The sequence below is a fragment of the Schistocerca piceifrons genome, chromosome 6 (genome assembly GCF_021461385.2).
Source record: "Schistocerca piceifrons isolate TAMUIC-IGC-003096 chromosome 6, iqSchPice1.1, whole genome shotgun sequence".
Classification (NCBI taxonomy): domain Eukaryota; kingdom Metazoa; phylum Arthropoda; class Insecta; order Orthoptera; family Acrididae; genus Schistocerca; species Schistocerca piceifrons.
Window position 1 is genome coordinate 228,565,844 of NC_060143.1, and position 72,089 is coordinate 228,637,932.

A 72,089-nucleotide genomic window follows, 5' to 3' on the forward strand; every position below is an offset into this window, starting at 1 on the left:
GACTTTGACAAAGGCCATTGCGTAGCAACAAAACGTAAAACAGTAGCAAGGACAGGGTCAGCAGCTGTGGCTGTAGCGACCCGACGAAAATCAATCGGAAACGATTCGACCACTTCATCGGTTTCCGAATCAATGAACATGCAAGCAAGTTCGGAAGAATCGAATGCTTTATCCTCAGCAACAGGCAAACGGGACAACGCATCGGCGTTGCCGTGCTTAGCAGTGGACCGATACAAGATATCGTAGCGGTACTGCGAGAGGAAAATAGACCAGCAAATGAATTTCTGCGCTGTACGTGGAGGTACAGGCTTGGTCGGATGAAAAAGCGATGTCAAAGGTTTGTGGTCTGTGATGATGGTAAAGTGACGACCATACAAGAAATCATGGAACTTAGTAACACCAAACACGAGAGCCAAAGCTTCTTTCTCTATCTGTGAATAATTTCTTTGCGCAGACGAGAGCAATTTGGACGCAAAGGCAATAGGGCGATCATGTGAGCCAACTTTGTGCGCAAGCACAGCACCGATCCCGAAATCCGATGCATCTACCATCAACAAAAGGGGTTTCTGGGGATCGAATGGCGTAAGGCAAGTATTAGAAAGCAACGCCGATTTCAACTGGCGAAAGGCGCGTTCACATTCCGTCGTCCAGACGAACGGAACACCTTTACGGCGTAAGCGATGAAGCGGAGCTGAAATGGAAGAGGCATTGCGCACATATTTATGATAATAGTTAATTTTACCCAACACACTCTGTAGCTGTTTCAGATTGTGAGGGGAAGGCAAATCGTGTATGGCACGGAGGTGCTCTGGACTGGGATGTATGCCTTGGGCATTAATGACATGTCCCAGGTATGGTAAGTCACGAGCAAAAAACACACATTTGTCCTTCCTCAAGCGAAGACCATTTTGCCGCAAGACCTGAAATAATGTTCGTAAGTTCGCAAGATGATCTTCTTCTGTCTGTCCGGAGATCACTATATCGTCCAGATAGTTTGCTGCAGTAGGGACCGACGCACAAATAGTTTGTAAATATTGCTGAAACAAGGCAGGGGCGGATGCACACCCGAATGGCAGTCTTTTGAAGCGGTACAATCCAAGATGCGTGTTAACCACCAATACGCGCTGGGATTCGTCGTCCACCGGTATTTGCAAGTACGCATCGGCTAGGTCCAACTTTGAAAAATATTTTCCCGGGCACAGTTTAGCAAAAAGATCTTCCGGGCGGGGCAAAGGAAAAGTAGCAGTCACTAGCTGTGGATTCACTGTGGCCTTGAAGTCCACGCAAAGTCTCAATTTACCGGAAGGTTTTGGCAAAATTACTAAGGGTGAGGCCCAGAGAGAAGCTTGCACACGTTCAATTACACCCTGTGATTCGAGATCGTGTAACGTTCGTGCGACCTCATCACGCAATGCGTGGGGAACATTGCGCGCCCTGAAAAATTTCGGTTGCGCGTTTACCTTCAGTTCTAAATGTGCTTCATAGTTGTTAGCGCAACCTAAGCCCGGTGCAAAATGTCTGCAAATTCGTCACACAGCCGAGAAACACTGTCTGTAGGCACAGTCCGATTCACCGATAGGACCTGATTTACAATAGACATGTTAAACAACTTAAATAAATCTAGACCAAACAAGTTCACTGCAGAAGAAGAACGAAGAACGTAAAACGACACAAGTTTTGTTTGTCCCTTGTATGTTGCAAGAAGGCTGCACTGTCCTAACACAGGAATTTTCTGTCCGGAATATGTAGTGAGCTTAACATGTGCGGCACGCAACGGAGGTGCGCCCAGTTGTTTGTACGTGTCGTGATTGAGCAATGAAACTGCAGCTCCGGTATCGAGCTGGAATGGTATCACTTTGCCTTCAAAGTCTAAGTCCACAAAAAGTTTATTGTCCTGCTGACGACAAGAGCGACTGTTTTGTGCAATTGGAACAGACACTGGTACAGAATCACTTGCTAATTGACGTGATTTCCGGCGACGTCGACGCACAGTTTTTGTGGGACGAACACAGTCACTGTTAGAGAAAGTGTCACTGGACGAAGTGGAATTAACGACATGAATGTCCATAGGCGAAGGTCCACGAGCCTGAGTGTCCTTGGTTCGATTCCGGCGCGAAGCAAAGGGCCTGGAATGATTGTGATTGTCTGATCTGAGCTTTTTCTGGCAAACACTTTGAACATGTCCTTTCTTATTGCAGAAAAAGCAAATAGCTTGGCGTGACGGGCAATGTTCACGCGAATGTCTAGTAGCACACCGCGGGCACGATTTCACTACATTTGTGGGCTGGCGCGGCACACCTGGCTTAGCACGCGGCGGTCGCTGTGCGTCCGTGCGCGAGGCCCGGTTACCGGGCCGCGCAGCGCGTCCAGCGGGCCGGTTAATGTAACACACGGCTGGCGAAGTTTCAAAAGATTCCTGAGCACAGTCAAGTGTGTCCTGTCTATCCAATATGTCTATCACTTGTTGAAGGGAGGGATTAACTAGTTTCAAAATTTGCTCCCGTATGCGAACATCAGAAACGTTCTGTGCAATTGCATCACGCACCATTGTATCTGAATAAGAAAGACCACAGTCACATTCAAAGGCACAGTCCCTAGTAAGGCCTTGCAATGTTGCTACCCACTCCCTATTAGTTTGACCGGCCGTACGTTTTGTACGAAAAAACGTATACCGTTTTGCAACCACATTAACTGTTTCTTTGAAATAGGCATCTAATGCAGACAAAATTTCCTCGTAGGACAAAGTTGCTACGTCTCGTCGGGGAAACAATTTCACTATCACACGGTATGTGGACACACCGACACAAGAAAGCAAAAACGGCTGCCGCTCATTACCTTGAATTCTGTAGGCAGCAAGGTGAAAGGCGAACTGGCGAGACCACTCTTGCCAGGTCTCGTGGTTCGGGTCGTAGTGCCTAAAAGGCGGTGCAACGGCAGGTTGTGGCTGCGGTAGCGGTGAAGCGGCTGCGGCCGCATCGGTGTGCAGCGCACGTTGACCCTGGACGAGCTGTCCAAGGGCATCCAGTAACGCCTGCGTCTGCTGATTCTGCAAGCGATAAAATTCGGACAGTACATCTGGAGAATGTGGCGAAGCCATGACACAATTAAATGTAAGCAATCAGAACACTTTAAATCGTCGCCAATATTGCAAATGAATTAATACAAACTCTTTTACTCGTCGCCAATAATTGTAGTGTCGGTAGCTGGACCGACACCGTGGAGTTGATTGCTGAAAAAGAAAGCTAGACTAACGCTGTGGCCGATAGTGCACGCACGGCATAAAGCAGACGGGCGTGAAGTCTGGAACATGAGAACTTATAAATGAATAAGAAGAAAAGTATGTAGATGCTTAGTACTTATCTTTTAATGGTTCTTTGGAATACATCTCTCTTGAATACTCGTAAGCTATAGGCACTGATACAACTGGCGCCTTGCTAGTTCGTTGCCATTAACTTAGCTGATGGCTATTCTGTCTCTCGGCTAATGAGAGAGAAAGGCTTCGTACAACTGGGCGATAGCTAGGTTCTCGTACAACTGGGCGGTAGCTTGGTTCTCGTACAACTGGGGTCGAGTCCACTCTCGTATCACGAGACCTGCCTTGGTGGTGGCGCTAGGTCTGCGATCACAGTGGCGACACGCGGGTCCGACATGTACTACATGGACCGCGGCCGATTTAAACTACCACCTAGCAAGTGTGGTGTCTGGCGGTGACACCACACAGTCACTAACAACAATGATACATCAAGCAAGTATAAGTGCAATTACACATTAGGACAGGTAAGAAACGTACACTGCAGATGCTACTAATGGTTAATAATACGGTCGACAGCCTAATTAGGCATTGAGTGAGTTTTTCCCTTGTACAAGTAGATGTACGTACAAGCATAACCACACGTAGTAATACTGTATTATATGGTGGATTTTAGTGCCAGAAAAATCTACTGAATTAAGATTTTCCCTTTTTGTACTAGTTTGAACAAACTATAAATACACAACATTACACTACAATGATTACTACGAACTGCGTTTTGTCTATTGATCCGACTGAAATCGGACATAGGTCACCCTAGAAATAGCACTTTTGACACACACACATACAATGTCAATTTTAATAATGGTAAAACACTGATAAATTTAGGTTTTATCTTGACTTTAACTTTGCTGGTCAAATCAGTGCAATCACTTCAGAATTTAAATGAATAGAAAAGAAAAGAGTGAAAGAGGTGGGGGGGGGACCCTGAAACTGTTATGTTCACAATGTTGACCCCATTAACTATTGGAAACATTAATTACTCAAGATTTAAAAAAATATGAATAATTACTCTTATTGTCCAATTACTTCCTCATTTAATTACCATTATTTTTGTCTCAAATTAATTAAACTTCCTTACTAAGTCAATTCCAAATTTATCTTAGTACTCTGTCAGACCTTTGCTCTTTACTCATATTTTCATTAAGAATAAAGCTCATTAAGATTCATTCTAGCATAAACAGATCTGCAGTTAATTCTTATTAACATAAACTTTAAATCTTCATTTCGGGACACTCGGATTGCACAACATGTGGAAAGGACCCTGTCTAGGTGAGTGATTAGGATAATTCATTGATAGAACAATTCTGGTAAAAGTTAAGTTATTATTGAACTGTCAGGAACAAAATTAACACTGGTCCACACGAATACAATTCTAAAGATTCAACCTGTGCGAGTCGATGCGGCGGTTGGCGGGCGGCGAGATGGCGAGACGCACAGCACACATACAATCACAGCTATGGCTTTTGCTGTAGCGGCACTTTGCTTCTTCTTGGCGTCGTACCCTTTTCAATCCAGTGCCATTAGAATATAGCCATGCTGTATAGTCGTCGGACACGGCACATCCGAGGCTCAATGGAACCACTTTTTCCAGGATATCTTCCTCGATCCGGTACGTGTTCCTCAGACCGATGCCCAACTCCGACTGGTACCGCTGCTGAGCACGTTATACCGTGCCTGTGTGCATTTTCCCGCGCTCGCCTGCCATCCACCTTTTTCCGCTCCCCTACAGATAGGGTATTCACCAAAGGTTTTACATTCCACATATCTTAATACATTGCCTACGCATGAACCAGCCGCACAATTACAATTTCAGACATGTTACAACAGATTCAACAGGGATTACACCTCAATTTTGTTATAGCATTGCTTGAAATCTGACATAAATATTAATATTCACATCTAAAGTTGCTTACATTTTCTTTAACATAATGACACGAAAAGAAAAAGAAATGAAATTAAAACATTACGTACATTAATTCATCGAAATTCCAAAGAAGAAATTTATTATATGTTCAGTAGTTGTGAAACGTCCCCTTTGAACAATTCTTACACGACTGTCCTTAAACTGACACAAAATATTTTTAGCGCAACGCAATCTGACTATCAAAGATCCCTGCAAAAGAATGGCCCTGACTAACATTAAACTATACCTTTCACAAATCACTTACCTCACAAAAATCTTCGCTGCTCAAGCTACTGCAATACAGCGAGCGCCACTACTGCCAGCTAAATAAAAGATTCAAACTATGGAAGGCACTAACTACTGATAGGGATAGTTAGCAAATGAAAGATATTAATAGAGAACAAACAATGTATTTACCTTAATATCATCACAAGTCATAATATATATATCAGTTCATGACAAATTATAAATCTCCGCCATCTCTCTCCCCACATCCACCACTGCTGGCGGCTCACCTCCAACTGCGCAACGCTACGCGCTGTTCACAGCCAGCTGCCGCTGCCCAACACTACAATGGCAGACAACAATGCAAACTAGCCACAGACTGCACACAGCACAGCCAGTGATTTTCATATTGAGCGCTACGTAACGTTGCCAATAAGAAAACATAAACAGCCTACTTACATAGAGAAAACATAAACAGCCTACTTACAGTTGTTGTTACAACTTCTTGTTCGTATTGACTTCACTTTGAACTGTATGGGCCGTTCCAACACGAACATCGATTTCCTGGGCGAGTTTTCTTACTGACTTGTTCGGACTGATGGACATTTTATCGGAAATATCGGGTAGTTTATCCTCAGACAAAACGCTAGGACGGCCACTTCTCAGTGCATCTGTCACTGAACCCGTACTTCAAAATTTGTCAATCAAATCTCGCACAGCATCGTGATGTGGGAGTGTTGTCTCCAGGAAAACTGAATTAAATGTTTGACGAACTGAAACTGTATATTTACTGCCAGCTTTGAACACTTGTTCGACTAGAAACAAGCGTTCTTCAACGGTTAGGATTTTAACAGTGACAAAAACGAAACAAACGAACTAAACTTACATGTTCACGTCAACACGTAACGACACACACCAACGATACTACTGACGCTGGCTGAGATAAACTAAACAGCGGAATGTTGGTAGAGTCCACTTGAAGGGAAGTACCCCAGGCAGGCGAACAATCATACGGCACGCGCGGCTGACAATCATCCCGTAGTCGAGCGGCGCACATACCTGGGAACATAATCCATGCGCTCGGATCTTCATCAACAATCTGCAGTGGGGCACCTTATCAAATGCATATTGGAAATCTAGGAACATGGAATCTGCCTGTTGCCCTCCATCCATAGTTCGCAAGATAACACGTGAGAAGAGGGCAAGCTGACTTTCGCACGAGCGTTCTCTCAAGGATATTTTTTATATTCGAACTGAGAATTTGTTCAATAATTCTGCAGTAAATCCACGTTAAGGATTTTGCGGGTTCGTTCTTTTACCCTTACTATATATAGGAGCTTCCTTCGCTTTTTTTCTGTTGCTTAAGGAATATGCGCTCTGCGAGAAATTCGAGATAAATGCAAGCCAAGTAAGGGACCAATGCAGTAAAGTACTCTATGAAAAAAAGAACTGGAATTTCATTTAGAGCTGGCGACTTATCTCTCTTCATCTCTGTTAGTTGCTTCGTACTACGTCCTTCACACGAGAGTCTATGCGATGGTTGAACGACGGTAGGTCTGTACTACCCTCCTGCGTGAACTATGTCTTAAACGCGAAACTAAAAACTTCAGCTTTCGCTTTGCTATCTTCTATTGCCACACCGGACTGGCCAACGAGTGAGTGGACAGAAGCCTTTGACTCGCTCAGCTATTTTACCTACGACCATATTTTTCTCGGCTTCTCGGCCAGAGCTTTTGCTAAGGTACGACGGTGGTAGTTGTTGTATGCTTCGCACATTTATCTTTTTACACACGTACGAATCTCTGCTACGATGCAGGGGTTATTTTCTCACAGTATCGTATCTTATGTTTTAATGTGTTTGTAAGTACTTTTCCTTTTATAGTTGCTTATAGAGTTTCTAAATCATTCATATTAGAAATTTGGCTTCTGTGTAATGCAAAGTCCATTGATAACTTTGTCTCTGAACCCGTTGCTTGTTCCTCAGTATGGAAATCGACTGTCTTATTTTTTTCCCGCAGCACCTTTTCAACAGCCCTTTACATTGGTGTTGGTTTTTCGAGTTCACAGAACAAATTTCGTATTTTTTCTGCCTGTCCCACGCTACCACGTTAGTATTTCCAGTTTAATAAGTGTATTTGCTCGCGCAAAATATGTTCACCAGTATAACACACGTATTTGCTCATGTAAGATACATTCATCTACGAAAATAATGTATATTTGTTCACTAAAACGAAAATATAAGTTAAATAAAGTCGATACCCATGTTGCACACGTTCCAAAGGCCTGACACAGCAAACTTCCGGCCACAGCCGATAACAGTTAACTCAAAACATGCGTAGATAAACAAAGAGTTATGAAGTTTGCACAGGACATCTTTCACGCAATCATTACAGCCGCCAATGTTTATGTAAATGAGGTCGTAGCATTTAATTAATTCCAGAAACCGCCAGTAATCAAATATTTGAACAGTAAACGAGGCCTGCACATTTGCTCGTGCATAAAGAGAACTAATGAATAGTTACATATTCCTGCGCAAATCGTAACAACGATGCCACCCGTAATTAAAGTGTTCAGATGACAAAACAAATTGCTGTCAGTGCATACGATACCGAAAAAATAAGACGTCAGATTAATTAAAAACTAAATATTTGATCGAAAACAGAGTTACAGTAACAGAGAAACATTGTTCTGGAACTTGCTGAAAAAACGGACAGCACATCAAAAAGTGTGACAGAATGTTTTACAGAGGAATTTTCTCTCCTAGTTTTCCGGCCCTACATCAACCTCTTTAAAACTTCATAGCTTACCATCACATTCATCAGTCTCTTATTTTTGTAATTCGCTGAAACCAGTCGTTTAGTGTTGCCTTCGAATGGCTTTTTTTAGCAGAATCACTTGTACATTTTTAAAGAGGTGGCTCATTTACACCTTCGGAGCCTGTCTTAGTCCGCTTACTATGAAAGCAGTTTTGTCGCTACAGTTAAGCAGCATTTATATAACTTCTTTTGTATTCACTTCCTCCTCACCTTCATAATTCAGTCGTTTCTCACATGGAGTTCTTCTTTCTGCACTACAATCTGTAGTTTGTCAATAAGTGACAATATCTCATTCGTTTCAGCGTTAACGATTACACTTAGTATATGTGAGACTGAATCAATACATGGTGGTGATCAACACATGACAGACGGTACTAACAGTAACCTCAGACTTTTCGTAGATGATTCAGTTATCTATAATAAAGCACCACCTAAGAAAATCTGCACAAATACCCAGTCAGCTCTTGAAAAGACCTGAAAGTAATGGAAAGGTTGTCAGCCTGCTTCAACTGTTCAGAACTGTAAAATAGTGGCCAGAGTGTACCAAAAGTGATTTTCCAAGTTTGAAAATTCGTACAATCTTATTCATACAGCTTACTGGCTCTGTTTTGGTGTAAACTTTAAGGGAAATAGATCATGTTTTGACTCACGAACTTTGGTACAAATCGCACCATGGCAAGCGCTAGCGGCAGTTACAACAAAGATGGTTGCCTTTACCGGTCCTTACTTATTTAATAAGTCTATGTCCTGAGCGGTGTTTTCATGTTTGAAGAGTCGAAGTCTGTGACAACTCTGCAACGCAGTTTTTGTACATAGTGAAGATCCTCCCAGTAGAACTACATTTATGAATGGCGTAAGTGTTTTATTGAAACTGGATTTTCGGTTAAGACAACAAATTCTCAGATCGCCCCCCTCGCGTCTGACGACGTCGTAGAGCAAGTGAGACAAAGCTTTGTTGACACCCGGCGTGCTTATCGAGAGCTGCGCGTCCCGCACATGACTGTTCGGCGTTATGTTAAGAAAACGGTTGCATCGCAAATCACACAAGTTTCCTAAATGTCCGCTTTCCAGGTAAATGGATGGGCCAAGGTGCACCAATTTCATGACCCTGTAACCTCCCCATTCCTAATCGGCCTACTGGATTGCGGTATAACTGATGGTGACCGCATATGCCAAAGAAATTTTACAGTGAGTAAGGCCATCGCTACCGAAGGAAAATAACACCTGTTAGTTGGAGGAAAGTGTACAAAAGACTCTTCTGAAGAAAGAATCTACCGGTATTCGAAATTTAAGCTAAATACTGATGACAATTTTGAAATGGTTGCAATATAGTGCAATCGCTCACGAACCGCACAGGGGCAAAAAGGGTACCACGTAATATTTATTCAGGGTGTATACGACCCGGGAGATCCGGCAAAAACCCGGGAATTTTATCGTCCGGGAGAAAACCGGGAAAAACCCGGTAATTTTTTAGAATTCCGAGATTTCTTCATTGTTTTTGTTACCAGTTAAATTTTTGTGATTTTGACTGGTGAGAACCAATACTTTAACGAAGGAAATTACTGTATCCCGCTTCTGGAGAATAATATTGCAGCAACAAAACATGAACGGGAAAAAAACGAAAATAAAACTTAAGTCGCAAAGGAAATGCGACATATACAACAACAAAACACAGTGCTCATACAAGCGTCTGCCAACCAAAGTGTGTCAAAGGCTTTAGGAAGAATGTGCAGTGCTTCCTAACAACAAATTGCCTCCGATGAGCGTGACGTGACAGCTGTTTACATTAGATTCATTTGAGCAGTTGCGGGCGGGCTCTTGCGAATGCGCAGTTGAGTCGCGTATGAGTAGTACGTTCTGCCGCTTCTGGCTACAGATGTGTGGCTGGGCGCCACTATCTAAATTGTCCTAGTTCGGAAATATTGTACATCCGGGGCTGATGCACAGAGCAGTCTGAGTTGTAATGGGGAGGTGGGTACCTCCACGTGACCTGTGTTTACGTTTAGTGATTTTGCTGTTTCCTCTTCGTTTATTGCTCTCACATTAAATGAAAACAAAACGGATTTCTGTGGTCAGGAGCTACCAAATGAATTAAAAGACGCTCACATGTTTACGGAAGGCGAAAATATGTTGTCAGTTTCAGGTTTTATTTCCACCTTTCTGACAGTCAAGCATTAATCGCCTTGCAGAACAATGAAGTTATTTTTGTCGGTTTGCAAAACAGATTTGGCTTTTATTAATCTTTTGCGCTGAGGCAGTCAATTTATTTGAAACGAAGTGTTTAATTTCACACTGTTGGCCAGTTTCAACTGTTCGTTGCATGTCAAGTGTTGCGGGTTGCCAGGAGAGCCAACACCAGGTTACAAGAGGAGGCCGATAGGCACGCGTTTTAGCTCACGCAGGCTGGCGTGAGGTCTGGAACAGGACAAGGAAATTAGAATTTAGAAAAACGGACGTAGCTGGTGGAATACTTACCTTTAATCCATTAATAGTGAACGTCGGTCTTGCTGTTACATGATTCACAATATTAATAGCAACTGATAATGGTGCCTTGCTAGGTCGTAGCAAATGACGTAGCTGAAGGCTAGGCTAACTGTCGTCTCGGCAAATGAGAGCGTATTTTGTCATTGAACCATCGCTAGCAAAGTCGGTTGTACAACTGGGGCGAGTGGTAGGAAGTCTCTCTAGACCTGCCGTGTGGCGGCGCTCGGTCTGCAATCACTGATAGTGGCGACACGCGGGTCCGACGTATACTACCAGACAGCGGCCGATTTAAAGGCTACCACCTAGCAAGTGTGGTGTCTGGCGGTGACACCACATTCCTACGGTTGTGTTATAAGGCTTCCGCCCGCCGTGGGGATGACCCCATGTTGACGTATGCGACGAGGTGGGGAGCCTAACAACAGGCGAGGCTGTGCCACCCGCACCCTGCCATTCGGTCCGCGGGAAGCTAGGAAACGCCTGAAAACCTGCTCCAGGGTGCACACCAACATGCGGTGTATGCGCCCGCAGAGAGACAGGAGGGGCCGAAGGGTCGACCTCCATCGGGCCGGGGCACCCGACGGGCGAAGACGACATATGGTCCGGAGCGGGCAAGAGTTCCATGTCGGAGGACATCCGGTCACGGAAAGCGAACGGCAACGCGTGACCCAGGGAGGCGCCCGGCGGTTGCAGCGAAGCGTCCACTGCGGGCGTCGCCGGCGGGAGAACAGGCGGCGGCGGCGGCGGCGGCGGCGGCGCGTCGCCATGGGGCAAAATGGAAGGCAGCGTCGGTAACATCTGGGGCTGAGGCGAGCCAGTAGATGGGTCCCCGGGGCGCTGACCGGACGGCACCGTCGCTGAAAGCAGACGGCGAGCGGCAGATCCCATGCGACGACAGAGGCGCAGCTGGTTGAGATGCCGGCGCACCTCACCAGAGGCCCCCAAAACCAGATACATAGCGCGGCCGAGGCAGTGAAGAAAGCGCCCTGCGAGCCAACGCCGTGAACCTCCATAGTGGCGATAGTAGACAACGTCGCCTGGAGCAAAAGCAGGTGTCTGCCGCTGCACAGGAACCTGATGCGGCGGATGTAGCAAATACATCAAGGTTCGATGATGACGACCGTGGAGCAACTCAGCCGGCGAACGACCATCCTGGGGCTGAGAGCGATACGAGGACAAAAAGAGCAATAACGCGTCCTCCCGAGAATGCGACTCTTTTAACTTCAACATCTGTGACTTGAAAGTCCTGACCAATCGTTCAGCGGCACCGTTTGACTGTGGGGAAAACGGCGCGGACGTCAGATGTTGAATACCATTGGCCTTGCAGAATGACAAATTCTGCAGACATGACTTGTGGACCATTGTCGGAAACAATAGTCTGTGGAAGACCTTCAATGCAAAAGATTGCAGATAACACTTGGATGGTAGCAGATGACGTCGTGGAAGACATCCGGACAACAAAAGGAAAATTACTGAATGAATCTACCACAACCAACTAGCGAGCATTCCAGAATGGACCAGCAAAATCGATGTGTAAGCGTTGCCAAGGGTAAGTGGCTTTTGGCCATGCAAAGAATTTCTGCGGCGGTGCTGATTTACTATAGACGAGTTAAACAACTGAAATAAATCGAAACCAAACAAGTTCACTGCAGAAGAAGAACGAAGGACGTAAAATGACACAAGTTTTGTTTGTCCTTTGTATGTTGCAAGAAGGCTGCACTGTCCGAACACAGGGATCGCTTGTCTTGAATATCTACTTAACTTAACATTTTCAGCACGCAACGGAGGTGTGCCCAGCTGTTTGTACGTGTCTTGATTGATCAGTGAAACTGCAGCTCCGGTATCGAGCTGGAATGGTATCACTTTGCCATTAATGTGCAAATCTACAAAAAGTTTATTGTCCTGCTGACGACAAGAGCGACTGTCTCGTGCAACGTGAACTGACACTGGTACAAAATCACTTGCGACTTGGTGGGATTTCCGCGATGTCGACGCACACTATTTGAGGGACGAAAACAGTCACTGTTTGAGAGAGTGGCACTGGGCGGAGTGGAATGAACTACATGAATTTCCATGGGCGAAGTTTCACGAGCCCGAGTATCCTTGGTTTGATTCCGATTCCGGCGTGAAGCAAAGGGCCTGGAATGGTTGTGAGTGTCTGATTTGAGCTTTTTCTGGCAAACACTCTGAACATGTCCGTTTTTATTACAGAAAAAGCAAATAGCTTGGCGTGACGGGCAATTCTCACGCGAATGTCTAGTAGCACACCGTGGGCATGATTTGAGGACTGCATTTGCTTGCCTGCGCAGCATACATGGCTGAGAGTCAGGCGGCAGCTGCGCGGCAGGGCGCGAGGACTGTTTACTGTTCCGTGCAGCTCGCCCGGCGGGCCAGTTAACCTGACACACGGGTGGCGAAGTTTCAAATGATTTCTGAGCAAAGTCAAGTGTGTCCTGCCGATCCAATATGTCTATCACTTGTTGAAGGGAGGGATTGACTAGTTTCAAAATCTGTTCCCTTATACGAACATCAGAAACGTTCTGTTCAATTGCTTCACGTATCATAGTATCTGAATAAGGGAGTCCACATTGACACTCAAAAGCACAATCCCTAGTAAGGCCTTGCAAAGTTGCAACCCACTCCTGATTAGTCTGACCTGCCGTACATTTTGTACGAAAGAAAGTATACTTTTCTGCAACTACATTGACTGATTCTTTGAAATATGCATCTAATGCAGACAAAATTTCGTCGTAGGACAGAGTTGCTACGTCGCGTCGGGGAAATAATGTGACTATCACACGGTACGTGGTCACTCCAACGGAGGACAATAAGAAAGGCTGCCGCTCGTTACCTTGAATTCTGTAGGCGGCGAGATGGAATCCAAATTGGCTTGACCACTCCGTCCAGCTTTCCAGTGCAGCATCAAAAGGTCGAAAAGCTGGTGCAACAGCGTGTTGTGGCTGCGTTAGCGGTGGAGCAGCGGCTGCCGCATCGTTTTGCATTGCATGTTGACCCTGGACGAGCTGTCCAAGGGCATCCAGTAATGCCTGCGCCTGCTGATTCTGTAAGCGATAAAATTCGGACAGTACACCTGGAGATGGTGGCGAAGCCATTACACAAGTAAATCAGGGCAGTATAGTTAAGAACGCGGTATTGCCTCGTCGCCAAATGTTATGGGTTGGCAGGAGAGCCAACACCAGGTTACAAGAGGAAGCCGATAGGCACGCGTTTTAGCTCACGCAGGCTGGCGTGAGGTCTGGAACAGGACAAGGAAATTAGAATTTAGAAAAACGGACGTAGCTGGTGGAATACTTACCTTTAATCCATTAATAGTGAACGTCGGTCTTGCTGTTACATGATTCACAATATTAATAGCAACTGATAATGGCGCCTTGCTAGGTCGTAGCAAATGACGTAGCTGAAGGCTAGGCTAACTGTCGTCTCGGCAAATGAGAGCGTATTTTGTCAGTGAACCATCGCTAGCAAAGTCGGTTGTACAACTGGGGCGAGTGGTAGGAAGTCTCTCTAGACCTGCCGTGTGGCGGCGCTCGGTCTGCAATCACTGATAGTGGCGACATGCGGATCCGACGTATACTACCGGACCGCGGCCGATTTAAAGGCTACCACCTAGGAAGTGTGGTGTCTGGCGGTGACACCACATCAAGTGCACGTTTTCCATCTTCTAGCTCGTATGGCATTTTGCCATAATAAAGAACCAAACATGAGATAATACAGTACTGGTACTCAAGAAAATTTACATCCGAATCTCGACATACGATTGTGCACTTTAAGCCGAATTATGGATTTTAGTATGGTTCGCGAAATTCTGATGCTCTTGAAGCATCCTTTCATGTCTTGTTTCTTTTATGACGTAATGCAAGACCTTTTAATGTTTTACACGTACGAACATGCGGGCTTCCTGCGTCATCGTAGCTGCGCAGGCGCAGTGACGCCTGTTATCTGACGCTCTCTGGCAGCTGCTGAAACGAACCAATTTCTAACAGGTCACGGGAAAATATTGCGAATGGTGGTTTGAAAAGTGTTCCTTTAAAGTAAATTTCCTTTTCGCAAGATGAACTATGTGCGAGAATGTACGATTAATTTCTTAAATCACAGAGCGTTTGACTCTCATTTAAAATTTAACTCTTTGAGGACGACCATCTAGAAGAATTTCGAGCCCAGAAGATCAGAAATTTATGTCGTTATTAAAAATTTTACTGGCAGATTTGTGTGATGTGTCTTAAAGTGTAACACGCGCAAAAAAAAATCAGCATTATATGTGGAAGCTTAGCTTCTCTTGCAGCTTTTTAATCTTCGAGACCAATGTCTACATCTACATCTACATCCATACTCCGCAAGCCACCTGATGGTGTGTGGCGGAGGGTACCTTTAGTACCTCTATCAGTTCTCCCTTCTATTCCAGTCTCGTGTTGTTCGTGGAAAGAAGGATTGTCGGTATGCCTCTGTGTGCGCTCTAATCTCTCTGATTTTATCCTCATGGTCTCTTCGTGAGAAACGTAGGAGGGAGCAATATACTGCTTGACTCCTCGGTGAAGGTTTGTTCTCGAAACTTCAACAAAAGCCCGTACCGAGCTACTGTGCGTCTGTCTTGCAGAGTCTTCCACTGGAGTTTATCTATCATCTCCGTAACGCTTTCGCGATTACTCAATGATCCTGTAACGACGCGCGCTGCTCTCCGTTGGATCTTCTCTATCTCTTCTATCAATTATTTGTGAAAGCTTTGTTTTTCTTGAAGCGACACTATTTATATTAATTTAAACCATTGACTTTTCTTTTTTGTGTGTTTGCGCTACTTAAAGAGTGATCTTGCTATTGGTTAACTACATCACGTGTCCTATGCTGTCATCAGCTGGCGAGATCACGTGACATGAGCTATGACTGGCTTACAAAAGCGCGTTGCAATCTCGATTTCATTGCTTCGGAAAGTAACATGCAGTGTTTGGTGGAATTCGTATTTATAACTCCATAACACGAAAAAATGCAGTGTGCACGTTGCTGCACATCAAAGATCTTTCCAAAACGTGTTTTTTTGACCCCTGGGTTTCGTTTTCTAAAGAGCCGGCAAACTCTACGTCTGTGTAGAAATCCATGAACATTCTAAGGATTGATAAGTTTTACAGTGCCGAGGAAAAATATACTGTGACTTAACACAGAAAAAGTGTATTTTCACCCGGGAGGAAGTGTGTTTTCAACCGGGAAAAATCCGGGATTTTTTTTCCTTTGCTACGGTCGCAGGTTCGAATCCCGCCTCGGGCATGGATGTGTGTGATGTCCTTAGGTTAGTTAGGTTTAAGTAGTTCTAAGTTCTAGGGGACTTATGACCTAAGATGTTGAGTCCCATAGTGCTCAGAGCCATTTTTTGTCCTTGTATACACCCTGTTAGTACAAAAATCACTGATAACACAAAGAAAACACTGATTAGCTAAAAAGAAGTGATGATTAAACGGTCGCCAGCTCACTAGGGCAATGAATCTTCAGAATCTTGTGAAAGGTAACGGCAATGAAATTTAAGCAAATAATCACTGGCTTCGCAATAGAAGATTGTCACGCTTTTCCACAGCATAACAGTTCACGAGAAAATAAATGAATCAGAAAGCACTGAGTTTGCAGCTATTTATTCTGAAATACTAAATTTTGAAAGTAACGTTAAATAAAAATTACTGGTTAAATAAATGACTGGCTTAACTAAAATTCGTTAAGTAAAAAATTCCCTTTCAGTAACCTCAGTGTGTAAAGCAAAATTTAGAGAAAGGTAAACAATTTACTTTTGATTAGTGAAAGAATGAATTGAGTTTACTTTAACCAAATGAGCAATTGATTTTACTTTTAAAATAATAATAATAATAAAACACGTACCAAGGCAGCACAAGTCACTCGCTAAGCTAAATACAGAATAAATGAAATCGCGCACTCCTAATTTGTGCTGTATCTTTAGCTATTGGTTTTGCCAGTGAAATTTTACTTTACTTTAAGTAGCCTCTGTCATGCAATACAAGAATGACCAGTTACTGTGGCAGGAAACCTAGACTGAAACTGGTCATTGGCAATCACACAAACTGGCAATAAATAGTTAATCAGTTTTCATATTCTTACGCCACTCGGCGATTGGATGGGAAGGAATAGGGACCCTGCTTGGTAATAATGACTGAGGACAATGACAACACAGGTGCCCTACAAGTTTTAACTATTGTAGGTTATCATTCAGCTTAGTCATACCTTGTGAAAGAAATGTTGCTGGGTAATGACTACATAAGTTTATAATTTTTAACAGTCATACGATCTTGTAGATAGGTGGACGGCGAAGAATGTAGCCGACGACGCTGAGCTGCCGTTGTTGCTGCTGCTGCTGTTCGAGAAACCCGAGTAGTCTCCAGAGCCTCGGATGATTATGGGTAGGCAATATTTATAATTGCAGCTTCCACCGCCTGTCCGCTCCTACCTTTCTCTCAATACTCGCAGGTTAACGAATCAGGTGCGTTTACGTTGGCACGAGCAGAGCTGCCCCGCAACGCAATAGAGACTCGCCATTCGCAAAGATAAACAATGGCACAGCCACCCCCATTTCTTCGTTGCTATTGATACATTTAAATAAAGTTCCCTCGGCCATTACCCATCAATTTACAATATTTGCGTTATAATTATACACAATTATACAGAGTCAGAAATAAATACACTATTACATCGATTACGCATTAAATATAGTTTCAGTAGTAAACTTTACAGCTTCAGAATCGTAAGTACAGCACAAGTCATCAACGGATATTAAACGGCGGAAATTTTCGATGGTGCAGAAGGTATTTTATCTGTATTTTAGGTGCTACAATCCCCACGTTCACCGGGCCTGACATCTCCTGACGGATTCATCGAGGATATTCCGTGGTTTTTTTTTCCCTCCAGAGCTAGAATTAACTTCGCAACATGCTGCAGCGAGTATGCCAAGAAATCGACCAGAAGGGACATGCCTCACATAACCAATGGAAGTCACATTGACCCTGTTTAGATATAAGGTAAAAAAAACAAAAAAAACTTGATGAATTTTGCTATAAGATGACATCAAACTCAAGTGTGTAAGCTAAATTAATAAATCAATACTAGTTTTCAAAGTTATTAAGTTCTTTTTGGACACTTTAATTCACAATCTGCAGGAAATTAGTATCCTATGACTGCAAAATCAGTGATTCAGAACTAGAGTCTGTCAACTCATGGAAATGTTGAAAAGCCTGAATTGGCAAAGGTTTGAAAATAGACGCCTGTTATCCAACGAAAAACTGCCTAAGACGTTTCCCGAACTAGTATAAAGCTAGGGACACACGTGAGAGTTCGTCACTCTCAGAGAGGTTAGTCATAATACATGCTGTGCCAACAGCGCCGAGGTTCAGCTTATCAGCAGTGTCCGTGAGTGGCTCAAGGTCTCACATACGCGACGCTCTGCGAATTGAGAACTCTCGTGTAGTCGGCAACCTCCATCTCTCGAGAGCTGTAGCGGTACCTCTCGGACACGGAAAACTACAACGACATTGTTGGAACAGCTGAGAGTACTCAAAGAGTGCCGAGCGGCCATGTTGTTTCCAGTATTTGTATCTTATTTCACACTTTGTACACTTTGTACCCTACCCCCATGAACCATGGACCTTGCTGTTGGTGGGGAGGCTTGCGTGAATCAGCGATACAGGCGGCCGTACCGTAGGTGCAACCACAATGGAGGGCTATCTGTTGAGAGGCCATAGAAACGTGTGGATCCTGAAGAGGGGCAGCAGCCTTTTCAGTAGTTGCAGGGGCAACAGTCTGGATGATTGACTGATCTGGCCTTGCAACACTAACCAAAACGGCCTTGCTGTGCTGGTACTGCGAACGGCTGAAAGCAAGGGGAAACTACAGCCGTAATTTTTCCCGAGGGCATGCAGCTTTACTGTATGGTTAAATGATGATGGCATCCTCTTGGGTAAAATATTCCGGAGGTAAAATAGTCCCCCATTCGGATCTCCGGGCGGGGACTACTCAAGAGGAATGTCAGATCCCTTAATCGGGATTAAAAAATTTAAAATGGGAAATGGAAAGGTTGAAGTTAGATATAGTCGGAATTAGTGAAGTTCGGTGGCAGGAGGAACAAGACTTTTGGTCAGGTGAATGCAGGGTTATAAATACAAAATCAAATAGGGGCAACGCAGGAGTAGGTTTAATAATGAATAAAAAAAATAGCAGTGCGGGTAAGCTACTACAAACAGCATAGTGAACGCATTATTGTGGCCAAGATAGACACGAAGCCCATGCCTACTACAGTAGTACAAGTTTATATGCCAACTAGCTCTGCAGATGATGAAGAAATTGATGGAATGTTTGATGAGATAAAAGAAATTATTCAGGTAGTCAAGGGAGACGAAAATTTAATAGTCATGGGTGGCTGGATTTCGACAGTAGGAAAAGAAAGAGAAGGAAACGTAGTAGGTGAATACAGTTTGGGGCTAAGAAATGAAAGAGGAAGCCGCCTGGTAGAATTTTGCACAGAGCATAACTTAATCATAGCTAACACTTGGTTCAAGAATCATAAAAGAAGGTTGTAAACATGGAAGAATCCTGGAGATACTAGAAGGTATCAGATAGATTATATAATGGTAAGACAAAGATTTAGGAACCAGGTTTTAAATTGTAAGACATTTCCAGGGGCAGATGTGGACTCTGACCACAATCTATTGGTTATGCACTGTAGATTAAAGTTGAAGAAACTGCAAAAAGGTGGTAATTTAAGGAGATGGGACTTGGATAAACTGACTAAACCAGAGGTTGTACAGAGTTTCAGGGAGAGCATAAGGGAACAATTGACAGGAATTAGGGGAAAGAAATACAGTAGAAGAAGAATGGGTAGCTCTGAGAGATGAAGTAGTGAAGGCAGCAGAGGATCAAGTAAGTAAAAAGACGAGGGCTAGTAGAAATCCTTGGGTAACAGAAGAAATATTGAATTTAATTGATGAAAGGAGAAAATATAAAAACGCAGTAAATGAAGCAGGCAAAAGGGAATATAAACGTCTGAAAAATGAGATCGACAGGAAGTGCAAAATGGCTAAGCAGGGATGGCTAGAGGACAAATGTAAGGATGTAGAGGCTTATCTCACTAGGGGTAAGATAGATACTGCCTACAGGAAAATTAAAGAGACCTTTGGAGAAAAGAGAGCCACTTGTATGAATATCAAGAGCTCAGATGGAAACACAGTTCTAAGCAAAGAAGGGAATGCAGAAAGGTGGAAGGAGTATATAGAGGGTCTATACAAGGGCGATGTACTTGAGGACAATATTACGGAAATGGAAGAGCATGTAGATGTAGATGAAATCGGAGATACGATACTGCGTGAAGAGTTTGACAGCGCACTGAAAGACCAGAGTCGAAACAAGGCCCCGGGAGTAGACAACATTCCATTAGAACTACTGACGGCCTTGGGAGAGCCAGTCCTGACAAAACACTACCATCTGGTGAGCAAGATGTATGAGACAGGCGAAATACCCTCAGACTTCAAGAAGAATATAATAATTCCAATCCCAAAGAAAGCAGGTGTTGACAGATGTGAAAATTACCGAACTATTAGTTTAATAAGTCACAGCTGCACAATACTAACGCGAATTCTTTACAGACTAATGGAAAAACTAGTAGAAGCCGACCTAGGGGAAGATCAGTTGGGATTCCGTACACATGTTGGAACACATGAGGCAATACTGACCCTACGACTTCTTAGAAGCTAGATTAAGGAAAGGCAAACCTACGTTTCTAGCATTTGTAGACTTAGACTTGACAATGTTGACTGGAATACTCTCTTTCAAATTCTAAAGGTGGCAGGGGTAAAATACAGGGAGCGAAAGACTACTTACAATTTTTACAGAAAGCAGATGGCAGTTATAAGAGTCGAGGGGCATGAAAGGGAAGCAGCGGTTGGGAAGGAAGTGAGGCAGGGTTGTAGCCTCTCCCCGATGTTATTCAATCTGTATACCGAAATATCCATGGAGAAGAAATAAAAATGTTGAGGTTCGCCGATGACATTGTAATTCTGTCCGAGACAGCAAAGGACATGGAAGAGCAGTTGAACGGAATGGATAGTGTCTTGAAAGGAGGATATAAGATGAACATCAACAAAAGCAAAACGAGGATAATGGAATGTAGTCGAATTAAGTCCGGTGATGTTGAGGGAATTAGATTAGGAAATGAGACACTTAAAGTAGTAAGGGAGTTTTGCTATTTGGGGAGCAAAATAACTGATGATGGTCGAAGTAGAGAGGATATAAAATGTAGACTGGCAATGGCAAGGAAAGCGTTTCTGAAGAAGAGAAATTTGTTAACATCGAGTATAGATTTAAGTATCAGGAAGTCGTTTCTGAAAGTATTTGTATGGAGTGTAGCCATGTATGGAAGTGAAACATGGATGATAAATAGTTTGGACAAGAAGAGAATAGAAGCTTTAGAAATGTGGTGCTACAGAAGAATGCTGAACATTAGATGGGTAGATCACATAACTAATGAGGAGGTATTGAATAGAATTGGGGAGAAGAAGAGTTTGTGGCACAACTTGACAAGAAGAAGGGACTGTTTGGTAGGACATGTTCTGAGGCGTCAAGGGATCACTGGAGGGCAGCGTGAAGGGTAAAAATCGTAGAGGGAGACCTAGAGATGAATACAATAAGCAGATTCAGAAGGAGGTAGGTTGCAGTAAGTACTGGGAGATGTAGAAGCTTGCACAGGATAGAGTAGCATGGAGAGCTGCATAAAAAAAATGGTTCAAATGGCTCTGAGCACTATGCGACTTGACTTCTGAGGTCATCAGTCGCCTAGAGCTTAGAACTAATTAAACCCAACTAACCTAAGGACATCACACACATCCATGCCCGAGGCAGGATTCGAACCTGCGACCGTAGCGGTCGCTCGGCTCCAGACTGTAGCGCCTAGAACCGCACGGCCACTCCGGCCGGCAGAGCTGCATCAAACCAGTCTCAGGACTGAAGACAACAACAACAACAACAAACACTACCACATCTTGGTAATATAATTTGTTGTGCGCATGCGTACATTAAATAAAATTACCCACGAAAGTGCTTGTTTTGAGCCATAATTATGTGGCCGTGGCATGTCTCTGAGAGAAGAAATCGCCCGTTTTGCGTCCTAAACGAACTTTACGAACATTTCCTGTACTTCAAAAGTTATAGTCTTAAAAAATGCTATGCAGCAAATAACATATAAAAACATCATAGTTTGATGACTGAAATAGCTACAGTTTTGAACACCTCCACAAAAGAAATTTACCCGAATATCCACAATTAAAGGAATCAGGCAAAGCAGTTTTATAACGTACATTAATTAACATAGTGAAGCAATTGAAATTATATTTGAAAGCGGTCGCTTTGGAACTGCCATTTAACTCCAAGTAATACCACTACATCTATAATACGGCGTGGTATTTACTGGTTATATTTTTGTGTGGGGTGCTGAAGAACAGACCGGGAATTTATGAGTTTCCTAAACTCAATACAACTAAGCAGTTTCCAACTAAATGTATGTCCGGAAGTGGTTCATTTACGGTATCAGACAAGGAAGACCATGCATTAGTTTGTAGGGAAGGGGGCCAAAACCTGGAGGCTATGGAGTATTTTAATGTTTTGGAAGACCTATGGCAGCTTGTAAGTACGCATAAGTTCCTTTTCCGACTCTGATAAAAACCTACGTGATACCGACTTGAAATCATTTTTTTTGAAAGAACAACACGTGACTGAACTATATTCTTTTCCTTTTCCTGAGAGCTAGGAAAGAGGGGGGCGGAGGAGGGGGGGACAGCGGCGACCTTGGTATCAGATATCCGCCCTATTTGGCTTTTGAACGTCTACGGGTATCAAGAGGAAACTGGCATAATGTTGACATTGGAATAATAGGTATTTCTGCCGGATGTTCGAGTCGTTCTCTCATAACTTTTATCTCATTGCTTTACATTAGACAGGTTACAAAAACATTAGAATTGAAACGTAAATCACAACAATAAGAGAAAAATGGGAAGAGAAAAGCTGAGAATCACAAGAGCGATAAACGACGTCTTCTGTGGCGATGTTAACATGTGTATATGGAACACCGACGTAGTCAACGATCAGACTATCCTTAGGGATCAAATTTCTTGGTATGAAACAGTGTTTTCAGCCAGGATAAGAACGTTTTCGTGAGTAACGTCCTGTCAGCCGATACATCTGAAACAGCCCTCTAGCCCAAGTCAAAGCCCCTTAAACACACCCTTAGTTATATTTAATGCGTTTCCTTACTTGTGTTAAATTCCTCCGAATTTAGATTTGTCCTTAAGGCAACGTTTCTTAGCGATACAGTTTTCACTTCATTCTACATTATACTAACTGTCGTCAGTATAGACTCTGAGCTGCTTTAACAGTCGCACAGTCTTATGAACATTTTTTACACTTGATGAAATATGGTCGACCTCATTTCAGTGCAGGTAAGCTCGAATTAAGTCCCCGCGGTCTAGGAGCAGCGCCATTATTTAGCCAGCAAAGAGTCTCAGATTTCGCCGCCGGTTAATTTTTGAATAACTACCATCAGCAATGGCGGCCGAAGACTCCCAGCATAAGAAGTCACCCTCATTCAGCCAATGACCGTTTCAGAGAGGGCGGAGGGGCGCACAGAGGTTCAGGGCACACTCTTGCCCTTGGAGTGGGTAACTGCCCGTAAAGGAGGAAGATTCAGCAATGATAAACGGCATGATAATGCAGAAGGCAATGAGAACCACCGTATTAAAGATACATAACGTGTATCCGCAGCACATGTGGCCTGTAATTGAAAAGTGTCATGATGATCTCTCCAGTGGCAGAAGATTCCGGACTAGTCCCCAGTTCGGAGCTCCGAGAGGGGACTGCCAAGGGGGAGCTGACTATGAGAGAAATATTCAGTATCCGACGAAAGGATAACGCTCTACGGTACTTGGAATGTCAGAAGTTTGAACGTGGTAGGGAAGCTAGAAAACCTGAAAACGGAAATGAGAAGGCTCAATCTAAATGTAGTGGAGGTCAGACAAGTGAAATGGGAATAAGGATTTTTGGTCAAATGAGTATAGGGTAATATCAACAGCATAAGAAAATGGTATAACGGGAGTAGGAGTCGTTAAAAATAGGAAGGCAGGTCAAAGAGTGTGTTACTCTGAACAGTTCAGTGATAGCGTTGTTCTCATCAGAACCGGCAGCAAACCAACAACGACAATGATAGTTCAGCTATACATCAATGTCGCAAGCTGAGGATGAACAGCCGGCCGCGGTGGTCTTGCGGTTAAGGCGCTCAGTCCGGAACCGCGCGACTGCTACGGTCGCAGGTTCGAATCCTGCCTCGGGCATGGATGTGTGTGATGTCCTTAGGTTAGTTAGGTTTAAGTAGTTCTGAGTTCTAGGGGACTGATGACCACAGATGTTAAGTCCCATAGTGCTCAGAGCCATTTGAACCATTTTTTGAGGATGAACATATTGATAGAGTATATGAGGATACTGAGTGAGTAGCTCAGTACGTAAAGGGAGATGAAACTATAATCGTCATGTGGGATTGGAACGCAGTTGTGAGGGAAGAAGTAGAAGCGAGTACTATGGGAGAATATCGGCTTGGTACTAGAAATGATAGGGGAGGAAGACTAGACGAGTTCTGCAACAAATTTTAGCTAGTAATAACGAATACCCCGTTCAAGAATCACAAGAGGAGGATGTGTACTTGTAAAACGAAGGGAGGTTAGGGAAGATTTCAGTTAATTTTTATCATGGTCAGGGAGAAATTCCGAAATCAGATAGTGAATTTTAAAGCGTACCCAGGAGCAGACAGATTCAGATCACAATTTAGTAGTGATGAAAGAGTAAGCTGAAGAATCAGTCCGCAAAAAAGTGGGATACATAAGTACTAAGGAATGGAGAGATACGCTTGAAGTCATCTAACGCTATAGATACTGCGATAATGAATAACTCGTAGGCAGACCTGTCGAAGAGGAATGGACATCCCTAGAAAGGGCAGTTACCCAAGTTGGAAAGAAGACCGTAGGTACAAGGAAGGCAACTGCGAAGAAACCATGGATAACCGAAGAAATATTCAGTTGATCGATGAAAGAAGGAGGTACAAAAACTTTCAGGGAAATTCATGAATACAGAAATACAAGTCACTGAGGAATGGAATAAATATGAAGAAATGGTTACATGAAAAATTTGAAGAAATCTAAAAAGAAATTATTGTCGGAAGGACTGACTCAGCATGTAGGAAAGTCAAAACAACCTTCGGTGAAATTAAAAGCAAGGGTGGCAACATTAAGAGTGCAACGGAAATTCCATTGTTAAATGCAGGGGAGAAAGCGGATAGGTGGAAAGAGTACACTGAAGGCATGTATGAGAGGGAAGACCTGTCTGATGACGTGATAGAAGAAGAAGCAGTAATCGATACATAAGAGATAGGGGGTCCAGTATCAAGTCAGAATTTAAAAGAGGTTTGGAATACTTCTAATACGGCGGAAATGGTAGATAACATTCCATCGAAAGTGACACAATTCCGAAGATTGCAAGTACCGACAAGTGAGAGAATTAGCGCACAGTCAGCTTAATAGTCTCATGAGTCCAAGTTGCTCACAAGAATAATAAACAGAAGAAAATTGAGCATGTTTTAGATGATGGTCAGTTTGGCTTTAGGAAAGGTAAAGACACCATGGAGGCAATTCTGACGTTCCAGTTGATGATGGAAGAAAGAATGTTCGAAATTCTGAAAAAAATAGGGGTAAGCTATAGCGAAAGACGGGTAATAAACAATATCTACAATAAGTGCCCGGGTTAAAAAGGATACAGTCTTCCGCACATACTGTTCGATCTGTACATCGAAGAAGCAATCATGCAAATAAAGGAAAGGTTCAGTTATGGGATGAAAGTTTATGGCGAAAGGATATCAATGATAACAGTCGCTGATTACATCGCTATCTTCAGTAAAAGTGAACATGAATTACAGGATCTGCTGCTTGGAATGAACAGTCTAATGAGTACAGAATATGAGCTGAGAGTATTTCGAAGAAAGGCGAAAGTAATGAGGAGTAGCAGAAATGAAAACAGCGAGAAACTTAACATCAGGACCGATGATCACGAAGTAAGTGAAGTTAAGAAATTCTGCTTCCTAGACAGCAAACTAAAAAATGACAGTCGGAACAAGGACGACACAAAGAGCAGAGTAGCCTTAGCCTAAAGAGGCATTCGTTGCCAAGAGAAGTCTACTAGTATCAAACGTAAGCCTTACTTTGGAGCACAACATTGTATGGTAGTGAAACATGGACTGTGGGAAAACCGGAAGTGAAGAGAATCGAAGCATTTGAGATGTGATGCTACAAAAGGATGACGTAAATAAGGTGGTCTTATACGGTAAAGAATGAGAAGTTCTCCGCGGAATCGGCGAGGAAAGGAATATATGGAAAACACTGACAAGAGGAAGGGACGGGATGATAGACTGTGTTAAGAGATCAGAAAATGACCCTCATGGTACTAGAGGGAGCTGTAGAGGATAAGAACTATAGGAGAAGACAGAGACTGGAATAAATCCACTATATAATTGAGGACGTAGGCTGCAAGTACTACTCTGAGATGAAGAGGTTGGCACAGGAGAGGAATTCCTGGTGGGGTGCATGGAACAAGTCAAAAGGAAAAAAGTAGTGCATCAATTTTTTGTGAAATTTTGTATATTTCTCTCACAAATATGTTACATACGCATCATATAACCTGCCAAACCTAGTTTCATGTTTATTATGTAATTGAAACTTCCTGGCAGATTAAAACTGTGTGCCGGACCGAGACTCGAACTCGAGACCTTTGCCTTTCACGGGCAAGTGCTCTACCATCTGAGCTACCCAAGCGCGACTCATGCCCCGTCCTCACAGCTTTACTTCGGCCAGTACCTCGTCTCCTAATTTCCAAACTCCATAAATGTAATTAATAGGGTGTCATATATGGAGTAAGTTAACCACATATTATAATTATGTTATTTATGACACACACACACACACACACACACACACACACACACAGCGAAATTTATGCCGTTCACAGCTAACTACAGTAAACAATACATCTAAAGCACGTTTAAACAATCATTTTGTACGATATATTATTAAATACTTTACGTGTAAACCAACATCACAGTTTACACACCTTGTCGTTGTTTTTGTGTGGTGGAGTCTGCAGTGAATTTGGTTTCTTCGCCAATCTCCCAGTGATATATTCTACCGTATCTGGAACCTTGATGCTGTCTTTGATGACCTTCTTCAGATTTGCATGTTTGAGCATTTGTTTCCAGGATGGAAGTTACGATACTGCGACGAAATTCCGGACAATCCAGTTTCTTCTAACGTTCAAGCCTGTGTAAGTGTCATCATTTTGTTCGCCTGCAACAGTGCAATGCGCCATATTTTCATTGCAAAGGTTGCATTCGAGGTAGTTTGACAGCTATACTTTTATTCTCACTCTATGAAAGTTTTTTATAGAATGCAGTGGCTTTACGAGTGTAGTATTGGAAGCTATTGTGACCACGCTATAGTCATTACTTCTTGCAACAGTTGTACTGCTAGACTTATCACTTTTGAAGTCAATTGTTCCCCTAGGGGATTTCTTCATCTTCTTACTGTCCAGCAGGTGGCATTTTGAGATCCAGGTTTCTCTAGTTGTCCTTGTACTTTGGATTCCCTTATCGTGTGATTCAGTAAGGAGGGGAAATGATGTGAACTAATTTTCAAAAAACAGGTGGTAACAGCATTTCCCCAAACTCAGTAACACATCAGTATACTGAAGACTGACACTAGCTTCTAAGCCCAAGTGTTTTTAATTCTCCATAAAATGTGTCCAGTCTTTTTGTAGCTCCAGTACAAATTTTGTTTACGTATCATATTGGCTTTAATTAACTGCTTACACCCATTTTTACAGACGTAATTCACCATTTTTTCATCAGTGCCATGTTTTTGTTCACGGTCTGCATTTTCCTGACTCGTTTGTTGAGCATGTCAGATAGCTGCCTCAACTTAGCGCACCTGTCTGACTTATTTGCCATTGTCACGTAAGTGTAGGGTGACCAAATGTCCCGGAAAACCGGGATTGTCCCGGTTTTCATCCCTGTGTCCCGGTGTCCCGAAAATTTGTTTCGGGACGCTCAAAAGTCCCGGAATTCAGTTTTTAAATACATTTCGTGAAACTTTCTCAAATTTTTGGGATTTCGCTTTATTAAAGGAAATACAACACAAGAAATTAATATATTTTAGTTTATTTGTCTAAAACCTCCATTGTCCCATACTAGTAATCACAGTATCAGCATTAATACACTTAGGTAATAATTTACTTTGAGCGTTACTTTGGCCAACAAGTAGTAAGTTGTATTATTGTAACAGAGCTATGAAACCGTCCGATTGTCGCGCCACTTACTCACACACTTATTGTCAGAATAGTGTAGTAATTGATGGTTTGTCAGACAAACTGCAATAGTTTTTTCTCATATTAGTGGTATTATTGCTGCAGTACTGTGAAACGCAATGCCGAAACGTGCCTGGAAGTTCAGTGACTGTTATTCCAAGGAATAGGATTTCATTAAGAAAGGTCATTTTGATTACGAAGCAGAGTGTTCCGTATGTAACTGTTTTATTAGTATAAGTCATGGTGGACGTTCCGACATAGTTGATCACATCAGATCAAAGAAACACATTAACAGATACAGTGCACCGAGGTGCAGTAAAACTCTACAAAATTATTTTGTGAAACATCAGTCAAGTGAAGAGACGAAAGTTCGAGCAGCCGAGCTTACACTAGCCTACTACACGGTAAAACATCACCAAACTTATAGATCTAGTGATTGTACTAATAAGCTTACCAGAATTATGTTTGATGATTCTTCCATTGCAAAAAAGTTTAGTTCAGCAAGAACTAAAGTGTCAGCCATAGTGAAAGGAGTTATTGCTCCCCAGAGTGTAAGAGAAAGCCTTGAATAGACCAAAAAGTCTTCTTTCTACGGGTATATCCACTGATGCCAGCAATCATACTGCCACTAAAATATTTCCGTTTGTTGTTCAGTTTTTCGATATTAATCAGGGAATTCAGACCAAACTTTTGAAGGTGAGTTCCTTACCTAATGAAACATCTGACGAAATTTCAAGATTTTGTATGAATACTATCGAAATGTTTGATCTTGAGAGAAATAAATGTGTGGCATTTTGTGGAGACAACACCAACACAAACTTTGGTGGTTTAAAAAGACAAGGCAAATGCAACGTATTTACCAAATTAAAGGCAACATTGCATGAAAACATAGAAGGCATAGGGTGTCCTGCACATGTTTTACACAATAGCGTGCAGACATGTGCTGACAACTTAAGCTGTGATGTTGAAACTATCGTCATGAAGGTATACTCACACTTTTACATATATACTGTTAGAACAGAGAGGCTTAAGGAGTTCTGTGATTATGTGGGAACTGAATATATGAATGTAATGTGTCACTCGAAAACTCGCTGGTTATCACCGTTTCCAGCAGTTGAAAGAGTAATCCGCCTGTTCGAACCGTTTAAAGATTTTTCCTAAATGAAGATAAAGCCCCCAAAATATTGGTTCAGTTTTTCAGTAACCCTTTAAGTGAAGCCTACTTATGGTTCATTCACAGTCAGCTTAGACTTTGCAGCATGAGATAAAGGAAATTGAGGGAAGCACGAAAAGGGTAATAGAGGTAAATGATGTTTTGAAAAATACTCTGGAAACTGTTACTAAGAGGAGAGAACAGCAGTTCATTTTCTTTTAATGTTAAATCTGTCCTTAAAAGAGCAGAAGTATCAGAAGCAGCGGAAAGTAGTTTTAGAGAAGAAGTTAACAGGTTTTATGACACTTGTGTAGAATATCTCAGCTAGTGGAACGCCTCATATTTACACTCATCGCCGGTGTTTGATTGGATGTTACTGAAGAGAAGTGCCAAAATGGGAAAGTGTTGAAGAGACAGGTTCTTATTTGAAGAGTAAAGAGATTGAAATCGATGATTCCATTCTCTTTGATCAGTTCGGTATACTGACAAATTTTGTTGAACAAAGTCTTCACAAGTGGAATGATGAAAAAAAAAAAAAAACACCATTGGAATGTCATGAGAAGTGGGTGATTTTATTAAAAGCTGTGACTGTCTTCAGCATTACTCTGAGTTGGTAATAATTGCAAGGTATTTATTTGCAATCCCAGCCCATAATGCCAACGTGGAAAGAATATTTTCGTTCATGAATATCCAGTGGACTGATGAAAGAAACAGAATGGAGGTGGCCTCTCTTGAAGCAATCCTGCAGATCCTGTACAACTGCAAAATGGATTGTGCCGACTTTTACCACTGTGTCTCAAAGAACAAAGACATGATCAAGAAGGCTGGAGGCAGTGAAAAATACCCTTTTCTCCAAGGACAGTCAATTCCATCTACAAGTGCTCAGTAATATTAAAGCTCATGTTAATATTAATTGATTAAAAGTTGAATAGTTGTAAAATTTTGTAAAATCGTAATACATTTCTTTATTACTGTGTACGTTTGTTAAATGTCATTAATTGTACAGATAATCTAGATTACATCAATCTTTTGTATCCTCTCATTAGTTATAATAATCGGGATAGCAAAATGTATCAACGAAACATTAACATTTAAAATTAAGAAACCTGGTTACATGTGGAATGAGGTGTAATCTTTTGTATCCTCTTATTAGTTATAATAATCGGGTTAGCAAAATGTATCAACAAATCATTAATATTTAAAATTAAGAAACCGGGTTACATGTGGAATGAGGTGTCCATTGGCACCCGGGTGAGTGTGTCCCGGTTTTCATCGAAAGTAATTTGGTCACCCTACGTAAGTGTGAATTGGACATGTACTTGAATCTTTCGCGCGAAAACACCACTGAACAAGATTATTATGGGGGTCTGATCCTGTTTCCCACTTCATATTCCATCTCTGTACTTCATTATAACCGTTAAGTAAGGGCATTGCAATAAATCCTATTTCAGTTAAAGTCACATCACCCAGCCTATTACGTTTAACAACATATTGTTTATAAACGTAACAATTGTATCAACAATCCATCATCAAAAAACGACCAAAATATTTGCGAAGAGCTTCGGTGGTTGAAAACGTTTTATTGCACTCTGTAAGATCACATTTTTCCCAGTGATACATCTTCCCCTTTGTATCACCATTTTCATCCTGTCTGCCTTCCCCTGCCCCCGGCTTTTCTCCTCTTGTTCCCACCCTTAAGGTATGTCCACTTCCAGTAATTACACTGAAGCGCCAAAGAAACTAGTATAGGCATGCTATTCAAATATAGGGATATGTAGAGAGACAGAATGCGGCGCTGCAGTCGGCAACGCCTATATAAGACAGCAAGTGTCTGGTGCAGTTGTTGGATCGGTTACTGCTGCTACAATTGTAGGTTATCAAGATTTAAGTAAGTCTGAGCGTGGTGTTATAGTCGGCGCACTAGCGATAGGACACAACATCTTCGAAGTAGCGATGAAGTGGGAATTTTCCCGTACGGTCATTTCACGAGTATACCGTGATTATCAGGAGTCCGGTAAAACACCAAATTTCCGACATCGCTGCATCCAGTAAAAGATCTGGCAAGGACGGGACGAACGACGACTGAACAGAATCGTTCAGCGTAACAGAAATGCAACCCTTCCACAAATTGCTGCAGATTTCAGTGCTGGACCATCAACAAGTGTCAGCCTGCGAGCCATTCAACGGAACATCATCGATATGGGCTTTGGGAGCCGAAGGCCAACTCGTGTACCCCTGGTGACTGCAGGGACACAAAGCTTTACTCCTCCCCTGGGCCCGTGAACACCGGCATTGGATTGTTGACAACTGGAAACATGTTGCCTGGTTGCGCGAGTCTCGTTTCAAATAGTATGGAGGGGATGGACTTGCATGCGTATGAGGACAACCTCATGAATCCATGGACCCTGCATGTCGGCAGAGAACTGTTGAAGCTGGTGGAGGCTCTGTAATGGTGTGGGGCGTGTGCAGTTGGAGTGATATGGGATCCCTGATACAGCTAGATACGACTCTGGTAGGTGGCACGTACTTAAGCATCCTGTCTGGTCACTTGCATCCATTCATATCCATTGTGCATTCCGACGGACTTGGGAAATTTCAGCAGGACAATGCGACACTCCATGCGTCTAGAATTGCTACAGAGTGGCTCTAGTAATACTTTTCTTAGTTTAAACACTTCCGTTGGCCACCAAAGTCCCCAAACATGAACATTATAGAGCATACATATACGAGAAGCCTTGCAACGTGCTGTTCAGAAGAGATGTCCGCCCCCTCGTACTCTTACGGATTTATGGTGTCAGTTCCCTCCAGCACTACTTCAGACATTAGTCGTGTCCATGCTACGTCGTGCTCCAGCACTTCTGCGTGCTCGCGGGGGCCCTACACGATGTTAGGCATGTGTACCAGTTTCTTTGGCTCTTCAGTGTTGCGCTACTGCTGTTTTGAGTTCTCAGTTGACTTCCCGATAAATTGTCTAAATGTTTAATATTTTCATCGTCCGAGTACTCATCACATATAATCATTAATCATAATTATTGGTTGGGGGGGGGGGGCTCTTAGTGAATTTTGGCATCTACGATGTCGTCATTGTATTCTTCGTTTGAAGTATTCTCATGGCTTGATCAAGACTGAAACTCCTGTATAAAACACATAATAACAATATTTGCTGTAAATGAACCCCTCCCCCCCCCCTCTCCTTTATGACTGACGTACTATATGTGAATCACTGTTGATATTATACTAGTTCTACACCGCATTAAATAATTTTCTTTGTTTCCAAGTCATGGATATAAAACTAGTGGTTACGAATAAATACAGTGCATATTACACAACGCTTTCATACACAGTGCGATAGGGTTCTGCCATTTTTCCAAGCCCTGGAACATTAACACGAGGTTCCAGTCACAAATACAAATCAGTACTGCAAAAGATTCAGATTGTTGACACCAATTCCAACTTCTGACTAAAGCTTACAGTAGGTACCAACTGTGTGTCACATAATCATATCACACAGTAAGATTCTAAAGAAAATATTTTATTCGTCTCTGACAATTCCTCCAGCTTCGTCCGTGCCGTATTATCATTATGAAATCAAAAATTTTCTGCACGAAACCGATTCTCATATGGTACCAACTTTTCAATTAAAATGATTCATTATCTCGTTTTGAACATAAAAAATTTTCGGCTGCCGATCACGACCTTTATTCATCTAGTTTATTCTGCTCGTGTTGCGTGCCTTTAAGTGATCTCCATTCGCAAGCTCTTTTTAGCTATGTTACGACATGCTGCAAAGTACCATATTATAAATTGTTTTCTCTTTGTTACAGGTGACGGGTTTCGGCAGTCTCAAACAGCGATTTTCAGGTCTAAAAATTAAAACTGCTATAGAATTTGAGAAGTCACTTCTAATAATTAGATATTATTAGTATTATACCCAGGTGCTGCACGGAAGGACCACGCAGTCGCTGACTTCATAAGGTGTTCTGCTACATGTTGTTAGTAGAACTGAAAGTAAAATAAAAAACCATCCACTGGTCATCTGTAAAAATGTTTGTAAAATGAAGAACAACCGCCTTCAGTCAAATTCGCGATTTTATTTCGATACATTGAAATTAAACCGCGACTGTGACTGAAGGCGGTTGTTCCTAATTTTATGAAAGCAATGCAGTCACAGAAGAAACACTGACAGAAATGGATAAAATTATGTTACATTTGCCTACCAGGCTTTAAGAACATTGTATTCATTTAAAAATAAGAAACTTAACCTGATCAAACTGTCCTGCAACATCAGATTTAACAAAAAATGTTTATCTAATAGTTTAATTGCACATTAGATTAGCAAGAAAAAAATGTCGTTCACAAGCAGCCAAAATAGAGGAAAATTTGAGAAAGCCTCATTATGTACAGAAACTAAACTACCTCACGAATAGAAAGAACTTACTAGATATCTTCGTGGCTGCATCTTGAGATAACTAACATGCTACATCTATTAGAAATGAATTGTGTAGATGAATATGATTCATTTCTAACGGATATAGCATGTTCGTTAACTCAATATGCAGGTGATAAAGGTATCTATTAAATTCTTCTATGTGTTGAGGGATATTAGAAATCCATGGGTAACACAAGAGATACTGAATTTAACTGATGAAAGGAGAAAATATAAACATGTAGTAAATGAAGCAGGTGAACTCTATTAAAGAAACTAAGAAAGACATAGTAGAACTAAATTTCAGAAAAATCACTGCTCGATCGAACAGCTAAGTTAAACACTAAATTTTAAAATATGAAGCTCTTAGACAAGTCTACACAGAAAACGAAGCACATCATCTCGAAAGAAGACAGGCAAAGAAGACCAGAAAGAATGAAGAAATACTGGGCACTGAGAAAAGAACAACACACAAATAAATGATTGATCCAACGTACTTCAAAGAGGGTGAAACGAAAGAAGAAGAAGAAGAAGAAGCAGGTGAATGGGAATACAAACGTCTAAAATATGAGGTTGAGAAAAAGTGCGAAATGACTAAGCAACGATGGTTAGAGTACAAAAGTAAGGATTTAGAAGCATGTAACGCTAGGGTAAAGACAGTTATCGCCTACAGGAAAATTAGAGACCTCTGGAGAAAAGATAACCTGTATGAATATCAAGAGCTCGTATGAAAAACCATTCCTAAGCGAAGAGGAGAAATCTGAATGGTGGAAGGACTATATATATAGGGAAGGTCAGGGCGAGGTACACGCCGCACTAGCAGTGGGGTCTGTTCACGGCACTGCCAGTGCGTGGAGGCCCAAACCCCTCCCACCCCTTTTTTCATGTCCCCTGTTGGGTCATAGCACTAAGTGTGCAGAAATCTTAACACAAAACTCCCATTCTCCGATGTAATAAGGACAAAGAAACTGAGTAGAAACTGAACACTGATAAAACTTAACAATTCTTCTTGAATCACACAAATACTTTGGAAGTCGAACACGAGCAATTCTGAACAAAACGTTTTGAAAAAAAAAAACTTCTTCGTGTAACATAGAAGTTTCGGAAGCAAGGTAATAGTGAATAATAGTAAGTACACACAAGCGACTTTTAATTTTCTTCTGTTCGCTCTCGTTCAAGGTGTTGTAGTGGTTCCACATATTTAACCGACACCCATTCTTTCAAAAATGATCTTCAGCATGTTGCCGTAGTGCTTCTTGTGGTTGCGATAAGTGCTGATTTTTGCTTATTCACACTTCATGTAAACACGGAATTCTATCTCGTTGTCCGACCCTTGTTTGTTGATGACATAACTAACATATTTCCCCAGTAACCAGCTAATGGCGTTGGTTTTTAATTTCGGAAAGTATGTCATGTCTGGTCTCAGGAGGAGCTATGGCGTTATATATTCCGTCGAGGATCTGGTGAGAAAGGCGATTTGTTGCCTGATCCAATTCCAGTTATTCACATTGCTGCTACAGATGAATCTGTGGATGAGTGTATTCACCAGATTGCATTTTCCACAAAGGTGTGTCTGGTTTAAACCGATCCCATATAGTCTCTCGTTGGTGCTGATGACATTGTTAACCGTTTTGTACCATGCGGAAGTAGCGTCTGTAGATAGCCCGGCATAGTTGATGTTCCACCATACAGCTTTCCAGTCACAATTAGGGAATTTCTTTTCAATTTTGTTTCTGCCCTCATTTAACTTCCTTTCAAGTATGATGTCGCGCGCTGTGATACATGTGTTGCTTCTGATTTCGTCACTAAGATAACTTGTTTCGAGGAAAAAGTTCCTCACATACTGCAGACGGCCACTAATTTTTCGCACATCAATCGGTGCTTGCAGGCTATGGGGTTTCACAGCCTCAAAGAGCTTTACGGTTATACATTGTGGAAGTTCTCTGAATATATGGAAAGTCCGTTTGAGGAACAGAGCAGACGCTTTATTTCGAATATCCACCAAACCGAGGCCCCCGTATCTGACATCCAGTATAACGGTAGTCGCACCAACCCTGAATATGTCTACTCGCCATAAATAATTGGTAATAGTGGACATTGATCCCTTTCGCTACTAGTTTGGGGATTGAAAATACCTGTGCAGTGAAATACGCTTTAGACAAAATGCAGGAGTTGATGAATCTGACTTTTTGCACCTGGTCCATAGTTCGATGGATGTTCTCCATTACAGCACCATGAACTTTCCTCCTAGTTAAAAGCAGCCATCCTCATCGGACATGCCGTTAACGTTATTCCCAAAGTTTTATATTTGTTCTCTTGTTTTACCCATGCCAGTCGGAGGTGATCTAGGCCCCGCAGATTCAATATTTTACTTTTGATTTCATTTGTTGTCGCTCCCGACGCTAGACAATACTTTTGGATTTCTCTTTCCAGTGTAACTGTCTCCTCCTTATTCCTTATTACAGCACCCACGTCATCAGCATAAGCTCGTATGATAGTTTTCTCACCACTCAATGTTATGCCTGTTAATCTCGCGTGGACAGCGCGGAGAGATACGGTAAATAAAAACATAGATAAGGGACTGCCCTGTGGAACCCCTCGCCTTATCTGTATGGGTTTAGATATTTGGTCATTGATTGCTATTTTCGCATTTGTACCTGTTGCAATATTTCTTAGCATGTTGACAATCTGAGGGTGAAAAGCCATTCTTGACAGCGTCGCAAAGAGGTATCTATAACGCGGTCAAAAGCTTTGTTGAAATCTATGAAGTTTAAAGCAAATTTTATACTTGTCACTGATGTAATTGCAATGACGTCTCTGTATGCAGATAGACTTTCCAATATCGTTCTGGTTGGAGAACAAGATTGATGATGACTCAATATTTTGTTGGAAAAGGCAGAGAATCTTTTGTTGATAATACGCGGAATTATTTTGTAATCATAATTTAGGAGCGAAAGAGGCCGAAAGTTGTTTAAGTTGGTTTTGCCTTTACTCTAAGGAATCAGTACTATTTTACTTTCCTTAAAGTCTGTAGGGACCGCTTTTCCGTTCAGGACCTCATTCGCCATGGAAGTGATCTTGTCCCCAATTATAGACCAGTAGCGGGCATAAAACTCCACAGGGAGGCCATCAAGTCCCGGAGATTTTTTGAGAGGTGAGTTACGCACTGCCTCATGCACTTCATCTTTAGTAATAGGTGACAGGATTTCAGCGTTTCCTGTTCCCGACAATTGTGGACCTAAAATAGTGAGAAAGTCCTCGAGAACTGCATCGTCCACTGTGATAGGGGCATATAAGTTGTCATAGTACCTGTGGACTTCGTCCAGTATTTCTTTCTGGCATGTGAGCCTTGTACCAGTATGCGTCTGGACTTCATCAATAATAGTTTGACGTCTGTTTTTAGCATGCCGAACCAAGTGATACAGAGAAGCTGTTTCATCTGCTACTACCGATGTGGCTTTCGATTTAATTTTTAATCCCTCCATCTGCCGTTTAATGCTTAATAACTTGGCATTTATTTTTTTGATATCATTCAGACGAATTACGTCATCATGTGTCTGTTGATATAAGTCTCTTAAAACTTTATGATAAAACTCCATTGTATTCCTCTACTCCCTGTGCCTCGCTACACTATTCTGCATGACAACTTTCCGCAGCCTTGGTTTAGCCCTCCTAGTCCACCAGTCAATGACTGTTGGGTGCTTGTCTGCTGTGCGGAGGCACATAGTCCACGCTACCCTTATTTCCTGTTCCAGTTCTTCGTCAGTTAAAACAGAGATATTCAAATTCCATTGGCCTCTGAATCGACGGGTTGGCTGTACACTTAAATTAAAGCAAGTTAAAAGTGTACTGTGATCGCTAAAATACACGGGAACAGTTTCAACGTTTAATAAAAGATTTTGCAGATTCGGTGACACGTAAATTCTATCTAGTCTGCTGCGGGAGTGGCTGGTTATATACGTGAACTCGACTGACGTCGGGTGCTGAAGTTCCCACACATCCTTAAGTTGTAGATCACTTACTAACTTTTTTAACTGTGGCGAATAGTTGAAATTGGGTTGTTGATCTTTCTGGTTTAAAACACAGTTAAAATCTCCACCTAGTATAAGAGAACACGGATTTTTCCTCAATAAATAAATTAGTTCATCTTGAAAAAACTTCGCACGATCCAATGTACGGGAATTTCCTGATGGGGCGTAAAGGTTAAGCACGGTCTAAAGGTTAAGCACGGTCACATAGAACATTTTTATGCCTATGGCTCGTCCTGATTCTAGTCGTTCGATTTCAGTCACCGGAATGCCTTCCCTTATAAGAATGGCTGTACCGGTATTGGCTTCCGTAGAAACATTAACAATTTCAAAAAAGCCTGGGATCCGAAATTCTGTTATCACAACTTCTTGTGGCAACGCGATGTCTGTCCCAGACTGGTACAAGAATTCTTTTAGTGCTGCAAATTTCAAGGGTGACTGTATTTTATTAATGTTAATAGTAGTAATGCTATATATAAGCTTGCATCACAGACATACCAGAAGAAGCTATTTGGGATGAGGATCGGTATGATTATAGCAGCAACGCGCTTCTCTACAAGTCACGATCTTTACAAGCTGTGTGCCCGTTACATGTACTAACTTCCTAGAAAAATTTTTACTGCTTTCAAACAAAGTGCTTGAAAAGAGAAGTATCCTGAAATCCTGACAATGCATTGCTATCGCCACTGTGGTCTTTCTCTTTCTCTTATTCAGTGTTGGCCCTGATGACTTCATATTTAATATTCTTTTTCTTGATGTCTTTCTTCTCTGGTGTGGCTTTCGCTTGATGACGCGTGACAGCAAGACCTGGATTTGGTCGCAGCCTCCGACGGTGGCCGTCTGGCGCAACGGCGGTGGCTTGCGAGTCGTCAGTATTTGGCTCCGGCGTGTTGTCTGTTGTGTTGTCTTGCTGGCGGTGTTGCGCTTCGGAGTCAGCAGGCTGTATACTTGGTACTTCGTCGTGCTGTTCGCACTGTATGGGCTGTGCACCTGATGCGGTTATTGCAGCTGTGACCTCAGGCTCAGGGTCACATTTCTGTGAAAGGTCACTACCAGCTGCGTCACTATCTGTTTGTGGCGGTATAATTCCTTGTGCGGAAGTGGGAGCCACATCGACCTGCATTTCATCTCCTTTTTCCACTTCCAACAGATCTTCAGGACTTGGCTTCGGCTTCCTGGCAACGGGTGTTTCACGGGAAGACTCCTCATCAACATTTTTTTCAGTGTCCTCTACAGGACGCTTTTTAGTGGGAATCTCGCTGTCACGGGACGGAATTTCCGCAGTTAATGCAGGTTTTAAAGACGGAAATTCATTAACATTGAGTGCAACATTTTCAGAGGTAGTAACAGGATCCACGACACCGCCGGCTCTGTTGTGTTACTGGCTGGCAACAAATCGTTGAGTGTTAATTTCCGGCGTTGCGTAAGGTTATTTTTTAGCACAAAAACACGGCGAGGGCAGTCCTAACGGAGGTGACCAGACTCGTTACATGACATGTAGGGGTTTGCCCTGAGTAAATAACATGCGCCTTGTGCCCGTCAACAAAGATGTGGGAGGGAATGTTTGCCTTCACTTCCATCCCCAGGGAGCGAATGCCAGTAAAGCACTGCAGCTTGAAATGCGAAGCCCACCTTTCGTTGACTATTTGCCTGACTATCCCATACTTTGAAAGGACATCTTTAATTTTCGAGTTGTCTACTTCTATGGGAATATTCAAAACCCTAACATTTCTAATTACAGACTCGGAATTCCCGAGCTTTAGAGTACTTTTAGTACCATCACGGTGTATAAATTCCGTTCCACAACAAAATTTTTCCAGAAAGCGGTCTAAACTCACGGGATCGTTAAACTTTACAAAAATGCAGTATTCATCAGAGTCTAGCTGCATGGTATGAGCAGATTCAGAATGAAGGCCAATTACCTCGGTAATCCAGTCGTGTATTTCAAGTGCAGAGAGCTGTACTCTACGGTTGTACTTGTCGAAGGTGAAAATCACGGTGTTTTTTCTCACGAAGTTTGCCATGGTGTTCTGCAGCGAAGAAATTTCGGACAACGCCGAAATCCCAACGGCACTAAGTAGAAAGACGACACGAACGAAGACCAATAGCTCAGTTTATAACACTTAATTCACGTGCAAAACGCCAATAAACAATCACGAAACACGAAAACACTGGCGTAAACACTGAACGTTCACGGAGCAAACTTGAGGAGCGTCGACCGCGGCGACAGCTAAAGCCAGCCTGATAGAGTGTCTATATAAGGGAGATGTACTTGAGGACATATTATAGAAATTTGAGATGAATATGAGATGTGAGATATGATACTGCGTGAAGATTTTCACAGAGCGCTGAAAGACCTAAGTCGAAATAAGGCCCTGGCAGTATACAACAATTCGTTAGATTTACTGATAGACTTCGGAGAGTCAGCTATGACAGAACTCTCCCATCTGGCGAGTAAGATCCTACGACTTCTCACTGAAGATAAGTTAAGGAAAGGCAAACCTACGTTTATAGCATTTGTAGACTTAGAGAAAGCTTTTGACGATGTTGGTTGGAACGCTCTCTTTGAAATTCTGAGGGTAGCAGGGGTGAAATACCGGGAGCGAAGGGCTATTTACAATTTGTACAGAGACCAGATGGCCGTTACAAGAGTGGAGGGGCATGAAAGGAAGGCAGTGGTTGAGAAGGCAGTGAGGCGGGGTTGTAGCTTATCCCATTTGTTATTCAATCTGTACGCTGAACAAGCGTAAAGGAAATCAAAGAAAATTTTGGAACAGGAATTAAAGCTCAGACACAAGATATAAAAACTCGAAGGTTTGCGATGACGTTGTAATTCTGCCAAAGACAGCAAAGGGTTTGGAAGAACAGTTGATCGGAATGGACAGTGTCTCGAAAAGAAGGTATAAAACGAACATCCACAAAAGTAAAATAAGGTGTAATTAGGCTGTTTAGGTTTTTAAGTTGGTAACGCCACGTAGCGCTCTGTATGAAAATCACTGACTGTGATGTGTACAGTTTGCGGCTGGTTGGCATTGTTGGAATATTTGCCATTGTAGTGTCGGGCAGTTGGATGTGAACAGCGCGAAGCGTTGCGCAGTTGAAGGTGAGCCGCCAGCAATGGTCGATGTGGGGGGGAGAGATGGCGGAGTTTTGAGAGCGGATGATCTGGACGTGTGTCCATCAGAGACAGTAAATTTGTAAGACTGGACATCATGAACTGATATATAGATTATGACCTTTGAACACTATTAAGGTAAATACATTGTTTGTTCTCTATCAAAATCTTTCATTTGCTAAGTATGCCTATCAGTAGTTAGTGCCTTCAGTAGTTAGAATCTGTTATTTAGCTGGCAGTATTGGCGCTCGCTGTATTGCAGTAGTTCGAGTAACGAAGATTTTTGTGAGGTAAGTGATTCATGAAAGGTATAGGTTATTGTTAGTCAGGGCCATTCTTTTGCAGAGATTATTGAAAGTCAGACTGCGTTGCGCTAAAAATATTGCGTGTCAGTTTAGTGTTGATCAGAATTAGTAAAGAGAGAAACGTCTGATTACGTTCAGTTCTGCTCAGCTGTTTGAAAAGCAAATAATGTGAGAGGTTTATCAGCACAATCATGCATAAATTTTTCTAAGGGGACGTTTCATATGTCGACCCTTAGCCGAGGGTACCTCACTGGAACCTTCTGATTTTTTCTTGTAGTTTGAGTAATTAGTGTAGCTATTGTTTATTGCTAGCGTGTAATTGTAGAGAGAATCTTCTTTGTAATTTGTAGTTTTTCATTGTTATACAGTAAATCAGATGTGGCATGCACGTAGATTTGCACCATGTATTTCGCAGCTGTGCTTGCAATTAATTAGATATTATTTTTAATGCTATGTTAATGTGTTTTCTTATTTTTGCTCTTCAAATTGTGCTTTTCTTGTTATCGTGTGAAATACGTGGTAATTATGGCGTGTGAAAAACGCAACACTAGGGTCCAAAATAAATTGAGATTGAGAAATGAAAGTGACGACGAGCGTAGCTTATCAGCACCACCGTGTAATGAATTAACAGACATTCAAAGTAGTAATTTGGTAACTGTGCATAGGGAAATGGAGAGTGCGGCAAATAATGGTGTAGACAGTGAAACAATTAGTGAATAGGGAAGCATTATCTATCGATCGGTCGGCAACAGCTCGCCTCAGGAATCCGAAATGACAGGACACAATCTTGCAAATACTGTAGATTCAGGTTTTGGGTCCTCACTGTTTTCTCAGATAAGTCAAGACACATTTTCTGCTTGTCAAAATGTGAATGTTGCCGGTGCAAATGCACTGCCGGAAAGCGTAGAGGAACAGATTCCAGACACTAATACATTATTATTTCAATTAATGCAACAAATGAAACAAAATCAGAGACAAACACAGCAACAGTTAGACACAATGGAACAAAATCTTCAAAAGTTAGACACAATGGAACAACACCAGAGACAAACACAGCAACAGTTAGACGCAATGGAACAAAATCAAAAACAGTCACAGCAACAGCTTCAAAAGTTAGACACCACACTTGAACAAACACGTGAAGGTTTAACTGCTGAGTTACTTAAAATCGAATAGAAATGTCAAAATGTCTGTAATGACGTAAAAACACAAATTTTTGAGCATTTCCAACCTATTTTTTCGCGTCACGAAAATGCATTACAGAATCACGAAGCAGCCCTAAAGGAACTGTAAACTATTGTTCATGAAAATCAAATAACGTAAGAGGTTTATCAGCACAGTCATTCATAAAGGGGGACGTTTCAAAGGATAATAGATTGTAGTTTAATTAAATCAAATTATGCTGCGGGAATTAGAGTAGCAAATGATACACTAAAATTAGTAGATGATTTTTAATATTTGTGTAGTAAAATAACTTGCGATGGCCAAAGTAGAGAGGATATAAAAGGTAGAATGACAATGGAAAGAAAAGTGTTTCTGAAGAAGAGAAATTTGTTAACATTTAATATAAATTTAAATCTTAGAAAAACTTTTGTGAAGCCCTTTTTCTGGAGTGTAGGCTTATACAGAAGTGGAACATTGACAATGGGCAGTTCAGAGAAGGTAAGAATAGCAGCTTTTGAAAGGTGGTGCTACAGCAGAATGCTGAAGATTACATGGATAAATCAAGTAACTAATGAGAAGATACTGAATAGAACTGGGAAGAAAAGAAATTTGTGGCACAATCTAACAAGCGATCGGTTTGTGAGACACATTATGAGACATCAAGGTATCACCAATTTAGTACTGGAGGGAAGTGTTTGGGGCAAAAATTGTAGATGGAGACCAAGAGATGAATACACTAAACAGATTCAGCAGGATGTAGGTTGCAGTAGTTACTCGGAGATTAAGACGCTTGCACGAGTAGCGTGGAGACCTGCAGAGCACAACAGCAACAACAGATGAATATGTTACAATCGCATAAAAGTTAGAACTGTTCTAACTGATAAACATGCAAAAAACCTTGAGTTCCTTAAAGAGAACCACCCCAGTGCCCATAATGATGTAATTTCCAAAACACAGAATTTCTGTGACAGAGCTATAAACCAAAAATATTAGTTTCACAATAACGGAACGAACCTTATTGAACAGAGGTCTTAAGCGCAATATCAGATGAGTGCTTAACCTCGTAGCACAAACTAAGAAAGCTGCAGATATGGCCAATCTGAACCACAATGAACAGATTGTCTTAGCACACGATATTAATGAATTTATTCAACAGGAATATAAAAAAGTAAAACGATACTCCCATACAATCTCTGAAGGTAGATCGGAATAAAATCACGATTGTGAATGAAGACCATTGTTCTTTATTTTACGAAAATAATAGTGTCACAGAAGAGACACTAACAGAAATTGATAAAATTAAGTAAAAGAACATAAATTTGATTGTTTCGAAAAACAAAAAATAAGCATTTTAAATGTCATGAAATACTTTTACATTTTCTCATATACGCAGCACAAGAATTCTCACTAACGATGAATCTACAAGTATACAGAAGAAGGCAGCAGGTCAAACAAAGCAATGATCAGATATATCATAACATAATGAAAACAGACTTGAGGGTGACACCAATTTTCCGAAACGTCTCTTGTACAAGATAAAATAAATCAGTAAAACATTTTTTTACTTAAAAAACTAAATCATTGTTTACAAAATAGAAGATTTTTGATAATCATTTCATGATGTATGAAAGATACCACCCATTATGATTCTGTAACGGGTATTGCTTTTTACAGCCCTTTGTAAGATTTTCACCGTCTTTATCAATTCCCAAGTCAGCTGTTTGTTGAACTTCAGCGTAGGCTGATCATTATCATGTAGGATGGAAGAGGACATAGCTCGACAGTAGAATGATACAGTGAGGTCCATTCTTCTGCAAGGTTGACAGAAATAAAATTATCTTTCAATGTCACTTACGAATACGTGTCATCGATAAGAAAATAAGGAGAAACGGAAGACTGTTCTATCGTAGTTCCCGTCTAAACATCGGCAGAGTTTCTCCACTTCGGAGAATTTCAATGTACATGACTTGCTGATACGTTTCGTTTAAGATGAATTTGAACAAAGGAGCTGTAATAATGTACAGCATATTGAAATTTTCTTTTATCTGCGGCACGGCACAGGTCTCGTATTCGGCAACAGCGATGTTTAGCTATTCCCAAAACTATCCTGATTCGGTTTCCGTGGTTTCCCTAAATCATTTCATGTCAACAGAGGCAACGGCCGATTCATCGCCTAATCTTTCTCCACTTTTCCGTATCGAAAAAAACATGCGCCAGGGTGAATTGGAATCTGTACACAAGCAAGCAGAAGTTCTTGCTAGCCATTTTCCTGGCGAAAAGTGGACTTCGCTCAAGATTTTTGTCTCTATTCTTGCGATTGGCACACCCAACACAATGCTCTCCTTTTAGCATAGTTTTTTTCCGGGAGACGTTCGCCAACGAAGCTTACGAGAGGAGAAAATATTCTAGCTTGCCAGCAGTTTTTTGAAACACTACAGAAGGTTGTTTGCAAGGCAGTCAAGAGCCACAAGATTGCTGAACATAAAACTTTCTTTTCCTGCTCTCTGTCTCGTGTTTCACAGTCCTAAACTAATAAAAATTTTTGTGGCCGTAAGAAGTCTAGAGTGATCCAAGTAAGTGGAGACGGCTCTTGACATTAGCAAAATTCCATTTACAGAAGAGTAGTCACGTAGCCGTCTTGCATCGTAAAGTTTTTCTTCTAATTAAGTAAAGAGCACTTCGACGCACCTGCGTTAGTGAATACTCCGTCTGCCCTTACGAAATTTAAAGCCAACGCTTGAAGAGCGCTTGAAAAAATGTATGAAATTTAAGATAAGCGAATTAAGTTGTTACTAAGATAAGCGGCAGGCATTTTCGTTTTTGTAGACCTGAGGCGATGGTTGACCTCAGATTAAAGAGGTTAATAACAAGGCAGTCTCCCCAATTACTACAGTGATACTACCCTTTTCTGACTCGATGTGTATAGGAATATAACTCCTAATTCAAACAAAACTAATTTGTTTTGCACTTGTGATGCTCTGCGTCTTACAAATGTAGGGTGGTCCGAAACCGTCTAAACAGCTTGTAAGAACGTTGCAGGGGAGTCTGTGCTGAGAAATAGTTCTTAAGAAAAAATTCAACTCGTTGTGCCGTTTCCGAGTTATTTAGCACCGAAGTTAGCCAATTAGGCCGTCGCGCAAGCAAATTCAAGCAACCTGCCAGAGACGGTGCCGCCAAATGTGTCCTCAAACCCAACAAGTGTATCTTTTCCTCTCCTAGCTTACATTTATTTTGTCCGAAAAAAAGACACATTATAACTGGTAATGAGCATTTCAACAAGTTGTAGCTCACAGACTCGCAGATTTCTGTGCATTATCACACTTCCTACAACTACATCCACACCTCGCAAGCCATCTGACGGTGTGTGGAGGAGGATACTTTGAGTATCTCTATCGGTTCTCCCTTCTATTCCAGTCTCGTATTGTTCGTGGAATTAAAGATTGTCGGTATGCCTCTGTGTGGGCTCTAAACTCTCTGATTTTATCCTCATGGTCTCTTCGCACGACATACGTAGGAGGGAGCAATATACTGTTTGAGTCCTGGGTGAAGGTATGTTCTCGAAACTTCAACAAAAGCCCGTACCGAGCTACTGAGCGTCTCTCCTGCAGAGTCTTCCACTGGAGTTTATCTGTCAACTCCGTAATGCTTTCGCGGTTACTAAATGATCCTGTAACGAAGTGCGCTGCTCTCCGTTGGATCTTCTCTATCTCTTCTATCAACCCTATCTGGTACGGAACCCCCACTGCTGAGCAATATTCAAGCAGTGGGCGAACAAGTGTACTGTAACCTAGTTCCTTTGTTTTCGGATTGCGTTTCCTTAGGATTCTTCCAACGAATCGGAGTCTGGTATCTGCTTTAACGACAATTAATTATATGATCATTCCATTTTAAATCACTCCTAAAGCCTACTCCCAGATAATTTATGGAATTAACTGCTTCCAGTTGCTGACCTGCTATATTGTAGCTAAATAATAAAGAATCTTTCTTTCTATGTATTCGCAGCACATTACACTTGTCTAGATTGAGATTCAGTTGCCATTCCCTGCACTATGCGTCAATTCGTTGCAGATCCTCCTGCATTTCAGTACAATTTTCCGTTGTTGCAACTTCTCGATATACTACAACATCATCCGGAAAAAGCCTCAATGAACTTCCGATGTCATCCACAAGGTCATTTATGTACATTGTGAATAGCAACGGTCCTACGACACTCCCCTGCGGCACACTTGAAATCACTGTTACTTCGGAAGACTTCTCTCCATTGAGAATGCCATCTGCGTTCTGTTATCTAGGAACTCTTAAATCCAATCACAGAATTGGTCTGATAGTCCATATGCTCTTACTTTGTTCATTAAAGGACTGTGGGGAACTGTATCAAACGCCTTGCGGAAGTCAATAAACACGGCATCTACCTGTGAACCCGTGTCTATGGCCCTCTGAGTCTCGTGGACGAATAGCGCGAGCTGGGTTTCAGACGATTGTCTTTTTCGAAACCCATGCTGATTCCAACAGAGTAGACTTCTAGTCTCCAGAAAAGTCATTATACACGAACATAATACGTGTTCCAAAATTCTACAACTGATCGGCTTTCGCGTCTGAAAGTGCTTCAGTTTGCATGAGGTATTACCTGATTGGCTAATTTCAGTACTAAATATCGAATGGCTAATTTTAGTGCTAAATAACCCGGAAGCGGCGCAACGTATCGAATTTTTTTCTAGCGAAACCTCCCCTGCAACCCCCTTACATGCTTTTCAGACTGTTTCTGACCATCCTATGTATACTGCGTGTCTGTGCTAAGAGTCGTGAGGCGAATTTTCTCTTATCTTTCGGCAGACATTTGCAATTTCGCTTTTGCAACGTGCAACCGGAGTGAGGCCAAAAAAATGCTGGTCATCAAATCTTTCACGCGACGCCCAGCGTAGATGAAAAACGTCGGTTTGTTTCCCGTTACAAATAAATTTATTTTTAAATCGGAATTTTACTTACCCATTCGACAGAGCGGTCCCATATTACTTTAGAGCGATATTACTTTTACCGATGTGTCTTAACAGAGACAGTAAACCACGAAGAATAAACCAGTACTGCAACCGCGACAACACCGCCCTAGCATGCGCTGACTGCAACCACCAACAGAAGCGCTGCTTAGTCACTGCTGAAGTATAGGTTATTCTTTCTGTTTTACTGTCCCTGTTAAGAGACTGATATTGGACTGCTCTGTCGAATGTGCAAGTAAAGTTCCGCTTTGAAAATAATTTTGTTTGTATTGGGAAACAAACCGACGCTATCCATCGACATTGTTCACCGTACGAAAGACGTAATGAGCAAGATTTAATTGGGCTGACACCGACTACACGATGCAAAAACTAAACTGCAAATTCCCCCATGACCCGTAGCGGAGACATGTGACGTCTCCTGGCAAGACATTTGTAAAATCGGTGTAATATATATAAAAAAAAATTATGTGTGTTATTATATTATATTATGTGTGTTATTATATTATATGAACTGTTACCGATTATGTGAATACTGTAAAAAAGGAAATAATTATTTTTCATTTTTATGTTTATGTAATATTATGTATGACCATTTTGCAAGTAACGTCTGTGGCGAGTGTGTAAACCGAAGTAGACAATGATAATTAAAAATATAACAAAGATATATATTAGCATATTAAATTGCTTATAAATAGTGGAGGTTTGGACATTACTCTTTCTGTCTTCTTGTAGCCGTGAATGTTGTAAGAGCCTGTGACGCTCTCTCGAACGCTTAGTTAGCTTTCTTTTGTTCTTTGATCGAGAAAGACGCCATTGGATACTTATGTATAAAAAATGTGTGTACTTTGAATTTTACGTTGATTTTCAATATAGAAATTGTTAAAAATGCTTGTAATTTGTAGCTAGTTTGCCCAGTATTTCATTCCACATTTTTAGCCATTTCCAGCGAATTTAGAATTTTCCGTGTCGCAGTGCTGCGCCACGATCGCGGGAGCCGCTGCCGCGGCAATTTCAAACTATAATTGAATGAAAGCAGTTTTCCCGCAACAAAGCGGGCAAGACTCAAGTTTCACACGGAATTTGCAGTCTCCCCTCCACAACGGCCAAAGGCCGGTCACGTGATTCCACCTCCACACGGACAGGAGGCGGGGCGTGACTGCCAGCGCTCCTGGTGTTACTTGAGTGTAGTGTGTACTATGTTGCCTTTCCCGCCAGAAAACACACACACTCTCGCCTGGTGTGTGTCTGTAAGCAAAACCAGCAAAGTGCCCTACACCCAGATTGCACAGATTCTTTTCAGGTTTTTGCTACGAGTTGTTTAAAAACGTACAACCCAAAATGAGCCTAGAAGATAAAGTGACCTAAGAAAAGTTTGCACTCTTTTTCCATTTTGTTTCACAAAATAAATATTTTTCTTATTAACTTTCGTGTGTAGCGAACATGAGTTTCTACTGTGATGTTTTTATTGCTCAAAATAAAATGTCTGTGACAAAATTGCCGAAGGAGTCGGCTTCAATTTCGTCTACGGCAATTAAAAAGGCTTAGTTCTTAGGCTTTCGGCTTCCTGTATCAAACGGTGCGCGTACCAGATGTTACAGTTTCTATTAAAATTATTTCTTTCAGCTTCCTGGAGACCCCAGAGGAGAATTGAAGATTTTATTGTGCCATTTTCAGATGAACATGGGCAACTGCTAGTACAATATCAGTGACGTAAATTATTTACGTAAATCAGAGAGTTGAAACTTTACTTGTGTGATATCAAAGACTGCTGTGTTGAAATCTGGTCTGGCCAGTAATATTAAAATCAATTTTCATTTTTAGTTTCATGCTCTCGTGTTTGCCGTGGCATTCAATAGTATTGAAATATTAAGAAATCCACTGCAGCTTTTATGTTTGGCAAACACTTAGTACGGTAACTTCTGTGCGTATAACAAGAGTAATTTTCAGTTCATTTCAGAGACGAAAGTAGGGAAAGACATGTTTAATTTCGCAATCAGTTACAGTAATGACACAGTGTTCCATTTCTAACAAGCCAGATCAGAATTATGAGAACATAGTCTTGCAAATTAAAGATCATACATTCACGGCAGGAAATCTTTTAGTGTTGTGCGTATCCCCGCATAATAGATCAGAGGGCACAAAGTTAAAATTTTCAGCTACAGAAACCAGTAGCCAGAACCACATTTTATCTTTTGTGTTCGCAGCAATAATCAACACTTAGTTTATTTAAAGTGCTATGCAACATAAACTGTATATAAAATGAAAGTGCTCGGGGATACGCAACAGACACTTGCCATTGCCCCGTCAGCCCAAAAAAATTAAGAAGAAATAGAGAAATTGTGGTTTTAATGCTTCAGGTGTCTCCTCCCACTTGAGTAAAACGTATAAAACATTCGCTTAAGCATGTGAAATTGTCGTAGAAGTCCTTTCATATGTTGTCCAAATTGTCACTTCACATTGGCTTGAATGTCAGTTATGCCGTCAAAGCTTTGACCCTACCCGTGAATTTGTGCGCTTTGTCGTTTTGTGACAGGTTCGTATTGATAACACCAAGTGATCACTTTCTCCACAAAAGAACTGTCAGCGTCTTGCTTTTCACCGGCCGCCATGGCCGAGCGGTTCTAGGCGCTTCAGTCCGGAACCGCGCTGCTGCTACGTTCGCAGTTTCTAATCCTGCGTAGGGCATGGATGTGTGTGATGTCCCTAGGTTAGTTAGGTTTAAGTAGTTCTAAACACAGGGGACTGATGACCTCAGATTTTAAGTCCCATAGTGCTTAGAGGCATCTGAACCTTTTTTTTTTTTTCTTGCATTTCAATCAAGTCGATACGGGCGTCCCCAAGTCCTTGGTTTTGTTCGAGAGTCGAGATGCTCGGGACAGACTTTGCACACACTTTTCTTCAGATCATTCTGGATAACATCTTGAACACTTAATTTAGAGACGTTGTTCAATTGCGATTAGTGGCACAACAACGAGATTGACACACTACGGTTGCACACCCACTACTTAACACACAAATGACTGGTCGAATGCACGTCGTAGTTACTGCGGTGACGTCGCATACATCCCGGAATAAAGTCAGACTCGGAACTTTACATATATTTGTTCCTAGTCACGCGTTGCTGTGCTCAGTCTGGTTAAATGGAAAACAAGGAAAAAGGAAATCACAATATATGTCGTAACTGGATATACGTTCCAACCTCCTTCTCTCCCCTGTCTGTCCAACCCATTTTTCCTCTCCCCCTCTCTATCGCCTCCAGCTCCTCTCTCTCCCCCTCTGTCCATCACTCCTCCGCCCTTTCTATGTCCATCTTCTCGTCCATCAGTCACTCCATCTCCTCCTGCCCCTCTCTTCTTCCCCACTGTCCAATATCTCATCCCCCTCTATATCCATCTCCTTTTGCCGTCTCCCTTTCTCCTTCCGCTTTCTATACCCAATTCCTCCCACCTCTTTGTCCACCTCGTCATCACCCCTCTCTCTGGTCTTGAGCTTTGTTTATTATTTTTTCAAATTCAGATAAACCATAAATACGACTTTTCGGTTTGCTAAACTATATACATTTATAGGAAACAGGAAAGGTGTACATATAGGGTGAACGCTATTAAAAACTGGAGGGACGGATTCCTGACAGGAAATGGAGGAAAAAAGGTCCTGTAAACATGTATACAGAAATGCGTCGTTGTCACGGTAAATGGCGCTGACGCATGAAAGGTTCTCTGAACACATACCATGCGACTTCCTGGCAGATTAAAACTGTGTGCCGGACCGAGACTCGAACTCGAGACCTTTGCCTTTCGCGGGCAAGTGCTCTACCATCTGAGCTACCCAAGCACGACTCACGCCCCGTCCTCACAGCTTTACTTCTGCCAGTATCTCGTCTCCTACCTTCCAAACTTTACAGAAGTTCTCCTGCGAACCTTGCAGAACTAGCACTCCTGAAAGAAAGGATATTGCGGAGACATGGCTGAGCCACAGCCTGGGGGATGTTTCCAGAATGAAATTTTCACTCTGCAGCGCAGTGTGTGCTGATATGAAACTTCCTGGCGGATTAAAACTGTGTGCCGGACACAGGAGACGAGATACTGGCAGAAGTAAAGCTGTGAGGACGGGGCGTGAGTCGTGCTTGGGTAGCTCTGATGGTAGAGCACTTGCCCGCGTACGGCAAAGGTCCCGAGTTCGAGTCTCGGTCCGGCACGCAGTTCCAGTCTGCCAGGAAGTTTCATATCAGCGCACACTCCGCTGCAGAGTGAAAATCTCTTTCTGCAAGCATACCATACGTTCCTTTTGTGTTGCAGACTGTGTAATTGACACAGCCTATTGTAAACAGCAGAAAGATCTAGATTTCGTGTCAGGAACAAGCCGAGCTGGTGTTTGCGCACGGCCAAGCAGATGGAAACGGTCGACAGGCAGCACGGTCCTCCAAAAAAGGGCTTGAAATGATTGATGTGGTTGTTGTCTGTGAGGATATTTGTTTCGGTACAGCCGTGCTGCCTCTCGACCGTTTCCATCTGCTTGGTCGTACACAAACACCATCTCGGCTTGTTCCTGACATGAATACTGCACCGTTCTGGTGCTTACAGTACGATTCGCCAATCTCATAGCCTACAACACACAAGGAACGGACGGCATGCCGTCAGGGGAACTTGAAATCGCCAGCGCAATCTATCGTAACAACGATGCATTTCCAGACACATGTTCATAGTGTGATGACGTCATACGACCACACCGCCGCCTGAGAGATCGATCCGCCTGATGCGATTCTCTCGATAAACGGAACAGAATAACGGCTGTGCTAGCCAAAGAGTACACAGCCAGTTGCAGTACTTTTGCTTGCCGCGAGGCACCGCTAGCCCGCTTCACGTGTAGCAGGAGTGTAGTGCAGTTGTGTCAGTCTACAGTTCGTAGCCGCGCTCAGTGATCAGCCAGCGCCGATGTCAGTCATCGTCTGCAGCTCAGTCATTGCTGCCATCAAGTCTTTGTAGCCCAGTTCCAAGTTGGTCTTCAAATTCACCGTATTCGACATTCAAGATTACGAGAGATTAATTCATCACTGTAAGAGTTGTGACTTGTAAATTATGACATTCTACAGACGGTTAGTCTAGTAGCGTCTCCTATAATTGTCAACTAACAGATCATGGACTACAACAAAGTTAAGTAATAAATACTTTCTTATTTTGTACTCCTGCTAATTAATTGTGTTTTCAGCCGGCCGTTGTGGCCGAGCGGTTCTAGGCGCTCCAGTTTGGAACCGCGCGACCGCTACGGTCGCAGGTTCGAATCCTGCCTCGGGGGTGGATGTGTGTGACGTCCTTAGGTTAGTTAGGTTTAAGTAGTTCTAAGTTCTAGGGGACTGATGACCTCAGATGTTAAGTCCCATAGTGCTCAGAGCCATTTTTAATTGTGTTTTCCTATTGTAGCTACCAAGTAGTCTTAGCATTGTAGAACCCACGTTTCAACCTCCTTGGCTACCTCATATTTGCTACTTCATGTTGGTGGACTCGGTTATGGTGGAAGGTCGGGAGCTATGAAATTGCGCTTTTTTTCCTCCATTTCCAGAAGGGATCCATCCCTGGAATTTGTCGGTTTTTTTTAATATTGCCTATGTTTGCCCAAATATTTATTATAGTATTTTGTAAAATTTGAAGTAAATCTGTCAAGTATTCTTCGAGATTTTTATGGCAATAACCTTTCCGTCTTATATATTAAATATGTATTTATACATTATATATATTTAAAAATGGGTATATAAAAAACGTTGTTGATGTTGTGGTCTTCAGTCCTGAGACTGGTTTGATGCAGCTCTCCATGCTACTCTATCCTGTGCAAGCTTCTTCATCTCCCAGTACCTACTGCAACCTACATCCTTCTGAATCTGCTTAGTGTATTCATCTCTTGGTCTCCCTCTACGACTTTTACCCTCCATGCTGCCCTCAAATCCTAAATTTGTGATCCCTTGATGCCTCAAAACATGTCCTACCAACCGATCCCTTCTTCTAGTCAAGTTGTGCCACAAACTTCTCTTCTCTCCAATCCTGTTCAATACCTCCTCATTAGTTACGTGATCTACCCACCTTATCTTCAGCATTCTTCTGTAGCACCACATTTCGAAAGCTTCTATTCTCTTCTTGTCCAAACTGGTTATCGTCCATGTTTCACTTCCATACATGGCTACACTCCATACAAATACTTTCTTAAACGACTTCCTGACACTTAAATCTATACTCGATGTTAACAAATTTCTCTTCTTCAGAAACGATTTCCTTGCCATTGCCAGTCTACATTTTATATCCTCTCTACTTCGACCATCATCAGTTATTTTACTCCCTAAATAGCAAAACTCCTTTACTATTTTAAGTGTCTCATTTCCTAATCTAATCCCCTCAGCATCACCCGATTTAATTTGACTACATTCTATTATCCTCGTTTGCTTTTGTTGATGTTCATCTTATATTCTCCTTTCAAGACACTGCCCATTCCGTTCAACTGCTCTTCCAAGTCCTTTGCTGTCTCTGACAGAATTACAATGTCATCGGCGAACCTCAAAGTTTTTATTTCTTCTCCATGAATTTTAATACCTACTCCGAATTTTTCTTTTGTTTCCTTTACTGCTTGCTCAATACACATATTGAATAACATCGGGGAGAGGCTACAACCCTGTCTCACTCCTTTCCCAACCACTGCTTCCCTTTCATGCCCCTCGACTCTTATAACTGCCATCTGGTTTCTGTACAAATTGTAAATAGCCTTTCGCGCCCTGTATTTTACCCCTGCCACCTTCAGAATTTGAAAGAGAATATTCCAGTTAACGTTGTCAAAAGCTTTCTCTAAATCTACAAATGCTAGAAACGTAGGTTTGCCTTTTCTTAATCTTTCTTCTAAGATAAGTCGTAAGGTTAGTATTGCCTCACGCGTTCCAACATTTCTACGGAATCCAAACTGATCTTCCCCGAGGTCCGCTTCTACCAGTTTTTCCATTCGTCTGTAAAGAATTCGCGTTAGTATTTTGCAGCTGTGACTCATTAAACTGATAGTTCGGTAATTTTCACATCTGTCAACACCTGCTTTCTTTGGGATTGGAATTATTATATTCATCTTGAAGTTTGTGGGTATTTCGCCTGTCTCATACATCTTGCTCACCAGATGGTAGAGTTTTGTCATGACTGGCTCTCCCAAGGCCATCAGTAGTTCTAATGGAATGTTGTCTACTCCCGGGGCCTTGTTTCGACTCAGATCTTTCAGTGCTCTGTCAAACTCTTCACGCAGTATCTTATCTCCCATTTCATCTTCATCTACATCCTCTTCCATTTCCATAATATTGTCCTCAAGTACATCGCCCTTGTATAAACCCTCTATATACTCCTTCCACCTTTCTGCCTTCCCTTCTTTGCTTAGAACTGTGTTTCCATCTGAGCTCTTGATATTCATACAAGTGGTTCTCTTCTCTCCAAAGGTCTGTTTAATTTTCCTGTAAGCAGTATCTATCTTACCCCTAGTGAGACAATCCTCTACATCCTTACATTTGTCCTCTAGCCATCCCTGCTTAGCCATTTTGCACTTCCTGTCGATCTCATTTTTGAGACGTTTGTATTCCTTTTTGCCTACTTCATTTACTGCATTTTTATATTTTCTCCTTTCATCAATTAAATTCCATATTTCTTCTGTTACCCAAGGATTTCTATTAGTCCTCGTCTTTTTACCTACTTGATCCTCTGCTGCCTTCACTACTTTTTCCCTCAGAGCTACCCATTCTTCTTCTACTGTATTTCTTTCCCCCATTCCTGTCAATTGTTCCCTTATGCTCTCCCTGAAACTCTGTACAATCTCTGGTTCTTTCAATTTATCCAGGTCCCATCTCCTTTAATTCCCGCCTTTTTGCAGTTTCTTCAGTTTCAATCTGCAGTTCATAACCAATAGATTGTGGTCAGAATCCACACCTGCCCCTGGAAATGTCTTACAATTTAAAACCTGGTTCCTAAATCTCTGTCTTACCATTATGTAATCTATCTGATACCTTTTAGTATCTCCAGGATTCTTCCAGGTATACAACCTTCTTTCATGATTCTTGAACCAAGTGTTAGCTATGGTTAAGTTATGCTCTGTGCAAAATTCTACAAGGCGGCTTCCTCTTTCATTTCTTCCCCCCAATCCATATTCACCTACTATGTTTCCTTCTCTCCCTTTTCCTACTGACGAATTCCAGTCACCCATGACTATTAAATTTTCGTCTCCCTTCACTACCTGAATAATTTCTTTTATCTCGTCATACATTTCATCAATTTCTTCATCATCTGCACAGCTAGTTGGCATATAAACTTGTACTACTGTAGTAGGCAATTGCTTTGTGTCTATCTTGGCCACAATAATGCGTTCACTATGCTGTTTGTAGTAGCTAACCCGCACTCCTATTTTTTATTCATTATTAAACCTACTCCTGCATTACCCCTATTTGATTTTGTATTTATAACCCTGTAATCACCTGACCAAAAGTCTTGTTCCTCCTGCCACCGAACTTCACTAATTCCCACTATATCTAACTTTAACCTATCCATTTCCCTTTTTAAATTTTCTAACCTACCTGCCCGATTAAGGCAGGTACGTACGTATTCAAATACAACATTGTGTCCAAATTTCCAAGGAGCGGAACTTTCGGAGATAAACGGAGATTGGTTTTTGCTTGCAACGTATCCCCTTTGTGTGTTATTTATGTACCATGTGGTAGTAAAAATACGTGCATATTCGAATGAAAAGCTGTCAAAATTTCACAGATATCAATAAAGAACACTAAGAAATACACAATTTTCAACAAACGAACGTTTACATTTTTATTTATATACAAGATAGATATTCTTTCTGCTGTTCTTTATGCCGTGTCTTCACGGGGTCAGCAAGTCAATTTTTCGTTTTGCAGTGTTAGTGGCGGAAAGTGGCCGAAAGCCCTTCCTGTCGCTCACCCCCGCCCCCTCTCAAGCTCTGTGTCTGAATTTATGGACCCCAACTGTCTGCGCGTAGTGTTATCCATGTGAAAGTGTGTCAACGTTTTCTGAATGTTTGTGAAGTGTAACTACGGTGGGCTCGAATACCAGCCCAATATTTACCTAGTCAGATGTGGGAAACCGCCTAATAACCAGATCCGGGTAGGTCTGAATAGCCTGTCTGTTTTTTGTATAAGCTGCCCAACAGTGTACTTTTTTACTGTCGCTGAACTAATCTCGGGCGCATTCCTATTTTCAACAGCATTCTACGTATGCTGGTGTTTAACACATGACAATGACATTTGCTGATAATATTCATCTAATTATCCAATCATACGACTTTCGTAATCAGCATACACATTTTCGATGTTGTGCAACTGGAAAGGGAGAGGTGCTTGACGCCCATAATCCATGTATGAAAAGTACATCGCCGTTGCCATTCTAAGCCGTCGCTCATTACGAAAGTGGTATAATCGCATAACTACATGAATGTTCTCAGCAGATGTCTCTGGTATGTGATAAAAGCCGGTATATATACGTCGACGCTGAAAATGAGTATGTACCTGGTACTAGTTTAGCAGTAACATAAAAGTATACTCTATAGGACAGCTTGAGTTTATATCATGCATTTTCAAAACAATTTTGTTGTTTTCACTACGCATCTGCGTAAGTATTTCATCATCATTGTCCATTATATATTGACCATTTCCGTCAGAGGAAATGTGAAAATAATACTGACTTGCCTAAAGCGTGCATCTCAGATACACTGCCAGAGAGGGGATGAGTTAGAAACAATCAAATACGCCAGAATGTAGAAAGCAGAGGAAGTAAATTTATTAGAGAAATAAAGGCACAACTAGGACATTCAAACGGCATGCAGTCACCTAAATCAGTCTTATCATAAGGAGTATTAGTCTTCCAGTGCAGACAGAGGAGTGCACCAAGAGCAGAAGGGAATGAGTCTATCGTTATGCAAACATGAGCACGGCCTACTTGGGTGTTGTAAGAAAAGGGTGCCGGCCGTATTGGTCTGGAATCAACGGCGAGCCACGCCAAGGCCGTTGTGTTCTCCAGCAGATGAATAGAGATTTTAGACTCCGTGATTGGTTGAGACTGACAGTATGAGAGATACCACGCCTGCACGAGAGAAGCAGCGAAACTGGTGGTCCGGCACGAGGGCCGAGGAAACCTGGTTTCTTGGCTGTTGGAGTGGAGCATGGAAGGGGTTAACCGCTGTGGCGGAAGCGAGTTACCACAGTACCCACTACATAGACGTAAATTCAATAAACTTTGATCGAAGACAGTTACAGATGAACTAATAACAGCTATAAAAAGAGAAAATTAAGACGAACGAATACGTGAAAAGGCACCTTCACTCAAACCAGTACTTATTATGTTACCCATTATCAAATTTCTTAAAATGAAACGAACTTGAAGTACTAACACCTTTTCTACAGCTTGGACGATTTTTATAAGCTAAGTGTCTGCAAGTAAAACTCTTCGGACTCTATCACAAAATACTATAAGAATTCTTGTAAATGATATATATTTTGACTACATGACCGAATATGTATTCCAAGCATAATAAAGTCAGTTTTACACAAAATGGTTAATAGAATAATGAAAGCAGTGGCAGCATATTCATTTAGACTTAGGTATTTTTCGGTAAGTGTATTTACTGCTATTTGTTTCTGAATTTTTAACAGTAAAATACCTTAAAGTAACTATTACACATATATATAACTTTAATTTTTGGGCAAACTAATGAACTCAGTAAAGAACTTAGGACACATCTGGAAAGATAAGAAAATTTCAGTCAAGTCTGATATATACTCTAAGACAAAAAGAAACAATAAACAAGAGAATGACGTTCCACAAAAGAGTTATCGGAATGGGAGGCATATCGGTAGATGTGATGTACATGTACAGGCTAACAAAAGGTTACAGTTTCAGTAAAATTGACTTATTTAGTCCAGAGGAAGGGCTTCACAAATTCAGCAAGTCAATATGGCGTTGACAATTTAGCCAAGAGAAAGAGCCTCAAAACTGAGCAAGTCAGTATGGCGTTAACCCACCTCCCACAATAACAGATATACAGCTTGGCGCTCATTGACAGAGTTGTTGTATATCCTCCTGAGGGATATCGCGTTACATATTGTCCAGTTGTCGGCTTAGATGATCAGAATCCCAAGCTGGCTGAACAGCCCTGCCTATAATACTCTGAACGTTCTCAATTTGCTGGCCAAGATAAGGTTTGGCAAGCATGAAAACAAGCAGCGGAAACTCTCGCCGCATGCAGATGGGCATTATCCTGCTAAAATGTAGAACTCGGGGCAGAACGGGATAGCGGGGCACAATGGGAAATTGCTCTTTCCTAGACTGGATAGTGTTGCAACCTGTTGTATGGGCATGTAACTATTTCTCCGAATGGAAGGGAAGTGAGGGCAGCCATTCTGCTTTAGTTTGAAGTGCGAGATCTAAGTGAATTGTTGTCCGTCACGTTACCGCTTGCGTTGTTCTAACGTTTGGTGAATTTCAACGGCAGGTAAGCTGTTAATTGTTAATTGTATACCCTAAAATGACACATTCCCTTAAAGCGCATGGCATTTGTTATACTTTAGTTATTTAATGCGTTTAAATACGTGAGTTATTACACTCCATAAAAGTTGTTAACCTCATAAGTGCTCTTGGGGCGGAACGGGACGGGGCAGAATAGGATAGTGTCCCGTTCTGCCCCGTCATATTTTGATGCAAGTAGAAAGGAAACCCAACCTGGATGTTCATGGATGCCAGACTCTCCCAACCAGCCATGTTCGCCGAACAACTCAGCTTTCCAGATATCGCCCGAGGCTGTCATCCCACAAATCTGTCAAAATACTCGGCGGACTACAAGACGAAAAGGAAAAACCGTCGTATTAACAAATTCCCCTTATAAGAAGGAACTGCAGAATGCTGTCGCACGTAAAGTAGGCCTACAGAAATGAGGAGGGTGTACAAATATAAACAATGTCAGGACAGAGACGTCAGATGCAATGCAACTTTAGGCAAAAATATCAAACTGTACACCCAAAAAACCAAAACAGACAACATCAAAGACCTTAAGAAAAATAAAAGGAAGAAGATGATGGGGAAGAGAGAATCAGAGAGAGAAGATGCTGAGTGTCTCTACTGTGGGGGTTTCTACTCCGTTTGTAATGAGGGCTGGGTCGCATGCCAAGGTGGGCACAGAATTCATGTGCTGACATAGACAGTGAAGATGAAGAGGGAATACTGATATGTGACTATTGTCGAAAGGGCTAGTAGTTAGTGGTTTGGTGGTTATTAAGCATTGTACATTTTTCAGAATGACATTAAAATATTTTCTTATTTTGAAGAATGGCTTTTTAATTGTTTAAATTACACATTCCTTAGCCTGAATTGCCTGTTATACACCATTTTGTCATAGTTTAACACGATATTCGTAATTCAAATTCAACGTTTATGCAATAATTTATCAAAAAATACCCTTATCCCATTTTGCCCCGTGGGTGAAAAATTGTAAAAAATGCAAAATGTATTGTTTTATGTGATTTTAAAATAATGTACATTAGGTTACACTATAAGGTGTTTTTTATCACTTTAAGAAGTGTTTCCTTGTGTTCCCTTATTTTATAGAAATAGTTAAACATTAAGTATCCTGTTCCGCCCCGAGTTCCCCTATGCCTATGATTACTTGCTATGAAACTCAACAAAACGGGATGTAGAATGTCGTCGATAAACCGTTGCGCTATAAGGGTGCTGCGATTGATAGCCAAAGATGCACTTCTATGAAAAGAAATGGCACCCCAGACTCTCAGTCCTGGTTGTCAGGCCGTATGGCTGCAACAGTCAGGATGCTATCCTCCGACTGTCCGGGGCGCCTCCAGACATATCTACGCTGGTCATCGGGGCCTGGAATCTCAGTGACGGGAGCAGAACTGTCTTCAGTGATGAGTGCTGCTTCGAACTGAGCCTCGACGACCAGCAAACACGTGTCTGGAGGCGCCCGGGACAGCGACGGAATACCATCCTGAAAGTCGCCCGCCAACTGGCACGACAACCAAGAGGGACAGTTTGGAGTGCCGTTCCATTTAATAGCAAGATTCCTCTGGTTGTCATCCGTTGCACACTTAAGGCACAGCGGTACATCGAAGACATTCTATGCCCCGTTTGTTGCCCTTCGTGGCAAGTCATGCTGGACAAGATAATGGTTGTTCGCACACGGCAAGTGTTTCTACTGCTTGTATTTGTGCCTTGTGCTACCTTGGCCATCAAGTTCGTCGGATCTCTCTCCAATCGAGAGCACCTGGAGCCTTCTGGCTAGGGCCCTCCAACTGGCTCGGAATTTCGACTATCTAACGCACCAATTGGACTTAATTTCATACGATATCCCTTGGGCAGACATCCAACAACTCTAGCAATCTGTGTCATGCCTTCGTTGTGCGTTGACCTTTTTTTTGTCTTATAGTGTATTATACATACGTGCAAAGTAACGTAAATAGTTGTTAAGAATTTATGTTAAATGCATGGATGCGAATTTTCGTAACGGTAATGCCAGGACATAAAAGGGCGGCGCCCATTTTGGCCATGTTGAATCGTTTGTGGGACGTGGTACAGTATGAACGTATGTATCTGTGAGCAACGACTGGCTCACTTTGGTGTAATATTCAGAAATTTTATAAGTACTAGTCGTGCACTTGTGAAATTCGGGCCATCTACGGGCATATAGTCGTGCGGAGTACGGCGAGTTAGTAAGTGTGTGGAGTTACAATAATGCAAGCAAGGTGAACAATTTTTAAGTCTTAATAACGGCGGTTGATGTCGGTACAGTTTTCAGTAGCTTACTAGTACTGCTCATTGGTTGACGAAGCGTACTGCTCTGGAATATTCATTATAAGCTTTAGTTGTTTTCGTTACGTTGATTCAGCTAATCAGTAAGAAAAGGAATCAATAAACTTTGTTGATGATGATCGTAAGGCTACGATAGCAACTATGACTTCGGGCATTACAAGGTTCAAACGGTTCAAATGGCTCTGAGCACTATGGGACTTAATTTCTGAGGTCATCAGTCCCCTAGAACTTAGAACTATTTAAACCTAACTAACCTAAGGACACCACACACATCCATGCCCGAGGCAGGATTCGAACCTGCGACAGTAGCGGTCCTGCGGTCCCAGACTGTAGCGTCTAGAACCGCACGGCCATCCCGGCCGGCGGTATTAAAGGACTGTTAACGAAAATAGGAAAACATTCTTGCTTACCATGAGTAACAGGATACAAATTGTAGAGTATTTGAGTAGTCAACATACAATCTTCCATGCTGAGGACGTAAATGTGGAGCACAAATGGAAAAAAAATTTAAAATTAATGTTCAGTATGCCTTAACAAATATTTTCCAAGAGAGGTCTTAAAGGAGGGGAAAGATCCACTGCGGATTAATAGCCATTTTAGAAAACTGCTATGTAAACAAAGAGAGCTTCATCACAGATCCACGAGAAGTGGAAACCTAGCAGACAAACAGAAACTGAACGATGCGAAAATGAGCTGTAAGGAGAGCAATGAGAGAAGCGTTCAGTGACTTCTAAAGTAAAATTTTGTCGACGGACCTCACTAAAAACCCTAGGAGATTTTGATATTACTTAAAATCAGTAAGCGGTTGGAAACCAAAAATTCCACTCACTGACCATACATACATTGAAGGGAGAAGGCCGAAATACTGAATTCGGTCATCGGAAATTGCTTCGCCGCGGAAGATTGTGATATGGTCCCTCCTTTCAATCATCGTACGAACTCCGAACTGGCAGGTACTGAGATAAGCGATCGCGGGACAGAAAAGCAACTACTGTCGCTTAACAGCGGACAGATATCAGGATCAGATGAGACGCCTGTAAGATTCCATAAAGGCTATGTGAAAGAACCTGCTCTTCTTCTAGCAACGGTTCATCGTCACTCGCTGGAGCAACGAAGTTTACCTAGCGACTGCAGAAACGTGAAGCTCATTCCCGTTTCTAAGAAGGCTCGCCGTACCGATGCTCATAATTATAGGCCTACAGTATATCCTTGGCGTCAGTCTGTTGCATAATTATAGAACATGTTTTATGCTCAATGAATTATGACGTTTTTGGAAAACGAAAATCTGCTCCATAAAAATCAACATAAATTCCGCAAAAACAAAGGTTCCGAAACTCAGTTCGCTCTGTTCCTCCGTGAGTCCCATAACGCTGTAGACAGCGGCCTTCAAGTTAATGCCTTTCCTTGGCTTCAGGAAAGCGTTTGACACCGTCCCGCACTGCTGTTTAGTGAAAATAATGCAAGCTTACCAAATATCGGAACAGATTTGTGACTGGATTCAAGGCTTTCTCGCAGAACTCAACATGTCGCTCTTAACGGAAAAAATCGACAAATGTAAAGATACTATCCGGCGTAAGCTAAGGAATCGTGACAGGAGCGCTACTGTTCAGAAATGAATACAAATGATCTAGTAGAAAGCGTCGGAAGCTCTTTCATACTGTTCGTAGATCAACATGTCGCTATCCTCCGGAGTCCCCTAAGGAATCGTGATAGGACGGCTACCGTTTAGAAATGAATATAAACGATCTAGTAGAAAGCGTCGGCTCTTTCATACTGTCCGGAGATGATAGGGTTATCTATAACAAGGTGGTAGCGACAGAAGATAGTATCGACTTATAGAATAACCAGCAGAGAACAGATGAATAGTGCAGGGTCTTGCAGTTGGCCTTGAACTTAAATACTGCGCATACGTAGGAAAAGAAATCCACTACTGTACAACTAAACTATTGATGACAAATTACTGTAAACAGTATCTACAGTAAAATATCTAGGGATAACTATCCACAGCGACCTACCGTAAGTGGAATGACCACATAAAACGGAGTAGTAGGCAAAGTAGATGCCACATTGACATTCATGGGAAGAATATTAAGGAAATGTAACTCGTCCACAAAAGAAGTAGCTTACAAGGCGCTTTTTTGACCGATTCGTGAGTATTGTGCATCGGTCTGGGACCCTTATCAAAATGGTTAAAATGGCTGTGAGGACTATGAGACTTAGGTCATCAGTCCCCTAGAACTTAGAACTACTTAAACCTAACTAACCGAAGGACGTCACACACATCCATGCCCTAGGCAGGATTCGAACCTGCGACCGTAGCGCCTAGAACCGCTCGGCCACCCTGGCAGGCGGACCCTTATCGGGGAGGATGGTAGAAGAGATAGAGAAGATGCAACGAAGAGCGCCTCGTTTCGCCACGGAACCGTTTAGTCGGTGCGAGAGCGTTCCCAGATGTTCAACAAACTTCTGGTCCAGAAGGTACAAGAGAGGCGTTGTACGTCACGTATTTCAAGAGTAGTACTTTCTGGGAAGAGTCGACCAACATGCATCTCACGAAATGACCGCAATAAGAAAATTCGAGAGATCAGAGCAAATACGGAAACTGAGCGATAATCATACTTCCCACGCACCATTCACGAGTGGATCAGCAAAGGAGGGATCAGTCAGTGGTGCGAGAAGTACCCTACGCCACGGACCGTCAGATGGCTTGCGGAGTACTGATACAGATGTAGATGAAAACAAAACTTCAGTGAGTTGCGAACATTATTTTCTTCCGTATAGTAACATCCTACGTACATTTTATTCATTTATTGAACAGTAGTATAACTAATTATCAGGACGTTGCGACAAGTGTGTTGGTTGTTTCCTAGACGTTAAACATAGCCATATAATTAAAAGCAACTACGTATTGTGAATTCCAGGCACATTTTAACTTATATATATATATATATATATATATATATATACAGGGTGATCCATTGATCGTGCCCGGGCCACTTATCTCACGAAATAAGCGTCAAACGAAAAAACTACAAAGAACGAAACTTGTCTAGCTTCAAGGGGGAAACCAGATGGCGCTATGGTTGGCCCGCTAGATGGCGCTCCCATAGGTCAAACGAATATCATCTGCATTTTTAAAAAATAGAAACCCCCATTTTTATTACATATTCGTGTACTACGTAAAGAAATATGAATGTTTAGTAGGACCACTTTTTTCACTTTGTGATAGATGGCGCTGTAATAGTCACAAACATATGGCTCAAAATTTTGGACGAACAGTTGGTAACAGGTAGGTTTTTTAAATTAAAATACAGAACGTAGATACGTTTGAACATTTTATTTCGGTTGTTCCAATGTGATACATGTACCTTTGTGAACTTATCGTTTCTGAGAACGCATGCTGTTACACCGTTATTACCTGTAAATACCACATTAATGCAATAAATGCTCAAAATGATGTCCGTCAACCTCAATGCATTTGGCAATACGTGTAACGACATTCCTCTCAACAGCAAGTAGTTCGCCTTCCGTAATGTTCGCACATGCATTGACAATGCGCTGACGCATGTTGTCAGGCGTTGTCGGTGGATCATGATAGCAAATATCCTTCACCCTTCCCCACAGAAAGAAATCCGCGGATGTCAGATCCTGTGAAAGTGCGGGCCATGGTATGGTGCTTCAACGACCAATCCACCAGTCATGAAATATGCTATTCAATACCGCTTCAACCGCACGCGAGCTATGTGCTGGACATCCATCATGTTGGAAGTGCATCGCCATTCTGTCATGCAGTGAAACATCTAGTAATAACATCGGTAGAACATTACGTAGGAAATCAGCATACATTGCACCATTTAGATTGCCATCGATGAAATGGGGGCCAATTATCCTTCCTCCCATAATGCCGCACCATACATTAACCAGCCAAGGTCGCTGATGTTCCACTTGTCGCAGCCATCGTAGATTTTACTTTACCCAATAGTGCATATTATGCCGGTTTACGTTACCGCTGTTGGTGAATGACGCTTCGTCGCTAAATAGAACGCGTCATCGTCCCGTAATTTCTCTTGTGCCCAGTGGCAGAACTGTACACGACGTTCAAAGTCGTCGCCATGCAATTCCTGGTGCATAGAAATATGGTACTGGTGCAATCGATGTTGATGTAGCATTCTCAACACCGACGTTTTTGAGATTCCCGATTCTCGCGCAATTTGTCGCTACTGATGTCCGGATTAGCAGTGACAGCAGCTAAGACACCTACTTGGGCATCGTCATTTGTTGCAGATCGTGGTTGACGTTTCACATGTGCCAGAACACTTCCTGTTTCTTTAAATAACGTAACTATCCGGCGAACGGTCCGGACACTTGGATGATGTCGTGCAGGATACCGAGCAGCATACAGAGCATACGCCCTCTGGGCATTTTGATCACAATAGCCACACATCAACACGATATCGACCTTTTCCGCAATTGGTAAACGGTCCATTTTAACACGGGAAGCAAATACCGTCCGCACTGGCGGAATGTTACGTGACACCACGTACTTACACGTTTGTGACTATTACAGCGCCATCTATCACAAAGCGAAAAAAGTGGTACAACTAAAACATTCATGTTTCTTTACGTACTTCACTAATTTGTAATAAAAATGGGGGTTCCTATTTAAAAAAAAAACGCAGTTGATTTCCGTTGACCAATGGCAGCGCTATCTAGCGGGCCAACCATAGCGCCATCTGGTTTCCCCCTTCAAGCTAGACGAGTTTCGTGCTTTGCAGTTTTTTCGTTTCACACTTATTTCGTGAGATATTTGGCCTGGTCACGATCAATGGACCGCCCTATATATATATATATATATATATATATATATATATATATATATATATATATATATATAATAGGATTATTCCCTTATATCTTTACTAGAACAAGACATTTAGCATTAACGTTTGCAATCGTTTTACCTATATGATTAAGATTCATGTTATTTGGATGAATTAATCATACCAATCACATATTTACACACCTTGTTCCACAAGGAACACCTCCTGCATTAATATCATTTATAGTATTAATTGAAACAATTAGACATGTCATTCGACCAGGTACACTAGCAGTACGACTAGCAGCACATATAATTGCAGGACACTTACTATTAACATTACTAGGAAATACACAACCATCTATAGCAATAAACTTAATTTCACTATTAATTATCGGACAAATACTTCTATTAATCCTAGAATCAGCAGTAGCAATAATTCAAGCTTATGTTTTCTCAATTTTAAGAACTTTATATTCTAGAGAAGTATACTAAACCTATGTTAACAACTCACTCAAACCACCCATTCCACTTAGTAGATTATAGACCTTGACCATTAACAGGAGCAATTGGAGCAATAGTTCTAGTATCCGGATTAGCAAAATTATTTCACCTATTTAACATTAACTTATTTATAATCGCCGGCCGCGGTGGTCTAGTGGTTCTAGGCACGCAGTCCAGAACCGCGGGACTGCTACGGTCGCAGGTTCGAATCCTGCCTCGGGCATGGATGTGTGTGATGTCCTTAGGTTAGTTAGGTTTAATTAGTTCTAAGTTCTAGGCGACTGATGATCTCAGAAGTTAAGTCGCATAGTGCTCAGAGCCATTTATTTATAATCGGATTCGGAATTACCCTACTAACTATAATCCAATGATGACGAGATGTAGTATGATAAGGGACATACCAAGGGCTACATACGGGATTTGTATCAATTGGATTACGATGAGGAATAATTTTATTTATTGCATCAGAAGTACTATTCTTTGTTTCATTTTTCTGAGCATTTTTAGAAGAAGACTACCATCTACTATTGAACTAGGAATACTATGACCTCCAATAGGAATTCAACCTTTTTATCCTATACAAATTCCATTACATAATACAGCTATTCTTTTGGCATCAGGAGTAACAGTAACATGAGCACATCATAGTTTAACAGAATCTAATCATACTCAAGCATTACAAGGACTATTCTTTACAGTATTACTAGGACTATACTTCACTATACTTCAAGCATACGAATATTGAGAAGCACCTTTCACCATTGCAGACGCAGTTTATGGGTCAACATTCTTTGTTGCAACAGGATTCCATGGTCTACATGTAATTATTGAAACAATTTTCTTATCAACATGTCTACTTCGACATTCAATAAACCAATTCTCACCAAGACACCACTTTGGATTTGAAGCAGCAGCATGATACTGGCACTTTGTAGACGTAGTATGATTATTCCTATACATCTCTATTTATTGATGAGGTAGATAACTGTTTTTATAGTATAAATAGTACATTTGACTTCCAATCAGAAAGCTTGATATAAATCAAGAAAAACAATCCTGATTCTATCTACAATAATTATTATTATATTTGTTATCCCAATAATTGTTATAATCCTTGCAACAACATTATAAAAAAAATTAATTAATGACCGAGAAAAAAGATCACCATTTGAGTGTGGGTTTGACCCAAAAAGATCAGCAAGAATACCATTCTCACTACGATTCTTCTTAATTGCAGTAATTTTCTTAATTTTTGATGTAGAAATCGCACTAATCCTTCCAATTGGAATTATTTTTAAAACCTCAGACATTATAATCTGAACAGTATCAACAATATTTTTATCATAGTATTATTACGTGGACTATACCATGAATGAAATCAAGGAGCCTTACAATGAGCAGAATAAAGGGTTGTAGTTAACTATAACATTTGGGTTGCATTCAAAAAGTATTGATATAATCAATCAACCTTAAATAGAATAAGAAGCGAAATACTGCAGTCAGTTTTGGCCTTGAAGATTGGTAAATAAAATACATTTATTCTTATTAATTGAAGCCGAAAAGAGGCGTATTAATGTTAATAATATAATTGAACTATAAAGTTCCAATTAAGGAAATGTAAAGCCAATATGAAAGCTGCTAACTTTTTATATTAGTGGTTAAACTCTGTTAACATTTCTAAAATTTATATAGTTTAAATAAAACATTACATTTTCACTGTAAAAATAATATATCTACAATAATAAATACCTAAAAGTAAAAAATACTTCCTTAACATCTTCAGTGTCACGCTCTAATTATAAGCTATTTAAGTAAACGAAAAATAATATCACCAAAATAAATATTCAAAAAATAAAAGTTAAAAGATAAATCTTAAAATTAGAATCATATCAACCCTGTATACAACCACTTAAATAAATAAATAGTCTATATAAATCTTGACCACCAAATAATTCACCTCAACCATAATCAAATGATTTAGATGAATAATAACCTAATTTTAAAGGGATATATCTAATAAACTTAGTTGAAAGAAAGGGTATAAACCATATAGAACCAGCAAATGTGACAAAAGAAAGTATACTTAAAGAAAATAAATTTTGAGAAAAATCAAAATTAGAAATAAGATAACCCAAATAAGCACCTAAAACAACTACAGTAATAGTTAAAAACTTTAAATAATAAGGCAAAGCAATCACATGGGGAACAGGGAAAATTAACCAAGACAAAACGCTACCACCAAAAACAGCAACAAACAATAAACCAATTATACCAAACGAAATATAGTAACCCTTATCATCAAAAGAAAATCTAGAATAAAAATTATTATCACCAGATATTGAATAATAAAAAAGACGAAAAGAATAAGAAGCAGTTAAACCAGTAGAAAATAAATAAAGAAAAAAAGTCAAACAATTAATTCATCTTAAACAAACCATTTCAAGAATTAAATCCTTTGAATAAAACCCTGCTAAAAAAGCCATACCACAAAAAGACAAACTAGAAACATTAAAACAAACTGAAGTTAAAGGTATAAAATTAACAATTGAACCTATAAAACGAATATCCTGAGAATCCTTTAAATTATGAATTATTGAATCTGCACACATAAACAATAATGCCTTAAATAAAGCATGAGTTAATAAATGAAAAAATGCAAGTTTTGGATAACCTATAGCCAAAATTCTTATTATTAAACCAAGTTGTCTTAAAGTAGAAAGAGCAATAACTTTCTTCAAATCAAATTCAAAATTAGCCCCCAACCCAGCCATAAATATAGTTATACAACCAATTAAAAGTAAGAATCAACCACAATTATAAGTATCTAATATTGGTCTGAAAAGAATTAATAAATAAACCCCAGCAGTAACAAGAGTAGAAGAATGAACTAAAGCAGAAACAGGAGTAGGAGCAGCCATAGCAGCAGGAAGTCAAGAACAAAAGGGGATTTGAGCTCTTTTAGTTATAGGTGCTAAAACAATTAATACAGTAATAAGCTTTATTTCAAAAGAATTAGAAACAAAAACATAATAATAAATATAATTTCAACCACCAAAATTCAATATTCAAGCAATAGAAATTAAAATAGCAACATCACCAATACGATTAGAAAGTGCAGTTAACATACCTGCACTATAAAATTTCACATTTTGGTAGTAAATAACTAAACAATAAGAAACCAAACCCAAACCATCCCATCCTAATAAAATTCTAATCAAATTAAGGCTAATAATTAGAAAACCTATAGAAAGAATAAATATTAAAACAATAACAATAAAACGATTTATATTCTTTTCTCCCAATGTATAATCCTCTCTATAATAAATAACCAAAGAAGAAATATATATAACAAAAGACATAAAAATAAGAGACATTCAATCCAAAATTAAAGTCATAACAACCATAGAACCATTTAAATTAAAAAGTTCTTTTTCAACAAAAACTCTATACTCAATTATTAAATAATAAATACCCAAAATAAAAATTATAGTTCTACAAAAAAATAAAGAAAAAACTCAAAGAACAAATAGAAAATAAATTCACAGCCTAAGATGAAAAAATTCATATCATTGATTCCACAAAACAACATTTTTAATTAAAATACTTAAGCAACCTAAACAAAAAAATACTCGCCCTTTAAACAAAGAATATTCAAAGGCAAACAATGTAAAAGTAGAAGATGATATTCACTAAAATAACCAAGAGCACAAGTATAAACACCAGAATAATAATTACCATGCTGAGAATAAGAATACATATATAAAGTATAAACAGCTCTAAAAAAAGACAAAAAAATTAAAGCAAAAAGTCTAAATGAAGATCAAAACAGAATTCTATTTAATAATCTAAGTTCACCTAACAATTTTAGAGAAGGAGGAGCAGCTATATTAGATGATCTCAAAAGGAATCATCATAAAGGCATTCTTGGTATCAAATTAATTATACCCTTGTTAATTATTAGTCTTCGTCTACCTAAACGTTCATAAATAATATTAGATAAACAAAATAACCCAGAAGAACATAAACCATGACCAACCATTAAAGAAAGAGAACCTATACAACCTCACCAATTCATGGTCATCAATCCTCCAATAACCGTTCTTATATGAGCAACAGAAGAATATGCAATTAAAGACTTTAAATCGACCTGATGAAAACAAATAAATCTAACAATAACCCGACCAGATAAACCTAAAGACAATCAAAATTAATTAAACTTTAAATCCAAATAAGAAATAACCTTCATAACACGAAAAATACCATAACCACCTAACTTTAATAAAACACCAGCAAGAATAATTCTACCTGAAATATGGGCCTCAACATGAGCCTTAGGAAGCCATAAATGAACCAAAAATATCGGCATCTTAACTAAAAAAGCAAGAATTATAAGTACATAAGATATAAAATAATAAGAACCAAAATCAACCAATAAAGGAAAATATAAAGTCTTAGAAAAATCATAAACCCTAAATGAAACTAATAATAAAGGTAATCTAGCAACCAAAGTATAAAAAATTAAATAAACACCAGCCTGTAAACGTTCAGGTTGATAACCTCAACCCAAAATCAAAAGTAAAGTAGGAACTAATCTAGCCTAAAAAAAAAATAAAAAGAATGAAGACTCAATCTAGCAAAAGAACAATAAAGCATAATCATTAAAATTAAGACCATAAAGACAAAAAAATTAGAATGATAAGAACTTAAATAAACTGAACCTCTAGCAGTAATTATTAAAGAACAAATTCAAAAACTAAGCAAAATCAAACTAAAAGAAAAACTAACAATACCAAAATAATATCTAATTATATTCAAATCTGTGTATGAATAAAGACAAATTATAAAAACAAAACTAGACAGAAATATTAAAGAATGAACCAACCATCAACAATTATTAACCAAACAAAGAGGGATCAAAAAAATAGTTATAAATAAATACTTTTACATAAAGGTAAACCAAAAGAATTAAAAAAATCATTTCTATGAGAGCAAATTATTGAAACTAAAATAGAAAGACCTAAAGCACCTTCGCAAACAGAACAAAACCAAAAAAATAACAGGGAAAAAATAATCATAATCAAACTCAATAAGAGAAACAATAATTAATATAAATAAAGAAAGAACAATATATTCTAATCTCAAAAGAACCATTAATAAATGCTTACATTTAGAAGAAAAAACATAAACACCAGCAAAATAAACCAATAAAGAAGTAAAGACAGAGAATATAAACATTAGTTTTAATAGTTTAAAAAAAACGCCGGTCTTGTAAATCGGAAATAAGTCCAGCCCCACTTTTAAAACTTCAGAGGTGGAAAAGCTTCCATCATCGGTCCCCAAAACCGATATTTTAAATAAACTAACCCCTGAAATGATCAAAATAATAATTATATCACTATCAAACGTAATGAATATTAATTTTATTAAATTAAGACACCCAGTATCAATAATGCTTTTCATTATCCTACAAACTTTTCTAGTATAATAGGAACAATAATGGAAAGATATTGATTATCATATATTTTATTTTTAACGTTTCTTGGTGGTATATTAGTTCTAT